The 52,156-nt window shown below is 36.8% G+C and overlaps 1 protein-coding gene across 1 annotated transcript; it reads left to right on the top strand.

The window, feature by feature from the left end:
- The first annotated feature begins 8,100 nt into the window (after window positions 1-8,100).
- On the top strand, window positions 8,101-42,642 carry LOC114488778 (cell surface glycoprotein CD200 receptor 1-like). Its single transcript, XM_028502578.2, has 8 exons — window positions 8,101-8,470; window positions 29,760-29,840; window positions 32,839-32,886; window positions 35,706-36,029; window positions 36,145-36,393; window positions 39,844-39,949; window positions 40,445-40,487; window positions 41,158-42,642. Exons 1-8 carry the CDS (start codon window positions 8,404-8,406, stop codon window positions 41,239-41,241), a joined length of 1,002 nt encoding a protein of 333 aa, XP_028358379.2. The 5' UTR covers window positions 8,101-8,403; the 3' UTR covers window positions 41,242-42,642.
- The last annotated feature ends 9,514 nt before the right edge of the window (window positions 42,643-52,156 follow it).

Raw genomic sequence — 52,156 nt, 5'->3', positions numbered from 1 at the left:
AGTATAACAATGGAATAAAACCATAAATAAAGCAAAAAAATGCTCAGAAGTATTTTATTATGTCACTTCTAAAAAACTAGTTCCAATCTGAGCATTGGGTCTTACTCATTAATACTGATAACTTAGGGGCCCAGGAGTTAAGTTGTTATTTGCTTCCAAATGGACCTAAGACAAATATTAAATTAAATACCTGATGACACATTCCTGTAAGAACTTAATTCTTTTAGCAGCAGCAATAATTTATTTCCCTCTTTTTCTGATCCTCTTATATCAAGTAAACCAAATTTAGGAGTCATAGAACCTCATTTTGAAACAGAGGTTATTTAATATATGTCCAATGGGCAAAGATAAAAGCAGCCTGCTCTCTATGTCACTGCCTACACCCGTTCTCCCAGAAGCTTCTCCCAAGACATTCTAATGGTTGGGGTGTCCTGAAGGCCTCAGGATGGAGGTAGAGAGAGTGATTTACTTTTGAAGATGGAGGCATGGCTGTTTGTATTCCCACTGCCACTGGATCTGGGGTTCTACTTTAGGAGAATTAGGGTTTCTAGATCAGCTTGTGGTGCAAGCTCATTCCCAGTTTATTCTCTTCAAGATTGCTATATCACCAGCAGAAATTCAGTTATGTTTTTCCATTCTTAGGACAAATTTGTTAGAAGTAGGGCACCACTTCCTACAGGTTTAATTGCTTTATCATGTTCAGCCAAGTAAAATGTAGAAACACTAAATAACAAAAAGATCATATCTACTTCCTTTTCTCGATTCACAGCATTGATTGTCTCAACATTTCCAACAGTCTCATAACCCCTTTTCTTTTCCAAAGGTGAAATAATCATAACAGTATTGTTTTTTAAGTATATTTTATTGATTCATAACAGTATTCTTTAAAAAATTTCCCTAGACACACTTTCAAATCATATGAAACTACTCCAAAATCATTAGCAGCATATTAAATAAGTAAGGAGAATTAAAGCACACAAGGAAGAAAGATCACTAATAAGAAAGTAGTCACAGAAACATAATTTAGATAGATATAAATGGAGCATAAACTATCTCAAGGAAAATATATTAATATGGGACTTCGGACTTTTAAAATTCTTAAATTCAATGTATGGAGTACCTGAGCTTTTACGTTTCATGAACATAATCAGTGTCACAAGTGACCAAAAGAAACAAGGATTTTAATAGAACGGATTGAAGAAAGTTGTTATAAAATAAAGCAGCTACGAAATGCGAAGGTTCTTCAGCTTCTAGTGTCTTTTTATATTTTGCTGCCACCCACAAGTTAAATAACATCATGATTTATTTTAAAACAATGATTTTTTAAAAAAGATTTTATTTGTTTATTTTTAGAGGGGAAGGGAGGGAGATAGACAGAGAGAGAGAAACATCAATGTGCGGTTGCTGGGGGTTATGGCCTGCAACCCAGGCATATACCCTGGCTGGGAATCAAACCTGGGACACTTTGGTTCCCAGTCTGAGCTCAATCCACTGAGCTACGCCAGCCAGGGCTCAAAAACAATGATTTTGAAATCATAACTTTTCCCCCTAATCCAGTACAGTGGAGATTAATGAAATGATCAAGTTTAAAAGTATTTCAAAGGAGGAACTAAAACAATTGGTTGATGGATTGTAAGAGATGAGGAAAAGTAAAGAATCAAAGAACAGGAAATTTTGACCAACTCTCCCACAGAAGACAAGGACAAAATCTAGAAATCATCATCATCATCATCATCATCATCTGCTGGAAGGTATTAGAGAACTTTCAGAGTAATGAAGAATTAATTGGCCAAGATCCAGAAAAATAGAGACACAGACTGGCGAAGCTGGCTCTTGAAACTTCTTTAACCCTGGAGATACTGATGTAGAAGAGCAGCAAAGTAGTGTTCTTACAGTTTCTCAGGGTGGACAGAGGTAGGAAGAGAGACAAGAAAATAAAACTATTCTTCACATAGACTGCAACCTAGCTTCCAGGCAGCTGGTAGCCTAGGAAATCTGTCCTTAAAATTGGATTAAGATGATTCCAGATTGCTCAGGTTTACAAATTCCTGGCACAAGTAAATGAAAATCTTCTCAGGAGATAAAACCATAAAGTTCTCAAATTATTTCTATAATTTGAAAAACAAAACATGATGCCTTATATGAGAGAAAACCGGACTTCACAGAAAGAACCAATAGAAACAATAGATAATAGAGATTTACCCACAGCCACTTTAAAAATAGGAACTATAAAGTTTATAGTTTATAAACTTTAGGAACTTTATAAAAACAGGAACTTAAAGTTTCCAAAAGTGGAACTTAATATATTGAATGAGGCCATATTATTAAAGTGCTTAGAACGAAGCCTGGGTGTTAAGCTAAGGGCTTGACCTTGCCTATTTACTATGGATGTGACCACTGAGGTCTAACACTGATACATGGTAAAAAAAAAATAGGAACTATTTTTAAAGTTCTGAAACCTCTGAAAAAAAATCAGAGACTTTAAAATATTCTTTTTTATGTTTAAAATGACAAAAGTGGAACTCTAGAAATTATAAAAATGACAAAAGAATCAAAGACATTTTAGAACTATATATATTACTTTCCAGTTTTTTATTAAAACCTATATCCCCTTATAAAAGATAGCATAATTAAATATGTAATTTGGGACTAGAAATTTTAAGTCACTGACATAATAAAACCATTATGATTCAACAGAACATTTGTCACTCCCTCAAAAATGTCCACTGAAAATTGAATGAAATTGCAGACAGCTTCTATCATGGACAACTTTAATGTTTCATATTCTTTTACTAGAAAGTTATGCAAAAACCATTTTATTAATTTGATGCTTCCTGAGACATTTACCGTGATTCCATTTGGCTATTTTTAAAATTTCTTTCCTGACTTTACTAATTAGGGCATTTTGGAGACCAGATGGTACCTGTCTCTTTTCAGAATACTCTGCCTGTATGTTAGTTTTTAGCCAAGGTATATGGCTTGCCTTTTCATTCATTTCAGTTTATTTCTGAATTCTCTATTTTTGTTAACTTCCCCTTTCCAGTTGTCACTCATAGATAAAAATAACAGAACTGCCTCTAAAGTAGCATGTGTGGGAGGAGGGGAGAAGAAAATTGCATTTATTACTGAAGTTGACAAAATCACCACCAAAGATTCACAGGAGAGGTTGGGGTGGTCTGGGAGGGTAATGAGAAGGCTCAAATATTAATTGAGAGGCTGGTCATAAGTTTGGAGGGAGAGGAAATGAGTGATGGGACTCCCAGATGTCCTTCTTTTTTCTAACGCCATGGGAAAAGTGTTCTTTTCTTGCCAGTGTTCCTCCCCTCTCCATGTCCATTTCTCTTTGGGGTGGGGTGGGGTAGGGGGATGTGGGAAGAGGGTGTAGTGTGGATGGTCCCCAGGAGGAGGGTTATCCACCCAGCAGATGCTGTGAGGTACCACCTGACTCCCTTCAATGAAGGACTTTATTGTTCCAGTATTGTTGGCAGCTTACAACGACTTACGGATCGTTTCACCGGAGGTCATGCTCCTTCCCTGAGCTATATCTAATGACTGGTAGATTTAGGAGTACTAAGATATGGCATTTCAGCTCAGCAGGGAACATCTCCAAAGCGTTAAAACTCCAGATTTCCCCATGGGATTAGTTGAGCCTGTTGTGGACTTACCTGAGAGTTTGATGTCTCCCTCTGCCCACACTAGTTTCTGTCTCTTCAGTTGTATGAGAGATAACCCAAGGTTACTCCTTAATAACCATTTTTCACACTAAACTCTGTTTCAAGGTTTGCTTTCCAGGGTACCCAACCTATGACCATTGACTTCAGATTTCTCTGAAATGAGACATTGAATCTATCTTCCATTCATTAATCCATCCATTTATCCATCCACCCATCCATCCATCCACCCATTTAGCTCTTTACTATTTTTATTAAACCATCTTGGGATCTCAGAAGATTCATTATTCTTCTTTTCAGTAATATTTCTTCAGGTTGTAATATCTACACTATCCATCCAGAAGCCATTTTGCTTTGTTTAACTAGTTTCTAAAAGATATAAATAAATGTGCAATGTTTAGCATGTCAGCATACTTTGTGATCAAATTCTCAAAGGGCAGCTGTCACTGAATTTGCTAAATGAATTTATGAAAACATTAACTTTGGTTTCACCAAATTATCTCCAGGGGGCAGCAGAGAATGCTCTTATGGCAAATATGATTCGAGAAGTGCAGTTTCTTTTTCTCTTTCTCTCTGCCTCTCTCTTTCTTCAAAACAGACAAACTATGTGGTTGTAAGAGTGCCCAACTGGAAGAAAGAGTGAGTGAGTGAGTGAGTGAGTAGATGACTATATTTAGAAAGGGTCAGGGATGTGGAAGATGCATTGGAGACAAGACAGAATAAAAATAATACCTAGTAAAGCAATTAGCCACATAACTAAGAAACAGACTTTAGAGGGAAATTTCTTGGGCTTGAATCCTTTCTCCATCATTTCTCCATCACTTAATTAGCAGCACAATTGGACAATTTACTTAACTTCTAAACTGAAAAAATAGGGATAACCAGGATATTTACTTTATATATTGAATGAGGCCATGTTATTAAAGTGCTTAGAATGGGGTCTGGGTGTTAAGCTAAGGGCTTGACCTTGGCTATTTACTATGAATGTGACCACTGAGGTCTAATATTGATATTGGGTAAAAGAATATGTGGCTATTAATTTCTTTGACCTGGTTTTACTTTTTATTTGATATATGCACATATTTTACTTTCAAACATCTATTTCTAAATTGTTCTCTTTGTCCATTCTGTGAATTTATTTTGAAAAATAATGATTAACTTTAATTTAGTATATGTTTTGTCTAACTTTTAAAGGAGAATTATGGAGGTGACACAACATCAACTGTACTTTAAAAGTGAAAATTTTCAAGGTGAATATCAATGATACAGTAGAATGTAAAAGTAGATCTATTCGTTTTGTGGGGCTCTTTTAAATTACTCACTAGCACATTTAGTGATTGTAGGTGGAAGGAGATCCAGGATTTCAGATGAGTTGTCTTCAGAGCTCGGGTCTACAAAGTTTGTAGAGAAGTGAACTGGAGAACAGGGAAAGAGGACATGGCCAGCAGAGCGGCCACTTTTTGCAGCCATTGAATAACGGTGTCTCCAAGGCAAATCATTAACCTTGCATCTGTAATCATTGTGCTATGAGGGCAGAGAGGGCAGTACAATAAAGAACCGTGTGTGAGTTCCTTGAAATTCTTCACACTGCTGGGCATTTTTCTTTCACCTCTTTGAAACTGTTATATTAGTACTCGGGCAACAGCAGGATGGGGTAGATTGAGGGGGGACTCGGGACAAATATTCAGTAGCATCTTTGTGTGGGTATATATGTGTGTGCACACTGTGGAAGGCCACACAGTTCAGAGAGTTTACAGAAAGTACAAATGACAAAGTGCGTAGGTGCTGGCCCATTTTTGCAAAGATACACATCCAGAAAATTGAGCTAAGGCATTAGAGGCAGGCAAGTGCTTGAGTTCTCGCCAGTCAGGACTCTGATTCGGGAGGTGACAGAGCATGAACTGGAGGATAAGGGGTCAGTAATAGCAGGTCTTTAGTGCCTGGGCTGTGACTGTTCAAGATCCATACAAGCTTCCACATAAAGGGGAAGTGTGCCAATGCAAGACAGCAATGTCTTCTAACTGGTTTGAGGTGTGGCTGGGCCTGAATCTGACATCGGAGACAACGAAGTACATCTAACTGAAAGACAAAACAAGTGTACTTCAAAAACATTCACAGGCAGATAATTTTTCATTAAGTCAATTGTGCACATTTGGGGGCATTTTGTCTTAAAGCAGCTCTAATTTACTAAGGATCACCAAAACTCACCAAGTCGTTTTGTTTTGGCCACCACAGCATGAAGCACAGTCACTTTGTGTTGTTACTCTTTTGTGTGCTCTGATTCTTAATTGGTAGTATTGCAGAGGGCTTGAAAGACTGGTAGAGGAAAAGTCTGGGATTTTTGGTTTGAGCTGTACCACTTTCCTGGTCTCGCTCTGCTCTCCTGCTCTGCTTCTTGAGCCTGGTGCCCAAGGGACACAGACAAGAAATATATGGGTCCTTTAGTTGTTTCAGAGATGTGCATGTACTAGACAAACAACCTTCTCTTTTGTTATGTTGACTTTCATGGCATATCTTGGTGGATGGTTATGCTAACAAACACTCAGTCCCTTTATTGTTCTTCCAAACACCTGCCTCCTCAAGAAGTAAAGGTGGGAGCTGAAAGGTTGGCGGTGGGACGGAGGCGATAAAGGAGGTGGGGAAGAAGTTGCATCCTGCCAAATCTGCTTAGAGATTTCTATGGTTTTTGATACCATTCACGTGATTCTTAAACTGCTGATTGCAGACTGTGGTCTGACCTGAGATGAGTACATGGGGAGTTGCCTGAAATTTCACATGAGAGGAGTTGAGTGGAAAAAACACAGGGCTGGCAAACATGAAATGTGTTTTACTTTCAGCTGTGTCACCAAGTCACTCTGAGACATTAAGCAGGTCATGTAGCCCTTCTGTGCATTAGTTCTGGCTGTCACTGAACAGGCATTAAAATAAATGATCAGCAAGAAATTTTGATGACATGAGAAAACACTCATGTAAGTACAATATAAGTGGAACAAAACAGGTTACTGACTTGAATAAGAAACTTGCCTAGTATCATCAGACTAGTAATTGCCCAGCAGAGAGAGACTTAGGTCTATCTGTTATCAAAACTCATGGTCTTAACTACTATGAACCTTAACATCAATGTGGTGGAAGCCAGAATGTTATATTTCAAATGACAGTTCATCATGGATCTCCTGACATCTGGTACAATATTAGGCAGAAGGGAAGTCATTTTTGTTTCCACCATTGTCACATAGCGCATGTCTTCAAGTATCACATGCCCTCCAGCACCCGATTTCTCTGTGTGAATCAAACTGATTCACTGAAAGGAAGGCTGGAGAAGATGAAGCAGGGTGGGGTGGGGGGGTGATATATATAGTTTACTTACTGTTTGGCAAGAGGAAAGATGAAACTGCTAACTTAAAATAAAAAAAAATGCATGTTGCTTAGTCTTTTTCCTGTTTGCAATGCTTTCTTCCCCTTCCTGGAGAGTTTTGCCTTGGCATAAGAAATTCTTAGCACATAGAAAATTTCTTTCCTCTAAACATAATCTAAATGCACATGAACTAGCACATGAAGGCAGAGTTTTTTGTTTTTTTTTTTGTAAGTCTTGATAACAGCCCTGTGACAACTAAAGATGGGTGTTTATTTGCAATTTGGTTCAAATGATCAGTCTAGCTCTTCAAAGTGAAAATGATAGAAATAAATAGAAAATTGTGATAGAGGAATGCCTCCCCCAGACTCCATCAGGAGTCTATGACTTAACCTCCGAAACTTGTGAATAGGCAAACTTATGTGGGAAAAGAGAATTTGCAGATGTGATTAAGTTAAGGATTATGAGATAGGGAGATTATCCTGGATTATGTGGGTGGTTCAATATAATCACAGTGTCTTTATAAGAGGGAGGTAGGAGAGTTATAATCAGAGAATGTGACTGGGGACCAGGAGATGGGAATGATGCAGTTACAAACCTACGAACACTGGTGGCCTTTAGAAGCTGGAAAAGTCAGTGCACAGAATCTCCCCATGTGTCCAGAAAGAACATAGCCCTGTCCACACTCTGATTTTAGTCCCATAAGGTCCATTGTGAACATCTGCCCCCTAGAACTGTAAGATTCATGGTTGTTGTTTCAGATCACTCAGTTTATGATAATTTGTTACAGTAGCAATAAGAAAGTAGAACTTAAATTTGTAAATATTATAGGCAGTAATTTTGTGAAAGAATTTTCAAGGACAAATACTTTATTACAAACTTTTTTACTGAGGCTGTCCATCTCTTCAACTTGGAGAAAGCTTCTAAAAAGTTATCATGCCCTGGGAAGTCTAAAGGGATGGGCCAAAAATAGATAAATAGTCTGTTTTGCTCCCTAATCCAAGTTTAGACAAATCCATTTATTTCGGGCACGTTCAATGCCTTACTGTAAAATTTATGTGTAGAGCAGAAGTGAGAGAAGGACCAATGAGCTGAAAGATAATCAATCTGCTTCCTCCGTCCTTGCTTCAGTGCTTCACACAGGAAATCTATTGCTGTGTCAAGTTCCAGAGGAGAGTTTCTTCTGTTCCAAGAGTTTTCTCAGTCTGAAACCCAGAGTTGAAGGAAGGGACAAGTAGGACAGGAGTGTCCCGCTGCTGATGGGCTGAGAGGATTGAGCACGGAGAAGCTGACAGAAGGAACTTCACCATGTCCACAGCTCCTTTCATACCTATGTGGAGGGGAAGGAGTGAGTGAAGGGCAGAAAATAAGAGAACAGAAATGCCCTGCTTTGGGAGAACTTCTGACCTACAGCTACTACCAATACTGACAGTCTTCTTAGCGGCTGGTAAGTTTGAATGGTCTTTGGAAGAGTGATAGGAGAATGGCTGGTGAGAAACCTGGTGTCAGCTTTTCCTGAGCTGTCTTTGCCTTTCTTACGGAGCAATACAAGATAAACACAGTCGTAGATGTGGGGGATGGGGCTGCTCCCAGATTCGTTTCACTTTATTAGCCTTATTTTCCTCTTTGCCATACTTATTTTATTTGTATCCAACTATAGTATACTCATTTATATGATTTGCCTCACTCCCCACTTCCTTAGTTCCCCCGCTCCCCCCTTTTTTGAACAAGGCAGAATAAATTAAATAATTTCTAGTAGCAATCCAAGTCATCTGGGTTATTTTTATCTTCTTTTCCCTTTCAAAAAAATTAAATAATAATCCCAACTCATTTAAGTCCATATTATTAACAGCATAAAATAGAAAATTTTATTGCTTTCTATCACTTTCTATGACCAGGTGCTTTAAAAAATATAATGTACTCATTGGTGGTGCATCTGTGATGCATGTCTGTATTTAGTTTCAACGTGTGTAGGCTGTAAGTGACATTTTTTGGGGGGTGGAGGGAGGTGGGGGAGGGTATAAGGGGATAAATGGTGATGGATGGAGACTTGACTTGGGGTGATAGGATTGTGCACCTGGAACCTGTATAATCATTTGTTAACTAGTGTCATGCCTAAATTCATGAATAAATTCAATAAAAAGGAAAAAAGAGAAAAAGACATCTTCTGTGTTAGAGGACACACTCTTCAACACCTAGGTTCCCGTAGGTGTTGCAGAGAACTTGGAACTGTGTGGGGGTGTCCTGGTTTCACTATAGAGGGTTGGTAGGAGTTGATGTGGGAGGGAGTTTTCAGGTTTCACTTTTAGTAAATGGGAGCAGTTGCAAGGAAACAGTGTAGTTGGTTTTAAATTTTATAATTTGATAATTAAAAGAAGAAAAAGTATTTTTTCTCATATGGATGACTTAAAAATACAGTCTGTCTTCCATCAAAAAAAAAATGTTTCCACATGATAATCTTACTGGTGTGCACACACAAAATAACCACACTGTACTACTGTACCTTTCTGTGCAGATTTTTCACACACTTTTTCTCCTTTGATCTGCAGTGAAATAGGCACAGAAGACACTTCTCCATTTTACGAAGGCAGAGACTGAGGCTTAGAGAGGCGAAATGATTTGCCTGTCATTACTTGTATGTGGCAGAGTCACACCCGGGTACACGCGGGCACATCTGTGTGCATCACTAAACATTTGAATAGGCAACTTCCCTCAATATTTAGCATTATGCTTTTCACTAGAAAGCACCACTATTGATAGTACCACTAGAAAAAATATTAAGCCAATATTGGTTATAAACTTAGTGGAATATTTACTCATAAAACAAACCAAGGGATCTGACATTTTCAGTAGTTGAGATTTTGTTGGGGAAACCTTGTACAGAAATCTGTGTAGGACCAAACTCAGCAGTGAAGCCATTGATGTCAAGTTGCACTGACTTGGGTAAAGGAAAAACAAAATCAAGATCAAGACCATATATATAAGTGACCATATATATATATGAATATATAAAATAGCTTGATAACTTTGCATGGTGGTAAATGGTTACTACTTTTAGTGTGGTGAACATATTGTGAGACGTATAAATGCCAAATCACTATGTCATACACCTGAAGCTAATATAATGTTGTATGCCCACTATGCATTAAATAAATGAATATTGCATTCCCCTCAAAAGACTAAAACATAATTGACAAGGTTGAATTTTAATGGTTTAAAGATTTGAATTTTGAAGCTATTTCTAAACACAACTAAGGGATACTACATATATCAACTACTACTGTCTGTGCTTATATAATTAAAAAGTTATCAAAAGATTTGGAATCAAGACACAAGAAAGCAAATTGTGTACAGTGATTTGGCGTGATAAATTTACCATGAAATAATTTATAGTAAATGAGAAGCAAGCCACCTGGGGCATAAACTCATCTTTATTACTAGTTAGTACTGCTTTGTTTTTAATACTGCTAAACCTCAATAACTCACTTTAACTAATGTACAAAGTAAACGCACAAAGGAGCAAGGGAGCTGATGATTTTGGTGTAAAACACAGCATTAAAAAACCTATTTACCTTGATCTTTGCTCATTTTGCTTATAAATTCAAGCATTGTAGGAGTTGGTAAACAAGGTTTATTCCGAAAACACCTGAAGGCAAAGACGAAAACGTCTGAGCGGCCCACTGCAGAGCAAGCTTGCAATTCTGAGCCTGGTCTCCTTTCTCCCTGTTCCCTTCACCCCACACCTATTCTTCCTCCTTATTTTAGCCAATTATCTTCTATGTTTTCCTTGAGTTGAAATTATATTTTGCTATTCCAGTTAATATGATTCTACCTTTTATAAAAGTCACTGATGCTGAGATTACGAATTACTGAAAAGGAATTCTCCACTTTTTTCTTCCTTGGACTAATTTTGACCATTTATCATTATGCTCCACTAGGGGGCAGGCAGCAATAAGAAGAAGAAAGAAAATCCAGACAGGGCTGATAAGTAGTTTCAGCAGGTTTGCAAAAGATGGAACATGAGATTAAAAGCAATTGCGAAATCATATGGTGTTTTACAAAAGCAATTGTGGGGAAAAAAGGGTTTGTCCTGATTAATTTCTGTTCTACCTTCCTTTTCTAGTTTGTGTTAGTTGTGAATTTACATATAGTAATTTTAGATATGTTTTCTCTAAACATCCATGCTTAAGTGATTATGAAATTAATCAAAAAGTCATTGTTAAAAACAGTGTATATGGAAGGGGTGTGTGTCTGTGGATAGTGTCTAAAAGTTATTAGCAAGCCGAATTAGGCAAAAGCCAAGCTACGATGACAATTTAAGAGAACATTTTAAAAAAATCAGTTCATCTTGAAATTGTCTATGAAACTAGTAAAAATCCAAAGATGGGAGAAATTATAGTGGGATGGACTTGTCCAAGGCTTTATGGAGGAGATGGGTCTTGACCTGGGTGTTGAATGAGAAGTCTGGGAAAGGCAGAGCTACCAGTAGGCAGGTGTGGATGTGCAGCATGAGCAAAGGCAAGGTGGTTGGGGAGGGAAAGAACCCTCACCTGGTGGAGTAGAGATTGTGTTTTACACAGTCATAGGAAATAAGGCTGCATTTTGGGGGACCTCGATAGCTAAACAGAGGAACTTGGATACTGTGCAGTAAGCACTGAGGAACCACTTGTTGTTTTGTGAACAGGAAAATAATATAATAAAGCAATATTTTCAGAGAATAAGGTGGAAGCAGTGTCTCATTCAGTGTGAGTGGCACTTGGTAAAAAAAGGTGTTTTGCAGCAGGAGTCAAGAGCTCCTACCTTGAATGTCCATTTTAGAAAGTCCATGATTCTGCTGCAACACATTGGTGGCTGAGAAGGGAGGTTTCTTTGCAGAGGAAGATGTTAAATTCAGTACAGGGAAAGAGGAGGACTAGGAGGAAAATTCCAGGTGTGTTGTACCTGGAAATACAACACAATCCATTCATGGACTGGGAGATTCCAGAGAGTCCTCATAGAGACAAATACAGTAGAATAGGCATTAAATATTTTTGTGTTTGTGTCCTAAGAATGATAGTTATCTCCATCCTCTCAATAACAGAGAGCAAGATCTGAGAAGAGAAGGGAAGGGAGTTTTTAACCTTGAATAATTGGAGAAAAACTTCTAAAATTGAGGAGTAAGATGAGAACTTAGATATAAGGATGCTAATAGGTTGAGCATGGAAATAAAGAGATGAGACAGTTCCACAGTAGGTAAGTTCCCTCCTAATAAGGTCATAAGTATTTCGGTTAATGGTGCTAGTTAATAAAATAACCCAGTTGTTATTTGGTTTTATATTGTATCTGAGAAATCAATCTGCACAGTGACTAAAATTTAGTAACAACTGATACACTTTTCTTCCTTGTTATCACTGACATACATTTGATAATTTCTGCCTAAGATTAGGGAGAAGACCTGTGGTTAAGAAATAGCTTTGGATGTTGTAACAAAACTCATGTAAGAGTCACAATAAGTTAATTATTTGCAGGAAGAAACAACACTGTCCATATATGAACACCAAGCAAACAATTTAGAAGTTTTCTTAGCTAGAGTATCTATGCCTTATCTGTCCCCCAAAACTAGAAACAATCTTCAGAACAAAATCTCATTTGTGTTTAAGGAAAGTAGTATAAAAAAGTACCAGAAATAGCACTGGAAAGGGTTAGAAGCAAACCATTTTATTTAAAAATATCAGTTCCTTTGAGTTGTTGATGCTGTTGCAGGCTCTCCCGGGATCAGTCTCAGAGAGTTTTTCATAGAGGATGTTTATTAGGGGGGACAGTTGGAAGAAACACCTGAAAGGAAGGGCAAGTTTGCTGAGGGGGAAGTCAATCTACAATTTCAGCCCTCACCTGATCCCCATGGGGAGCTGTGGAGTTAGAATGGCCTTAGAGAGGTCTTACATTGAATCAGCATGGCTAGGCCTTTATATGACGTTCATCTCAACCAGTCGTTGAATGTGGATGCCCTGAGAAGGGTATGACTTTGTGCGAAGTAACTGAGTTGATCTTTGAAGATGCTGAGAACTGAAGGCTGTGTGCCGATAGTGCCCATAGAAGTAACAGCAAAAAGTCGTTCCTTAGAGATTTTGAGTGCAAATACCGTGCCCACCATAGCTGCTATTTCCATGGTCTTTGTTCCTTCCCCAATTTCTGAGTTTGTCTGTTACTATTTCCCTTCAGTCTAAATAAATTCTTTTATCATTTTTACTAGTGTAGGCCTGCAGGTGAGGAGTTCCTGTAGTTTCCTTTTATCTAAACATGCCTCATTCTTAAAGCATATTTTTGCTGGATATAGAATTCTGTGTATTCTGGGTTGACTTATTTTCTAGCACCTTAAAAATGTTCTTTTACCACTTCTGATGAGAAGTCAGCAGACACTCAAATTACTGTTTCTCTGGAAACAATTTGTCAGTTTTCTCTGGCTGCTTTCAAGATGGTCTCTTTGTTGTTGTTTCTGGGCGCACAGCATATGTCTGTGTGTGGTTATTTTCACACTTATCCTGCTGTGGGATTACTGAGATTCTTGAATCTGTACATTTATGCTTTTCAGAAAATTTTGAGAAACTTGCAATCACTATTTCTTCAAATATATTTTCTGCCAACTTTGTCTCTCTTCTTCTAGAACTCAAATCACACATATGTTTAAAGAAATTTTGCTACTTCATCACTGGTCCCAGTAGCTATTATATTTTTATTCTCTTTTTTCTCTTTTATTCTGATTGGATAATTTCTATTGATATATTTCAAGTTTGCCAACAATTTCCTGTCTTAGCTCCAGTCATCTGTTAGGTCCATCCAGGGAATATTTTATTTTAGATATTGTATTTTAAATTTTAGAATTTTCACTTCTTTTTAATTAGTTTATTTTTCTCTGTTGTGTTTTTCTCTTTTCCTTCATTTTGTGTGTGTGTGTGTGTGTATGTGTAAAACATCACTGAGTATAGTTTAAGATCTTTGTTTGGTATTTCCAACATCTGGGTCACCTTAAGGTTAGTCTCTTTTTAATGTTTTTTTTTCTCTTGAGAATGAGACACATTTCCCCAGTTCTCTGTATATTAAACTATTTTATTTGGGTAATGGATATTGCATCATTGAAACTATGGATTTTGTTATATTGCTTTGTTGATTTTTCCCCCCCAGAAAACATTTAACTCAGTTGGATTCAAACAGCCAGCTCTTGCTCTTGGACAGTGCCTTAGATCTCAGTGCTTCAGCCTTTAGCTAGCTGGCTTCAGGGGTGCCCTCCCATGGGTGGCTTAGGGTCAGCCGCAGAGGTGTTTCTAGAGTTTGCACATAGGATATGGAACTCTTTCTCTTTCTCTCCATCTCTCTCAATTTTCAGAGAGAATTTTGGTTGCACCAAAGTTTTTCTTCAGAAAACTGTGGGTTTTATATTAGAGTTTTAGCTGTTCAGAGTGGTTCCAACTGCAGGCTTTGCTGAGACTGAAAATGGTAAAAACTGGGGAAAAATGGGACCCATACCTTCAACCCTGAACCCCTTCCTTCTTCCAAGGATTGGCACTCTTCAAGAATCTTCTTACTTTTTCCACTCTCCAGTGGCTTCAGAGAGTTGTTTTCACATTTTGTCCACAACTTATAGTTGTTATATGAGAAAGCTTATTTTGCCACAAAGGAAGTGGAACTTTCTTCAAATCCATGTATTTTTTAATATCAATCTGTTTTTACTAACTGATATTGATTTGGTTGTTTATACTGTCTCTTGGACATTGAGATTGAATGTATTATATCATTAAATGTCTTTTTGCTTTTTACATTTCATTCATGCATTGAATGTTTGGGTGTTTTTCACTTACCCAAGGAAATCTCAATTTCCTTCCCCTCGACTCCCCAATTCTTATATATGTCTTTGTTGGCTTTAAAGTTATGTCATGAGATATAATTCTAACTACTAGCTGTGTCACCTTTAAGAAATTGCCTACTCTCTTTAGACAGTAATTTCCTCATTTGTGAAGGGAAAGAAATGTATGAGACTATTGAGGAGTATAGGACTTTCAGAAAAGACAGAGTTTGGAAACCTTCAAATTACTCCTTTCATTTTATACAGAGGCAAATAGAGCCCAGGAATGTTCAAGAAATTACTAAAGATATCACTGAACTTTTTGGTGGATGAGCTGAGCTTGAAACTTTCCCACAGGATCATAAATAGCAAGGAAAAGAGATGTGGCAAATATATGTGGAAAAATCTATGATTTTTAGATGGGATGTACTTGACATGCAGCAAGCATTGGAATGGAAAGAAGTAGCAGCTACAGGTTGAGATTCTTGTTTATGAAAAACAAGTCGAAGTTGAATGTGGGTCAATTGTTCTGTTAGTTAACAAGTGCGGGAGTGTCTGCCATGTATCAGACACTGTGCTTCATGCTGGGAATACTTGAACAAGACAGACAGAGCTGCTCCTCTCATGGGCTCTGAATCTGGTAGGAAAGATATATATTAAATAAATCATTGCAAATCATTAAATCATACCCAAGTGTATAAAGAGAAATAGAGGGTGACATAGAAATGCATGATTGGTATACATAATCCTCCCTGAGGGCTAACGAAGACCTCCCTGTGGAAGTGATGTTTAAGATGAAGATGAACAGAAAACAGCTAACAAGAAGAGTTGGGGAGAGGAATATTCCAGACAAGTCACACAGCCTGTATGAAGGGCAGAGGGAGGTAAATTGTGACTGAAGTGGTAAAACAAGGATAAATCAACTATGTAGAGGCCCAGTTGAAATTCTGGGGATGAGGGAGAGTGACGAAAGAAGGCACGAAGAGAAAGAAGAGCAGGTGAGACTTTGGTGAATACTACACCAGTGTCCCTGAGGACACAGGCAGGCCTGCAGAGAAGGAGACAAACAGGGAAAGGGACAGGGTTGTTGCAGTCATGAAGGAAGGGATTTTAAGAGAGGAAAGTGGTTAATAGCATCAGAATACGCCAAGGAATCCAGGAGCACAAGCACTGAAGAGAGACCAAGAATTTGATTATACCCCTTTTAAAATTGTGGTTTAATGGAAGGGTGTGTGAGCCACAAGAATGCTGGTATCAAGGAGAGAGTGGGTGGGGAGGAAATTGAGGCTGTGGGCACAGATCACTCATTCTAGAAGCTTGGCAGCAAGGACAGGATAAAGGGCAGCTAGAAGGAGAAAGCAGATTTAACCCCCCACTCTCACCCTCCATTAACATATGGGAAACCTGAGTGTGTTCCAAGAGTATCATTTGAGAACATTCTGTGATTTGGTAGAGACATTTTTCCAAACTGGGTGTGTACATATATAGCTTTAAATTGTTTAGTGTTCTTTTCTTTGTTTTTGCCATTTTGTTAATTTACAATGAAATGCTATCTTTTCCCAAACGTTTATCAATTATGTAATGTAAGAATATCTCATTGTGTAGTGCATTTTGTGGTTACTGACAAATTTTTGAGAAAATATCCAAGTAGTAAATATTGGTAGATTCAAAATAGTGAATCTCCAGATAATCATTCTATCTTATCCTTTATTGACTCCCTCCCCAGAGGTTGTTTTAAACTAGTAATTTTCAGTAGATTTAGAGACAGAGTTGCCTGCAGAGCCTACAATATTATATTGTGATGCCTGTTCAAGCCTACTTAATTGCACTTTTCAGGATATAGAGTCTGGGTATCTGGACTTTTACAAATCTTTGCAGATGACTGTAATGAAAGCCACGGTTAAGAACGCTGTCCAGCCCTGGCAGGTGTGGTTCAGTTGGGTGGAGCATTGTCCTGTAATGAAAGTGTTGTGGGGTTTGGTTCCCAGTCAGGGTTTATACCTTGGTTATGGGTTTGACCCCCAGTCTGGGTGTGTAATATCCCCTGCCTGGTCTGGGCATGTATGATCCCTGATCTACCATCTGGGCACATAGGGGAGATAACCAATCAATGCTTCTCTCTTTCATAGATGTTTCTCTCCCTCTCTTTTTAACCCTCAGGTGAGGATTAAAACAAAACAAAACAAAACAAAAACAAAAACAAAAAACGACACTGTCCTAGGTCTTGCTTTATCACCCAAACTGTCCCTGTTGTTCCTTATACTCAGCACATGGCTGCTCACCTTCTTATTTATCTATCATCCACTGTGGACGTCTTTAACTGTCGCAGACGAGATTTCCGAGGGCAGAGACCTTGCCTCATTCATCCTACCATTCCCAAAGCTCTGCACAGCTACCCAGTGCTGGGTAGGAATACTCAGAAAATGTCTGTCAACCTGAACTTCTCCAAAATGTCTGTTGTGTCTAAATCACTCTTTCCCTCTCTGCTCCTCTTTCAGAGACCGAGTGTCAGTCTTTTCAAAAGCGAACATCCACTTTGGATTTTCCTCATCTTCTCCCAGTTCCTCTAGGGTCCTGCTTCACCAGTTAGCCTCCTTCATTCTTGTAACCAAGCTCATCCTCTTTCTATCTGCATATATGTTGTGCTCTTCATTCTCAAATACCCTCTCAGTCTTTATGGTTCCAGATTTGTCCCATCTCTTTCAGGGTTGGCATGAAAGGAAAAAGCCATTGTCTCATTCTCCAGTACTTCTAAGGTCAAAAGTCCTGAAAGAGAAAGTCTACGTTTGTTGACGATTGCTTCGGCTTGGCTCCCTGCACTCTCTTCGTGCTCTTCCCTCTGCACTAACTCTGTCTTTACAGCACTTGCAGGGCTCTGACCACCTTCTGTCAGCAAGTCATAAAACCTCTTCATCCTTGCTCTAAGACTTGCCCCATACGATGATGCCTTTCCTAAAACCTCTTCTTTCCCTGTTTAACAACCTGCATTTACTGTCTACATTTTTCATCACTTTTTGCTAAATCCATTTCCTCCAGCAGATTCCTATTTTTAAATGTTTTTAAGATTCTGATTTTGGCCTTTTTCTCTAATTTCCACGCCAGAGAGTACAATTTGGCAGTCCATAGGTTAGATCTGACTTGCAGATTCTTTTTAGTTGGCTCATGTAATATTTTTAAAAATTTGAATTAGTTGCTAATATTTTAAAATTGGGAGATTTTACCCCAAAACCTTGACTTAGTGTCTAGGGTTGCTGTGAAGATTGAGTTAAATGAAATATACAAAGCCTTTAGTGCTGTCTCAATTTTACAAGCATTCAAAAAATAGAAACTTAATTATCATTTTGCAGTTTTCAATGGTCTTTTATAGATATTATTTCATAATACTGGGGTGGGTACAAATAAGTTTACAGTTGTGAATAAATGAAACATAGTTAATAAAGCTATTGTAATAATTGTAACCTGCATGTCTTTTTCCATACAAACAACTGTGAACCTACTTTTGCCCATCCTTTTATTCAATTAGCCCCTACAGTTTGGCTTTTGGGTTGCTTACAGTTTTTGAGAATTACAAACTATGCTGGAATTAATATCCTAGTACATATGAGGTCTTTCCAGAAGGTATCAAGCCATGTAATAGGAAAAATAAACTTAATTGAAGAAGATACAAAAAACATTGTACATAGGAAAATTACACTTCAGTCCCCTTCAAAGTAGGCTTCTTGGGACTTCACACAGTTCTCCCAGTCACCATCAGCTGCCCCTTGTCTATTTTTGCACACCTGATATGCATATGAGGTCTGTGCAGAAAAAGTCCAGCCATCACTAATATAATGAGAATGGTTTGTGTGACATTGATGTAACCTGGCAGCCAAGGTGAGTGGACTGGTATGCACATGTGTGAACAATGATGACTTCACTGTAGTAGTCAGTGGGGGCAGTAGATGCTGTTGAGTGAGCACGTTTACTGTGTAGCCATTGCATTAAAAATGACTGAGCAAAGAGAGCATTGAATCTGCACCAAATTATGTGTCAAACTTGAACATTCCTCCATGGAAACTATTTGGATGATTCAGAAAACCACAGATATGGGCAACTGGTGATTGGCAGCTTCATCAGGGGACAATGTGTCTACTCATGCATCGTCTCTCATGCAGAAATTTTTGGTGAAATATCAGATCACCTAGGTAACTCAGGCCTTCTACAGCCCAGCTTTGACAACCTGTGACTTCTGACTTTTCCCAAAACTAAAATCACCTTTGAAAGGGAAGAGATTTCAGACTGTCGATGAGATTCAGGAAAATACGACAGGGCAGCTGATAGTGATTGGGAGACTTGTGTGAGGTCCCAGTGTGCCTACTTTGAAGGGGACTGAGGTGTCCTTGTCCTATGTACAATGTTTCTTGTATCTTCTTCAATAAATGTCTCTGTTTTTCGTATTACATAGCTGGATACCTTCTGGACAGACCTCATATATATTCACTATCTATCCACTACACACCAGTTCCTCATTATCACTGACACATGTACGTATAAAAAAAATCTGCCATGAACCAGGGGAAAAATATTGGTCTCCAACAATTAGTTTTGGGCTATGTGAAAGTAACTGCCTTAAAAAAAAAACCCAGAAAACCAATATTAAAAAACCTAGCCCAACATTATTACTTTTATTAGCCCTGTGTCCTAACAAACTGATACAGACTTTGTGATTATCGTAAAAAAATTAGGCTCAGCAATATGCTTTTTATTAGCACTGTGCGCTAACCAGTTTATATGGACTCTGATTATACTACTTTGGAAACTAAGATGAAATTTATATTTATCGTAATTCTTTTTGAGTTCTAAATTTTATCCATCCACTGGTTCTTATTGAATTTTTGTGTTTTAGAACTTGTTACTTTTCTTAAACATTTCTCCTTTCCCTTTTTATGAACAAGCTGAGTGTTTTATTTCTCTTTCTATGTTGTATCTGAAGAGTATAATTATAGTTACTGGCTAAATCTCCCTTCAACACATTATTAGGCTCATCTTTTGTCAGCCTTTCATATCCTTTGCTCAGTGTTTAAAGTGGGTTGTCCATCTCTCTATTTTTTATTGATTTATATGTTTTCTGTATGGTTTTGGGGGAAGCAGCCTTTTGCTTATCAAAACTGTTGCAAATATTCCACAAATTGCTTGTCAACCTTATTTTATGAATTTTTTACACTATAAAAGTTTTAAATTCTTTCTACAGTCAAATTTCTCAGTATTTTTTTATAATGTGTATGTTTTGTATCAGGCTTACAAAGGTTTCTTCACTTAAGGTGACAACTGTCCCAGTTTTCCTGGTTTCCAGGACCCAATGTCCTGCATCCTGAGAGGCCCCTCAGTCCCAAACAAACCCAAATGTTATTGCTCTATCAGTGTTTAACGTAAAAATAAAATTACCTATATTTTCTTCCAGTACTTATTTACTTATTTATTTATATTTAGATGTTCAATTCATTTTAATTTATTTTTATGTGAGAAATGAGACAGGAATCTGTTTTTATTTAATATTTTTTCAAATGGCTAGCTAGTTCTCCTAATACCATATCTCATTGATACAAATCACCATCCCTCATTCCTATTATGAATTTGAATGACCACTTTTTATCATCTACTACATTTCAATAGGTGTAGATGAAGCAATTGAGGTTCAGAAAGTCACATATTCAAGATTAGAGAAGTAATAAATGGAAGGGCCAAAACATTCATTTTCTTACTCTAAAAATTTTGGTGTTCTTCTCTATTTTTGTCTCTGCTGAAAGTTTGGATTTCCAAACAACATTTTGCTTACTGAACACCTAATTAGGTGTTGTCTGCTCCTAAATGTTGTCTTTCAAAATGTAAATCACTTTCATAATTTAAAGTGTAAGACCATGAAATACATGCCATAATACTAGAATCAATTGTTGAGACATTATGTTTAAAAAGTAAGTATTGTATTTCTTGAGTTTCTTTGCACTTATTATTTTAAGTTTTTACATTAACATAAACAATACATATTGCTGAGTATATATTCATATACTCCAAAGAATAATTATAGAGTGACTCCCTATGTAAATTACAAACAGACTATTGCCATTCCTTCCTCTATAACCTCAGCCTTTGCTCTAAAGGGAGCCATTATCTTTGGAACAGTCATTCTCTTCGGGTGATAATCATTCCCTGTTATTCTTTACATTTTACTAAGTATGTGTGTATGTAGTCCCTAACAATGAAATTGGTTTTGACTATTTTGTATTGTATATAAATGAAATAATGCACATTGTGTGCATTATTTTGTAACTGCTTTTATTTACTATTAAAACTATTACTGGTTATTTACTAAGTATTATGTTTGAGATTTATCCATTTTTAAGTTTGTAGTTGTAGTTCATCAATATAAATAATTTTTATCTTAGAATTTCAGATGTTGCAAAATAGTTTTTTTCCCTGGAAAAATTGTGGCACAGAAATAAGGTGATTTAAAATGCTCTACTATGTGTGATAGATCTTCACTCAAGTGCCATAAGAAGGAAAACCACTGGTGAGAGACTGATCATCTTAGAAGGCAGAAAAGAAAACATTTCCTTTGCTTCCAATATTTACCACTAAATTAATGTGTTAGTCTTCAGGTAGGTTTAGTAGAGACAAGGGTTACATGTGTCTCTTATTCCAACTGACATTCCCATTTGTTATTTAGAAAATAACAAAATTTTGGGGAAATTTTTATTGCCTTTAATTATTCCTACAGGGTGGAATAATTACTTTTTTACTTATGTAGCAGAAACAAAATTATAAATTAGACCCCCTCCCCCCAAAGCCAGAAAGTTCATGGATATTCTGGCTAAGATAGACTTCCACTAGTTCCCAGATCACAATGTGAAAATCACTGCATTAGACGCAGAAATGAACTAGCCTATCTAGGTTACAATTCATCTTATTTTGGGGACCTCTGAAAAAATTTATTTTCATAACTTCTTGATTGAATCCATTCATAACTCTAAAAACTTTCAGAAAATAATACTGTTATTTCTCCCCTACATCCTCAATATGCAGCTTTAGAGGTGGTAGTACATTTACTAACTAAAATGCTCAGGTTGATATTTTAAGCTTTTTGGGGCCAGAAATTTATAGTAAAATGTTTTGTGCTGTATTGACTTTGCCGCACTGGTGCTTAGAAAAAGTTATGTGCTCAGTGTAGTCAAATAAAAGTTGTTCTGGCAATGTAACTTGAGTTTCTGGGTCTTTGTGTGAATAAGATCTGGGCCTCAAAGTTGTATTAATTTTAAATAAAACCTTGAATCTTTAGGAGAAGTGTACTGCTCTTTTTACTGGGTTTAAAACCTTGGTTTGTAATGTTTTCTGAGTACATTTCATGAATTATTCCTTGCAGTCTGTGTTTTGTAAAGAGCAGAACTAGAAAGGATAAATTCATTTAATTATCTAAAATGATTCAGGAAAAAAGAAGCAGAGCAAGAAGTAAAACCCATATCTCTTATATTTTTCAGCCATTGCCTAATCCACAATGGTCTGGCTCTATATTTTTTTTATAATAACTTGCACAGTTTTGAAGTTGGAAAGCTAGAAATATCAAATGAAGAATGAAATAATTATATCTTTTGGTTTTCCTCATGTAAAATATCAAGATATTTCCACAGATTTCAACATGTTGAAATGTATTTCAATGTATTCTGTATTGTTTTTAAAAGTAGTAAGTTCATTAAATGTTAAATAACAATAAAGACGATAAATAAAGGTGTGAAGATCGTAAGAAGCAATGAGATCAACTTCTCACTGGTTCAGTGATGTCACAGAGGCCTTAAGTCCTGGAGAGAAATTTCAAAAGAAATGTAGAAATAAAACTATTCCACATTATTTTCTCTCATAGCTATATGGTCATCTTATTAGAGCAAAGTCAAATATTTTATGCTACAGTTTTGCCCCAATTTAAGGATTCTTTTGGTTAGAATTTATTTATCAGACTCCTCACTCCTTTGTATTGCCCCCAAATGTGGGTAAAAAAGCAGGAAATCTTAAACCTTTTGGTTTCCCACCTCTATGCATAGAAATAATAAATAAATCTAAGCAAATATAAAACCTTTTAAAGTATGGCATAATCTACGTTCTGTTTTGGTTAAAAACTATTACTGGTTTTTATTGGAAAGTGTGAAATAACAGAATGCCTATCTATAAGTTTTTTAGTCAGTAGAGCACAGCAGAGCACAAGATTTTACACTAGATAAAAACTGCTTAACCTCACTAGAAAACCATGTGCTGTTTCTGAGAGCTGTCTTTCCCCTCCCTGGAGGGAGCCCTGGGAGCATGGGTCTGCACAGTCATGCCTGGATGATGTCTGTTGCGTGGGTGGTGCATGCTGCTCAGGCCCATGACAGTGATGATTGGGAAAGGAAATTTATGGTGTTCAAAGTGGGTGAGAGGTTTCGTTAGCAGTAAAATCACAAGACAGTCTTACTTCTGAGGATGATTTTGACTAGATGGAAAAATTTTCTTTTTTCAGTGTTAAGGGTTTTTTTCATTTGTGTTTTGTTTTGTTTGTATTTATGTGGATACATGTTCTAATATTATGTGTGTTATTCTGATGTTTATGTCCATTTTAACAAATTTTGTTTCATGGTTTGTTCTTTCTGCATTCTAAGAAATCTTTTTGTATATGTCAAAGTCACAGAAATTATCTCCTATGTTTTCTTCTAGAAGTATTACAGTCTTAGCTTTTACATTAAGGTCAATAATGCAGTTTAAGGTAATTTTTTTTTTGTATGTAGTGTTAAGTAAGGGTTTTGTATTACCTTTTGTATTACCTTGTATTACCTATGTTTTCTTCTAGAAGTATTACAGTCTTAGCTTTTACATTAAGGTCAATAATGCAGTTTAAGGTAATTTTTTTTGTATGTAGTGTTAAGTAAGGGTTGAGGTTCTTGTTTTCTTATGGATATCCAATTATTCCATGATCAGCTGTTGAAAAGACTTTGCTTTCCCCTTAAATTGCTTTGTTGAAAATTGATAGACCATGTACCTGTGAGTCTATTTCTAGGCTCTCTATTTTGTTCTCTTGAAGTATGTGTCTATCCTTTAGCCAATGCCCGATAGCCGTGATTATTGTAGCTTCATAGTAAAGCTGAAATTAGGCAGTATAAGCCTTGCTATCTTATTTGTGTTTTAAACATTGCTTTGGTTATTCTAAGTTTACATTTCCTTATAAATTTCAGAATCATCTTCTCAATTTTTATAGAAATGACTACTAGATTTTGATTAACATGCATTGAATCTATACAACAATTTGCAGAGAACTAACCTCTTATCAATATTGAGTTATTCTGTCCAAGAACAAGATATTTACCTTCATTTATATAGGTATTCTTTAGTTTACTCAGTAATGTTTTGTAGATGTCAATGTACAGGCCATGGACATCTTTTGTTAAATTTATTCCTAGGGTTTTATTGCATATTGTAAATAAAATTTATTTTTAAAATTTCATTTTCTAATTGTCTGCTGCTAGTACATAAAAATATAATTGCTTTAAAATATTATTAGCATTTTATACTATGATCTTGCTATATTTGATTAGTTGTGCCATTTTATAGGTTCCTAAGAATCATGTCATCTGCAAATAGAGCGTTTTGTGTCTTTGCTTCTGATTGACATACCTTTTTTCTCCTTGCTTTATTGCAATGGCTAGGAACTCTAGTACAATATTGAAAAGAGGTTCTTGCTTTGTTTTTGATTTCAGAGGGGATATATTTCATTACTAAAAATGATGTTAACTGTAGGATTTTTACAAATGCCCTTTAACAGTATGAAGAAATTTCCTTCCATTCCTAGAGTTTTAAAAATCAGGAAAATCATGAATGAGTGCTAAATTTTGTCGTGTTTTTCTACATCTGTTGAATTGATCTTATGTGTTTTTTTCTTTTATTCCCCTCATACTGTGAATGTCATTGATTTCTGACTGTTCAATCAACCTGCATTTGTGGGAGATACTTCATATGATTATATTGTATTATTCTTTTTATATAGTGCTAGATTTTATTTACTATTATTTTGTGAAAATTCTCTGTGTCTTATGGTTATCAAGGTTATGGGTCTGTTTTTTTTTTATTTGTAATGTGTTTATCTGCTTTTGATGTGTGGTTAATTCTACTCTCATGAGGTGAGGAGGGAAGTATTCCCTCCTTATCTATTTTCTAAAAGGGTTTATTTGTAGACTGATATTACTTCTTCCTTAATTGGATTTGATTAACATAAAGTAATGAACATTCTTTTGTTATTTTTCATAAGTGCATAATATTATCTATATTAATGTTCCTTATTTCATTCTTGATATTAGAGAACTGTGTTGTCTCTGTTTTTTTCTTAATAAGTCTACCTATTGGTTTATAAATGTTGAAGATCTTTTCAAAACACCAGCTTTTAATTTTGTTAATGTTTATACTGTTTCTTTTCTATTTTGTTGATTTGTGCTCTTGTCTTTTGTTTTTAGCTTCTTTAGATGAATTTTAATCACTTTTTTCAAATAGCATTTAAAATGATTAATTTTTGCCCTGGCTGGTGTGGTTCAGTGGATCGAGTGCTGTCCTGTGAACCAAAGGGTTGCCAGTTCGATTTCCAGTCAGGGCACACGCCTGGGTTGTGGGCCAGGTCCCCAGTAGGAGGCACACAAGAGGCAACCACACATTGATGTTTCTGTTCCTCTCTTTCTCCTTTCCTTCCCCTCTCTTTAAAAATAAATAAATAAAATCTTTAAAAAAAGTAAAATTATTAATGTTCCTACAAGCATTGCTTTAGCTGCAAATCACAAATCTTATGTGTCATACAAGGTCTGTTCAGAAGGTATCCAGCCTAGTAATATGAAAAATAAAGACATACCCTGGCTGGCGTAGTTCAGTGGATTGAGCGTGGACTGGGAACCAAAGTGTCCCAGGTTCGATTCCCAGCCAGGGTACATTCCTGGGTTGCAGGCCATAACCCCCAGCAACCGCACATTGATGTCTCTCTCTCTCTCTCTCTCTCTCTCTCTCTCTCCCCTCCTTCTCCCTCCCTCCCTCCTTTCCCTCTCTAAAAATTAATAAATAAAATCTTAAAAAAATAAAGACATTTATTGAAGAAGATACAAGAAACATTGTACATGGACTAGGATACCTCAGTCCCCTTCAAAGTAGGCACCTTGGGACCTCACACAGTTCTCCCAATCACCATCAGCTGCCCTGTCATATTTACCTGAATTTCACTGATAGTCTGAAATCTCTTTCCCTTCCAAAGGCAATTTTAGTTTTGTGAAAAGCCAAAAGTCCACCAAATCTGGACTGTAGGGGGGCTGACTTACCTGGGTGATTTGATGTTTTACCAAAAAGCTCTGTATGAGACATGATGTGTGAGTGGATGCATTGTTGTGATGAAGCTACCAATTCCAGTTGCCCATAGCTGTGGCCTTCTAAATCATCCAAATAGTTTCTGCAGAGGAATGTTCAAGCTTAATGCAAAATCTGATGCAGGTTTGGTGTTTTCCTTGCTCAGTCATTTTGAATGGCACAGCTGCACAGTACACATGCTCACTTACCAGCATCTACCACCCCTACTGATGAGTGCAATGAAGTCGTCATTGTTCACACATGTGCAGTCCAGTCTACTCTGCTTGGCTGTCAGGTTACATCAATGTGGTGCAAACCATTCTCATGATATTAACAATGGCTGGGCTTTCCCCAGGCAGACCTCCTATTTTTGCTATCATTCAGGCAAATTAGTCTGTAATTTCTTTTTAAATTTTTCCTTTGACCAAATTACTTAAAAACATGTTTAATATCCAAATAATTGGGGCTTACTTAAATATCTTATTGTTATTGTTTTCCAGCTTTTGTTTTAATAGGACATTTTTGGTACAATTTCAGTTTTCAACATTTTTTTGAGACTTGCTTTATGGCCCAGAATGTGATTAAAGTTGGTGAATATATGATGTGCACTTGCAAAGAATGCATATTCTGCAGATGTTGTGCACAGAGTTCTAAAAACATCAATTAGGTTAGTGCAATTGTTATCTATTGCAATGTAATGAATTTCCCCCACACTTGGCAGCAGCTAGGGAATATGTATTTTAAAGACTATATTTACTTATTTTTAGAGAGAAAGGAAGTGAGGGAGAAAGAGAGGGAGAGAAACATCTATGGGAGAGAGAAACATTGATTGGCTGCTTCTCGTACATGCCCTTATTGGGGACTGAACCCATAACCCAGGCATATGCCCTGACTGGGAATTGAACTGGCAAACTTTGGCTTTGCTGGGCAATGCCCAACCAACTGAGCCATACCAGTCAGTGTGGGAATCTGTATTTTAAAAGATACAAATACATTTACAATACAAATATTGATACTTTTGATTCCAATTTAGGACTCAGGGTTTTTACTTAAATTTATTCATTTTCACATTTATATCTTTTTTCTCACACTGAAAGACTGAATGATGCCAACATAATAGCTTGTTTGATTTATCCCTTAAAACATATAGAAGAGTTTGAGAATAAAAATACCAAACACTACTACCAACAATATGATTATTGAAAATAGTTTCTCTTTTGCATTTTTGTCATTAAGTTATGTTCCACAGAGGCATACAGTGAAGTTACTATATTTTAAAAGTCACTTGGGTAGCTCCTCCATATGTGGTTATACAACCAGTTCTACATACAGTTAGGTTCATTTACATTGTTTTGCTTTATAGTTTTTGTGTTTACAAAAAGTTGGATTATGTTTTATCATTATGTAAAATGGTTATATGGTTCCAAAGTCAATTCCATAACATCAGGTACAGTCAGAGACTTCTTATTTCTATTCCTGTCCCCATTACATATTTTTTTAGTTTTGAAATTATAACAAAAGAAACAAAACACACATACTTATATGTCTCCCTTCATGTCCTAGATTAATAGTAGCATACTATATGCACTTTTATCTATCCCACTTCTTTAACTTAACAATGTATCCTGGATGTCACTTCATAATTGTTTATGGAGCTATCCTTCATTCTTTTAAAGAGTTTCACTGTACTTCCTTTTGTGGATGTACTGTGGTTTAGACAACTAATCCCCTGTGAGTGGCTATTGGGTTATTTCTAAAAGTCTTGCCATCACCACATTGAATGAATAGTCTTGTGTATATAATCTTTTCATACTGTTGCCAGTGCATCTTTGGGATAGATTCCAAGAAGTGATATTGTGGGTTCAAAAGGAAAATGAATATGTAAGTTTTCTATGTACTGTCAAATTTTCCTTGATTTAAATTGTAACATTGCACATTCTCATCAGCAGTCTGTAGACATGCCTATCTCTCCAAAACTTCGCAAATAGAGTATGTTGTCAAAATTTTGTATTTTGACAACCTTTTGGTGAAAAATGGTATTTGTATATAGTTGTAAATTGTATTTCTCTTACTACCATGAGTGGTGTTGAGCATCTTTCTATATGACTAAGAAATATTTGCACTTTTTTCTATAAAATAACTGCCAATATCTTTAGTGCAGTGTTCTATAGGGTTGTGTTGACCTTTATTTTTAACCAAGCTTGAGACAGTCACATGCCAGGAAGCTGTGCAAGCTACTCTGCTAAGCATTGAGAATGCAGAGTGAACAACACAGGTGAAAATCCCTGCCCTCATGGAGCTCATAGTCTAGTGAAAGGGTGATGATGGCTTTGATCCATGAATTTGGACAATTTTCTCAAATTCTCCTCTTTAACCATTCCAGTTCTGGTCCAAAATTCATATACTTGAATCCACAGGCCATTATACTTCTGATTCTATAGACTTGCCATTTGATGTACTTTTCAGATTTTTTGTCTCTTAGTGTTCCCATAAAAACATATCTTGGACTTGCTTCATCAACTTTCAGTTTAAGTTGACTTGGATAGCCTACTTGTCCTGGTGCATTTCTTAGGATCCAGACCTTGGTATCTAGTCACTGCAGCAACACCTACTGTGTAAGAATACTGGGGCGACTGGATCAGCTTCCAAGCCATGTGGCCTTGGCCAAGTTGTTTCATCGCTGTGAGTCTACATTTCTTTATGTGCAAAATGAAGATAATAATACCTGTCAGGATAGAGAGACTGAAAAAACAAAATAAGCACATTACCAAAAACATCTCTTTTTAACTACAAGTGCTTAACAATTATTATTTTAAAAGAATGCTTTATTAAAGAAAATGGCAACCCAGAGGGGTACTGGGTTCAAAATTTCTCCATAAAAACACTGTGCATTAAATTTTATCCTAAGATGTTTGTTGTTTGCTGGTCAGACACACTCACTGCAGATGCACTAGGAGTGCATCCCTTCATTGTGAACACTTTCTAGGGGGTTTGTGCCTTCACAGTGAGAGCCTGCCCGTATGCAGCCTCAACTATAATCACACATCCAAGTTTTTTCACTTTCTGGCAATACTGACATTTTTGTAGTTCTTTGAAAATCATGTGTTCACATAATGTGATTTTAACAATGTTTAGGAAAATCCTTTTTTTGTTCCATGCCAGCACCTAATCAATATAGCACTACTAATCTTTTTCTACCTAGTCACTAGTTCCTAAAAATCTGTAACAGATAGTAAAACCCTTTCTTCACAGAGGTAGATTAATTGTATATAAGCCTAGGAGAAGAAATACTTTGATTTGAGTGTTAAGACAGGAAAGGAGTGAGAGGCATTCTGGGCTTGAAGTAAGAGGATAACCAATAGGCAGGAAGATCAGGCCACAAGTTCATACTGGGACAAATTTTTTTTGAGACTTTTGCACTCCTGTCATAATTTGTGTTTTCATTGGCAACTGCAATCCAAAAATGGCTTCAGGAATGTGAAAAAAGTGTGGTTTTAACTAGGAGTCAGAAATATTAATATATATTTCTCTTTCCACCTCATTTCAGGGTACATAAGTGCAGGAGTGGAGGGTTTTACTACATCAGGCAACTCACCACAGCAAATGGGCCAGAACAGTAATGGTTCAGGTAATGCTCATCTTTTAATGATAATTCTAATAGGGTTGTGAAGTTTTTATGTTTTAGGATGTTGAATTGTTATATATGCATTTGTAGATTTTATTGTCTAAAAATACTACTTCTGTTTAAGATTGTTGGTAAATTTTTTATTCTGAAATTATTTCTCTGTTTATTTAGTACTATTTTGAGAATGTTATCACTAAACATACCAATATTCACAATATTTTTCACTTAACTTTTGAAAGAAAGAAGGTGAAGGGGTTAGCCAAAGAACATATATGCATAACCCATAGACCCAGACAATGGTGTGGGGATGGCCAGAGGGGAGGGGGTTGAGGGCTGCCTGGAGGTAAGCAAGTGGGGTCAGGGGCGGGGGCAACGGGGCAAATTACAACAAACAAAATATTATACTCTAAATCAAGAGTCAGCAAACTAAGGCCCATGGACAAAATCCAGCCAGCCATATATTTTTGTAAATAAAATTTTATTAGCCCTGGCCAGGTGTCTCAGTTGGTTGGAACAACTCCTGTACACCAGAACATTGCAGGTTTGATTCCCCATCAGGGCACATACCTACATTTCAGGTTCCATCCCCAGTTGGGATGCATACAGGAGGCAACCATCGATATTTCTCTCTTACATCGATGTCTCTTTCTCTCCTCTCTTTCTCTCGTCCCCCCCCCCCCTCTAAAATCAGCAAAAACATGTCCTTGGGTGAGGATTAAAACAATTATTGGAACAAGACCATGCTTACTTAAGTACTTAAAGTTATTTAAGTATTTAAATTATTTAAGTATCATGCAGGGCTTCCTTGTTATGCAACAGCAGAGATGAACACTTACAACAGAGAACATATGAACTGCAAAAACTCGAATGTTTATTTTTTGGTTCTTTATGGAAAATATCTGCAGATTCTGATTTTTCTCTTCCAATATTCCTATCCCACCTTACTTATACTCCTGATTCTTTTTTCCTCACCTGAGGATATATGTGTATTCATTGATTTTAGAGAGAGAGGAAGATGGGGGGAAGGCCAAAAGGGAGAGAGAGGGAGAGAGAGAGAGAGGGAGAACACCCATCAGGTGCCTCCTGTAGGCACTGAAACTGGGGATCAAACTCACAACCTAGGTATACTATGCATATGCTGTGACCTGGAATAGAACCTGCAGCCTTTCGGTATACAGGATAATGTACACCACTTACCCACCTGGATAGGGCTACTCCCCTTATTTTTAATAAATCTTCAAATTTCCCTCTTGATGCAGCCCAATGGAAATTCCAACAATACCATAATCAAAAGTACCTACATTGTAAATTTTCTTCTATTACAAACACACAGCCTTGGTTGGTGGTGAATTTGACAATGGAAGAAACTGACAGACCCCAGAACCCTTGGAAGCTGGGTGTGGTAGGATGGGAGAGGTCTGGAGAGACTAAGCTGTATTTCATGCTGTGAATTTTAGAGCTTTAGAATCTAGAATATCTAAGTCATAGTGTGATCCTGGTAAGCCCTCTGAGGTCAGCTCTGACTTCTTATCTGTTTCTGGAATAGATTTTTGAGTTTCATATAAACTAAATACAATAGTTAGAATCTCATTCTTTTTCTTCCTTCTGTCCAAAGCCAATAACGGCTGCCTAGAAAAGCCCAATTATTTCAGAGGTCTGTTTGTTGTTCATTTCTAAGAACTTTACTGCACTTCTTTGTTTATTTTTTAATGTGGTAGAACTGGGTGCAAAATTAGAATGGGGAGCAAGAGTATATTTTTACAACCAGAGGTCTCGTAAATGCTTAGTGAATGGTTCAACCCAGAGGAAGAAATCTTTTAAGCTTTTAAATCATAAGGAATATTTTTAAATCACTGTTTTTTTAAAAAACAATGCTACAAAAGAGAAAGTTTTTGAGAAATCAAATTTCAAGCAGATTAGGACTACTCTGATGTCAGAAATACTATAAAACCCAAAGAAAGGAATGTGTGGGGATCTCGAGAATGATGGAATTAGAAATTTGAGCTGGGTGAAGACTGCTGTTTTTTCCCCTCCTTCTCTCTTTATCCCCCACCCCACTTTGCTTCTGTTTCCATCTTCCCAATGTAGATGGATTAGTCAGGATTTCTCAAAGAAGCAGAACAGGGTGTGTGTGTGTGTGTGTGTGTGTGTGTGTGTGTGTGGAGAGAGAGAGAGAGAGAGAGAGATTTAAGGAATTGGCTCTTGGAATTATAAAAGCTTGGCAAGTCCAAAATCTGCAGGTTGAACCAGTAGCCAGGAGACGGAGAGAAGAGTTGCAATTCAAGTGTGAAGGCAGTTTGCTGACAGAACTCTCTTTCCCAGGAGGTCAATATTTTTTTTTTAATTAAGGTCTTCAACTGATTAGATGAGGCTCACCCACATTATGGTAAAACATTAATTTGCTTTACTTAATGCCTACTGATTACATGTCAATCTCATCTAAAATATATTCATAAAACATCTGGAATAATGTTTAACTCAATATCTTGGACCTTTGGCCTAGCCAAGTTGACATAAAATTAATCATTACAGTGGGAAAAATGGTGAAGGAAGAAGAATTAGCTATCCTTTACAATTCTGGCTTCAAATTCTCAAGAAAGTCTTTGATTTGATGAGTTGGGTAAGGGGCTCATGACCACACCAGACAACTTAAATCAGGACTGTAATCAGCTCATGTGAGGTGCCCATGATGGCCCAATCCACTGTGGCTAAGGAGGGATGGAGGCAGGGTTATCTTATACAAAATAGTAGTCAAGAACTAAACAAGGTGTCTCACAAATGGGAAATCATTGATTAATAGCTTATGAATATAATTTTCACATGTTAACACATTCCATTAAATGACGAAATATCTTTGATTTGTGTTTGCAAGGCATTTAATGTAATTTAGTTATGGTTAACTGGTTTCCTATCAAGTTGTACATATGTTTTTGTGGAGAAACAGTGGCTTTCTTACCTATCTAAAATTGATTTCACTTACCTTCTCTGAACATCTTTCTAGCTTCGTCTATGGATGGAAAGCAGAACCATACAAAAGTTCCTACAGAAGGTAATATACTTTTTGTTTTTTCCCCTGCTATGGCTACACTGAAGAAATAGAGTGTTGAACTTTCTTAGACACACAGCTGATGGTCTGGTCTGAGGGCCAGCCTTGTGCCCAGTGTAGGAGTGTGGTGGTCTGAATGCTATGGTGAGAGGGACCCTGAATGACCCTCCCCACCTCCCCCAAAGCAGTTGAATTCCATTTGGAAATTATGGAGCTTTCTCCATCAGGCACTGTGCTAGGTTTCACAGGGAACACAAGGATGAGCAAGGATGAGCACAGGGAACATCCTCCTGGATGAGCAAGACTATGAGAGAGCCCTCAGGGAGCTCAGTTTTATGGGGGCACACAGACTTGAGTACAGCGATCATGTCAAGTGCACCAGGAGTCTGGAGGAGGGGGCTGTTAGCACCAAGGCTCAGAGAAGGTTTCACAGAGGAGGCATCATGTGAACTGGGCCTTAGAGGAAGAGGAGTGTTGTAATAGACAAAGACTGTTGTGCAGGGCCAGCCAGGCCACAGGCACAATGTGAGGAAAGACATGTACAAGCACTTGTGTTTGGTGTTTTCTTTCTGAAGTGTGGGAGCAATGTAGGGAGTGATAGGATTGGAAAGGCAAGTCAATTTGAAAATGGGTTTTCAAAGCCAATACAAAGACACTTCAATGTTTTCTTCAGGCAGCAAGAGATCTCTGAGGGGTCTTTGAGTTTCGTGAATTGCATCTGTGTTATAGAATAATGGGCCTGGTTGCAATGTCAGGTATGAATTGAAGACAGGAGAGTTTTGAGACAGAGACAGAAGTTAGGAGGCTTTTGCAGTATCCAGGTGCATAATGACAAGAGATTTTAATGAGAGGATGGTAGTGAGAAAAGAATTCTGAAAAGCCAATTGGATTTTGTCTTTGTGTATAAGGCTGCATGGGAGTGGGAGGTATGTAGACAAAGGATCCAGAAAAGACAGGCTATGACTGTGGTGCTGGAGCAAATATGAGAATCCACCCTCTATCCCCAGTGAAGCAGGAGGTGAAATCATCCTAGCTGATCAGGAGGGATGGGGAATAGTTGTGTAGACAGGTGCCAAACCCACTGAGTATAGGGCAGTGCCTGGCCATTGTAAATGATCACTACAGGCATTAAAAAGGAAAAAGGAGGGTGGAGAAAGTATAAAACAATAGCAATTCTGTAAGAACTATCATAAAGGGGGAGGGTGATTGGGTGGCTGACTGAAAGTTATAGAATGGAGAAAGGTGAAAGAAAGTAGAATGTGCACTGTGCTTAGATTCCTCACCATTGGAGTTACTATTTTGGATATTCCAATGGTCCTGTTAAAATGCATATGCTTATATGATTAGCTAGTACTTTCCAAAAATAGAGTTAAAAACTTATAAATATTAGGCAAAAACATTAAAGCCTTGTTGTATTTAAAAGCTGAAGTTCCAACTCCTGAGAACATAGGAGAGCTTTCACAACTTCCTTCCTCACCTGTCTCTTTCTTTCTGGTTTTATCTTCAGCATCTTTCCCTTGTGCACATGTCTGCTCACCCACATCTAACTCTAGTTGTTCCCAACAAGCCACGTTCTTGTGTGCCGCTAAGCCTGTGCCAAGTTGGACTTTCCTTCTGTAAGGGGATGCCACCTGGAGTGGTGGAAGGAGCTTGGGTGTAACTGCCTCTCAGATCTGCTTTAAAATCCTCCCTCTCCCTCCACCTAGTTAAGTGATCTTTCTTTGGCTGTGAAATCCAAAGGTCTGAGTCTATCACAGAAGAGGCAGGTGACACCAAGAGAGGAGAGTAGAAACATCAAATGCAGAGTTTAGCACAAGCAAGCCCTGTTCCTGTAAAAATTCTGCCCTGCCACCCACAGCTGGTTCTGCTCATGTTAAAGTGATGAAATTATGGGCACTCACCTCTGTTGCAGGTGAGTTGTAGCAGGTACCTAATCACCTCTCAGCAAACCCCTACCAGTCATGGACACATTATGTCAATTTACGGGGAAAATGTGAGCTTCTGTGTTGAAAACTACTTGTAGGTTTCTGGGCTTAAGTTTTACTTTAAAAGATGGAGAAAGAATTAAACTTCTATATATTTAATCCTCATAATTAGAGTGAATATATGGGTACAACTCTGTAAGAATAAAGTTTCCAGGAATGTGCATAACTGAGAAGGAAGAAAGGAAGGGAGGAAGGGAGGAAGTTTGGTTGATTTTGCTGACTTTACAATTCTCCAAATAAAAAAGAAAGTAAAAAATTTCCAGCTTGCTCAACCTGTATGCCACCTCTATTATTTCTAATACTGTTTACTTTCCACATTTACTTTTGTCTGAAGCACCATACTTAGGGCTAAGCATTTAGTCTTGATATTACTGATTCATTCTCTCTCACCAAAATTTAGAAGGACATAACCACACCACTAATTATTCTATTTTCTACCTAGAGGAGCATGAGCTATAAAGTAAATATAATAGTCTCTGAGCAAAAGACTCATTGTCTTTTTCTTTTACTTGAGAATTGTGTTTTCTTGTTTTTCATTGATATCAAAACTCCTGAATTTATTTCAAAATACTAGAAAATGTCTCACACATGTAATATATCCTTTGACCCAATAACACATAGAAGAAAATGAGTTAATCTTTAAATTCAGTTTAATATGTTATATACATTTCATGAATGTTCACTATGTCTAATATTTTTGGAATAAGACCATCAGCGAAGGAACGTTCTAGTACAACTTTATGTAATATGTTGTGGGAAATTGAACACATGAAGTTCTTTACCAAGCTTTCTTTTACCATTTTTGTGTGTGGGTGTGTGTGTGTGTGTGTTACCCAGGTAACACTTCCCTGACTGTGTTGGAGGACACAAAAGCTGTGCTCCCCTGCCCTCCTGTACCATTGACAAATGTGGTTGTAACAACATGGAAAATAATGTTCAGAGACAAGCCTTCCTGCATCAAAGCCTACAGGAGAAATGAGAAAGGAGGGGGAAATGAGACCACAAACTGTACTGACGAGAGAATAACCTGGCTCTACAGACCTGAGCAGGATTGTTCCCTTCAGATTGATCCAGTGGTCATCACGCATGACGGGTTTTACAGGTGTGAAGTGGTAACACCTGATGGGAATTTCCAGCATGGATATCACCTCCAAGTGTTAGGTAAGGAACATACACTGTGGTGTTTCAGATAACCAGATTTGGGACTGAAGGGAATGTCTCTTTAGGTTCCATATCTAATATGTTAAGACTAAAGCATTTCCCCTCGTCTCTGCAGTGGCCCCTGAGGTGACCCTGTTTCAAAGCGAGAATAGAACAGTGGTGTGCAAGGCAGTTGCAGGGAAGCCAGCTGCTCGGCTCTCCTGGACCCCAGAGGGAGACTGTGTCCCTGAGCATAAGTACTGGGGCAATGGCACAGTGACTGTCCAGAGCACCTGCCACTGGGCAGAGAGCAATGTGTCTACTGTGTCCTGCTCTGTCTTCCATGAGGCTGGCAACTGGAGTCTGTCCATAGAGCTGAAGCAAGGTAAGTAATTCTAGTCTTTATTTGATTTTTCCATTCTTTCAGATGATTTATGGTAAGAAGGAAGGTGTGTGCAGAGAATTTCAGTCAAGGATGTTCTCCCCACCTTCTGTGTTCTTTCTTTCTCCTACATCAAGTAAGATTGTATCTAGAAGAATAATAGAGAAATTTGTTGTAAGAAGCCATATTTAGAATGAAGTTTAATCTTTAATAATTAAAATAAAAAGAATTTAACATTCACTTTTATCTGGTGGCTTGAGTAGTATACTTTTAAATGAATACTTGTGGTTTTAGTAGAAGGATAGAATATAATTTTAAACAAAAAGTTATACTTTTACCAGAAGGATATAGTCACCCTTAAGTTTTCTTTACAAAATTCTAGTCTGGTAGAATTTTCTTTTTCAGGCTCTTTCTAGAATATCTTAAATATAACATCAATGATTAGTTCATCACTGTTCAGTTTTTCCAATCTCTCCTTCCAGCCTACTCCCATTGTTTGTTGTTAAGAAATTAAATATTACTTTAATAATCACACATGTAAAGTCAAATTGTTCTGTAATGTTTATAATGAAAAAATGAGCCCTTCCTCTGATTCTCCACCTCTACCTCTCTATCCTCACCCAACTCGCTAGAAGCAAGTATGTTAAGATCTTTAGGTGTTTTTTTCTGGTAATTAACTTCATTTTTCAAAATAATGTGCCCCTACTGATAGTTCTTAAAATAATAAATTTAGACATTATGTGCCCATTTTCTAATGGTAAATGAAGATTTCACTTTACCTTCCTTCTCTCATCTTTATATTAATATACAGTAATTTTGGTTAAATTAAATGGCCATAGTTTATATTGTTTTGAATATTTAACTTTGTTGAGTGCTAAATCAAGAGAAAAGCTCATACTTTCTTTTTTGATTATTAGGTAGTGCATCTATCCCATTTTTTTTCCTTAAAGGCTTCCCTTTTTGAGCATTTACATTTTCTTGTTCTAATTTGGCCTGTTTGGCCACTAGACCTGCTGCACAGCTGTTGTCCTGGGCATTTTCTTTTCCTGGATCCTCTGCTTGACTCCACATCTATTTAATCTGAGTTCCTGCAGCCTTCCAGACATTTGCTAGTTTTTATCTCTTTCTTTCACCTGTGAGGCTTTCCTTAACTCTTTGCTAATCCTTTGCTATCCATTCATTTCAATGTGAACATTCAAAAGTGAACTAACTGGAACCTATGTTATCTGTAGTTAGGTTTGTTAAATAGCTAATTTCAATAAGGTGAAAAGGTGGTAAATAAATTTTAAAAAATAATTGGGGATTCCTTAGTTATTTGTAGGTCTTATCTCTGAGGCTGTTCAGGTTCTGCAGAAAATAACTCGTCTCTTTTTTTAGATGAGTAAGTCTGACTGATATCAGTGTTCTGAAAGCAGGAAAAAAGTGTGTGTGTGTGTGTGTGTGTGTGTGTCTGTTCAGAGCTCTGACTTTCCTTTAATACCTCTTTTCTGTTTGGTCTCCACCCTCCATTGTGTCTGGATCCTTGACTCTGGAGTCTCCCCAGTTCATCTTCTCTGGGTTAAACTTCCTGTTTTTTGTTGGTTGTAAGGGGTAGTGACCTGGCTGCACAGGGTGGGAGGAGACTTGGCTGCTACTTGTTGTTAACATAGACCTTCAAAGAAGTCTCCAACTTTTAGCTCATGCTTTCCCTTCCCACATCCCTCTTTTTCTCTATTTAGTCTTTCCTACTCTAGAGTATTCCTGAAGTTCTGTGGGCACCAGAGTTTTTACTTATTTTACTCTAAATTATTTGCCATTCTTCTATTCATTTTTCATTTAAAAACAATTTGAAATGTCATCTGTTTTTGACTTCATCCATGTTTTCTTTGTCTTTGCAAGTGTACACTTAAAAAAAATTCTTTACTGATATTTTAATAATATTTCAGAATGGAGAAGTGACAAACCCATGTGTTTGAACTGCCATTTTCCAATATTCTTTCTTAAAGTGCTCTTTGTTTTTGTTCTTAAGGAGTTTAGCAGTATTTAGTGAGAATAGTAATTATGCCCTGGTTACATATGGAATCTGACCACCCACTAGGAAAATATGATGTCATATTTATAGAATCTCGGAATTCAAGGGGCTGGCTAGTCCACTCTCACACAACACAAGGATCTCCTTTGTCTTCCCTGTAGGGGATCTTCAGCCTCTACTGGTGCACTTCTAATGAGAGAGAGCACAATGAGGGAGAGGATTTCAAAATGATGTTGTTATTTTAAACTGTAAAACCATGTGTTTCTTTTCTAATGAAATACCACGAAATCCAGTGTTTAAAAACAAAATGTTAAAGGAAGGTGGAGGGATTGGATGTCAGCCTGCTCAGCCCCCACTTCCTTTCCCTCTGCTGCCTTCAAAATTAGGGTTATTTTTCCAGCTACCCTCCTTACAACTTTCTATTTATTTCTGAAGATGAGAAACACTGCCATTATTATAACAGACAGATCAAAATTTCACCATTTCAGAATCCTTAAGGCAATAAAATCCTGACATAAGATGATGTCTTGCTGGAAACTGTAGTCTTGATTGATAAAGCGGTTTTCTTGTAACAATTATTTTAATGATTAATGGGTCAGAAGTGTTTGAAATAAAATTACAGAAATGAATTTCATGTCCTATGCAACTTACTTGAGCCATGTATATGTATATGACCTTATTTTCTTTTTTTAATTTTTATTTTTTTAGAGAAGTGTTAGGTTCACAGCAAAATTGAATAAAAAAATATTGAGAACTCCTACACACTCCCTACTCCACACATGCACAGCATGACCTCTATATACACCCCTCCACCACAGTGGCACGTTTGTTATAATAGATGAAGCTACATTAACACATCATTGTCACCCAAAGTCTGTAGTTTACATTAGGGTTTAGTCTAGCTGTACATTCTATGAATTTTACAAAATGTATGAATGACATGTATTCACCATTATAGTATCATACAGAGCAGTTTCACTGCCCTAGAAATCCTCTGTGCTCCACATATTCATTTCTCTCTTCGCCCTAACCAGGGGTGTCCCACCTGCAGCCCACAGGCTGCATGAGGCTCAGGGTGGCTATGAATGTGGCCCAGTGCAAAACCATAAATTTACTTAAAACATTATGAGATTTGTTTTTGTGATAACGTGTTGCAATGTATTTAATGCATGGCCCAAGACAACTCTTCTTCCAGTGTGGCGCAGAGACTCCAAAAGGTCAGACACCCGTGCTGGCAACCCTTGATCTTTTTTACTGTCTCCATCGTTTTGCCTTTTTGTGATATGTTTGGGATCACACTATATGTAACCTTTTCAGACTGGCTTCTTGCACTTAGTAACATGCTTTTAAGCTTCCTCCATGTTTTTTCATGGCTTAATAGCTAATTTCTTTTTATTGCTAAATAATATTAAAGCCTATATTTTTTGTGTCTATATATACAGGTGCCAAAACACCAGAGAACTTACGTATTATATGTATCATCTTCCCTATACTTTTTGTCTTGGTCATCATGGGATCCATTTGGCTTTTGAAAATCATTGGCTGCAGGTATTGACTGATATATTTTTTCTTCTTCAGCTTTACTGGTCTAGGAAGTGGTCATGATTAGGTATTTGACTGGGTAAAATGTTAACATCATTTTGCCCATATTCTGAAGGTGTTAGACTTGGACTACTGTGAATGATGAGAGGGACTTTGCTAGTTTACCTAGGCATGAAAGCACAGTGAATTAGGCCATTTAAAGCAGGACTTTGGGAAAGAGAGTGCATGCTAATTTATTATTTGGGAAATGGATCATCATAATTCATTTCATGTACCAAAGAAGAGGTGTCACATATGTTCTATTGCTTCCTTTTCCAAAATCCAGAATTATCTTCTTTGGGTGTGTTAACTATAATCAGTATTCTCCATTCATTTCCAATTCATTATGGCTTCTATCAAAATGAACCATAATTATCAATAGTGTACTGTTTTATTTTTCCATATTCAATCTAAATAATACTATTTCCTGCAATTTAATTCAACTTATTTTTATTTTTACAGAAAATGTAAAATGAAAAAAACAGAACCTACTCCAGTTGAGGAGGTAAGATAAAAGTTAAAAGAATATTTGCAAATTTTAAGCCACATAGTTTGAAAATCTAGGCACATAATTTGTAATTTTCATCAATATTATTGTTTTAATTGAAAAGCAAAAATTCTCATTTTACAATGCAAATATTTTGCTTATTTTTATAATTTTCTACCAAGTATTACCATATTTACATAACCCCTAAATCCATATTTTCACTTCAAGAACTGCATCTTACAAATTATATAATGTTTGCTTCATTTGGACTTTACTCCTTGGAGAAACTGTATTGATGTTTTATCCCTTATGAAACCATCTCTAACCCTTGACTTTCCTTTTTCAATACTATCATTTCCCTCTTTCCCAAGTTTAAAACCTATTCTACTCCCTGATCTCTTATAGCCAGGAGTTACTAAGTCTTTGATTCTCTCCTGTGAAATACTTCTCCTCTCACTTCATTCTTCATCATCCCTACTTTCACCCAGACTTTATCATCTGACACTAAGAGTTACATAATCAATAAATGTTTTTTGATTAAATGTTAAAAAACTTGCTCTATGGTCATATAAGCCCAGACACACAAATATAAACACTATTGGTCGATACACCTGTTACAAAAACATAGGTAGTTTCTACAAAGATTTTTGTTTTTTTTAATTGATTTTGACTTTGAGATTTTTCTTAGGATGAAATGCAGCCCTATGAGAGCTATACGGAGAAGAGCAATCCACTCTATGATACCACAGAAAGGGTTCTGAAGACATCTTAGGTGTTACAAAGTCGATAGGATGAATCTCCATACTTTATAAATTGCTGGAATCTTGCACCAGGAGAAATGAATCAAGATACAATACAATACAGTTACTGTTTTGATTTTCTTAGAGTTCTAGAAAAGAAGATCTATTTTGAAATCAGTTTTTTAAAGATTCTTAGAAGACAGAGAGATGTTCTAAGGGATTTTCTTTCATATCCTTATACAATTGAAATTTCAGAATCATAGTTGTGACCAGCTAGTTCTCTGAAGAACTGACATTATTACAAAGAAAGCACATATTCATGATAAAATATTCAAATTGTTCAGTGTGTAAATAATAAAAACTGGTTTCCTCAAGAAGTAATTCTACTGAAGAAACAATCATGAACAAGTTTTATGATTTCCTTCAGAAAGTTTCTATGTGCCTATGACATATACATATACTCATTGTATGTGTATATTTATATGTCTACTTACATATACAGGCATATATTCTTGATGATACACACATGAGAAAATGCTACAATGTTGTTCTGTACTTATAGAAAGCTAATAATACAATATATCTTGGAAATCTTTATCTTTTATTAACACAAGCAGAGCTACCTCATTGTTTTTAATGGCTACATAAAATTTCATTGTATGGTTGTATTGTAATTTAATCAACCACAACTCTAGTGATGGACAGTTAGATTGTTTTAAGTTTTGTTTATTTGTTTGTGTTTTGCTATTATAAACAATACCATACAGAACATTTCTTGTGGGTATGTGCTTGAATTTGTTTGAGTGTATTTATAGAGTAATTTCAGGTCAAAGGGTCTGTGCATTTTTATTATTGATTGATATGCTAAATCGTATCTATTTACATTCCCTCCAATGGTTTTTGAATGTGCCTTTCCTTATACTGTTATTATTATGCCTGCAAAATTCCCACTTTATATTTTTAATCAATCAGTTACTGAATATGATGTAAAATTGTAATAAGAATTATAATATTTAATAAATGCAGACTTATTGTCTGTCACATTTATGAAAGAGATTAAGAGGGAGAGATAGAGAGAGAAAGAAGAAATGAGAACACATATGAGGATTTCAGCTCATTGTATCTCTGTGGGGGTATTAATGTCTAATATCTAATGCTTAAAAGTTTCACAGATATGATAAAATGGAAATGTGTGCTGTATAGTATACATTTTATTGTGATGTATTTACCAAGTAACATGTTTATTGACTATGTAAGCAGTCAATATGCATTACGGAGCTAAATGATATGCATTACAGAGGAGTTGGAAATCTATCTGTGTATGTGTTAGCAGAATGGCTGTGGGATGACATGACTCTTCCCTTCATTTTCTGTGGAATAAAATGTTAACAATATGTATATTAATCATTTTTAACATTATTAAAATTTATTTATAAAAATTAAGTCTGTTTCTCTACAGCAGGAAAAACATTAAAATTTTTCAGCATAGTAGAAATTAAAACAACATCCATTTGTTCTTCAATTATGCATTTGAAACATTTAAGGCAGCTCTTTTGTTTTATTAACATATGTTCCTCCCTCCAGACATTTTTGTTACTGTAGGCTTTATCCTTAAAATAATTTTTAGTCTATTTGGATGTAAAACTAATATAATTTCACTTGGCACATGATATTTGACTGAATCATTTTGACATCGTTTTGAGTTTGTCAACCCCACCCCCCGCCCACTGACTGCTACAATCCATTAAGTTTCCCATGTAAATATTACCAAGCAGTGTGCATGATAGACATCATAATAACCTGGTCCTTCACCTTAGTTCTCAAATCATTCCTAGTTGGGATGAGGCTCAGAGGTTCAAAAATATCTGTTTAAGTATTACTGAAAAACAAAATAAAACTTGATAATGTCAAAATAGCCATGACTTTGAGATAGTTTCTAAATGCTAAATTATATTGTACAGGAAAAATGTATTAAAATCTTCCACCACAGGGGTGCTAAATGCAGTTAAACATCAGAAACATGTGGGGAAATAAAAATTATACTAATCTTCTTTATCCATGGGGCATATCTTCCAAGACCCTCTACTGGATGGCTGCAACTGAGGATAGTACTGAATCACATATATACTATGTTTTTTCACATAAAGGAAGCACTTTAGAGCTTGTCTTGGCTTATCTAAATTGCCAGTATCACTACTCTTGTGCTTTGGGCCCATTAAGCAAACTAAGGGTTACCTAAACCCAAGCAATGTGATACCAAGACAGTTGATCTGAAAATGAGATGGCTACTAAGTGACTAGTATAAGTATGGGTAGTATATATAGCATGGAGACACTGGAAAAATGGGTGTCCTGGGAGGGAGGGAGGACAGTGCAAAACTTTATCACATTACTCAGAACAGTGTGCAATTTAAACTTATGGATTGTTTATTTCTGGAATCTTCCATTTAATATTTTTGAACTACAAATGACAATAGGTAACTGAAACTGAGGAAAGCAAAACCTTGGATAAAGCGGGACTACTATATGTAGATTTCCCAAATCCACTTTAGACTTGTTAAGTCAGAGAAATCTAGAGATTAGACCAGGTGTATCAGTTAGATCATCCAGTCAGCAGAGGCTAAATAGGGTCCAGAGTGATAAAGGTTAAATGTGGGAGCAAAGTTATACTTGTGAGAGATTAAAGGGGCAGAAAGCAGGATACGAGAGGGAAAGCCATCAAACCATGATACTGACCTGACTGAAGCCTGTGAAAGAAAAGAAGAGAAGAAGGATAGAAGGAGAACCTATCACTATACAAAACTGTCAAAGTCTTAGCCAAGCCAATGACAAACCCTGGGGCAAAGATTGCTTCCAAAAAGAATCATTATCAGCAGAAATGGTAAAACCTGATAACTCTTCATGCTTACTCATTGGCTAGAAAGTGTCTGGCCTCAACTCAAAAGCTGAAATGAAGGTATAAACAATTTAAGACCATCATATAATCACATTCTTTGCAGCTGAATGGTTAATTATTTTTTTCTCACCACCTTGGCTGCTGCTCAGTCCAACCCTTTACTGGTTAGTATTTGCCTGGTATGTCATCATCTGTGTCTTTACTTTCAACTTTACTGTGGCATTTTACTTATTTTTCTTATTAATATTTTATTTTTTAAATTGTATCTTATTCCTTATGCTATTACAGTTGTCCCAGTTTTTCCCCCTTTGCTACTCTCCACCCAACCCTCCCCACTCCCTCACATAATCCCCACACTGTTGTCCATGTCCATGGGTCATACATATATGTTCTCCAGCAACTCTCTTCCCTATGCTGTACTTTATATCCCTGTGACTATTCTGTAACTACCAATCTATGCTTCTTAATCCCTTCACCTTTTCCACCCATTCCCCCAACTCACCTTCCATCTGGCAACCATCAAAATATTCTCTATATCTATGATTATGTTTTTGTTTTGTTTGCCTATTTTGTTTTTCAGAATCAATTGTTGATAGATATGTATATATTGCTTTTCTAATGTTCATATTTTTGATCTTCTCCTTCTTCCTAAAGAAGATCCTTTCACATTTCATAAAATACTGGTTTGGTGGTGATGAACTCAGTTTTAATCTGCTCTTTATCTGCTTTTTAATTCTAAATTATAGCATTGCTAGGTAGAGTAATCTTGGTTGTAGGTTCTTTCTTTTCATAATTTTGAATATTTCTTGCCAATCCCATCTAGCCTGCAAACTTTCTTTTGAGAAATCAGCTGAAAGTCTTATGGGAGCTCCTTTGCAGGCAACTAACTGCTTTTCTCTTGCTGCCTTTAAGATTCTCTCTTTGTCTTTAACCTTTGGTATTTTAATTATGATGTGTCTTGGTGTGGGACTCTTTAGGTTCATCTTGTTTGGGGCTCTCTGCACTTCCTGGACTTGCACATCTATGTCCTTCAGCAAGTTAGGAAAGTTTTCTGTCATTATTTTTTCAAATATGTTTCCAGTTTTTTGCTCTCTCTCTTCTCCTTCTAGCACCCCCATGATACAAATGTTGGTAAACCTGAAGTTATTCTAGAGGCTCCTATACATTATCCTCATCTTTTTGGATTCGTTTTTATTTTCACTGTTCTGATTGGTTGTTTTTTGCCTCCTTATGTTTCAAATTGCTGATATGATTCTCAGCTTCATCCATTCTACTGTTGATTCTTTGTAAATTGTTCTTCATTTCAATTAGTGTGTCCTCCATTTCTGACTGAATTTTTTAATGCTGTTGAGGTTCTCACTAAATTCCTTGAGCATCCTTATAACCAGTGTTTTGAACTCTGCATCCAATAGACTGCTTATCCCCATTTTGTTTAATTCTTCTCTGGAGTTTTGTTCTTTCATTTGGGCCATGTTCCTTTGTCTCCTCATTTTGACATTCCTGAATGTCAGGGATGTCATTGGTGGGCCTGAAATTTTCAGCCCTGTAATCACATGGTTGGTTCCACTGCCAATCAGCTTCCATCCTGAGGCAAGTAAGGCAAATCAAAGTCACCTCATTAACATCAACTCATATATGACTGAAAGGAACTTATTATGAATAGTAAAAGACACTCTTCTGTCCCTATCACTCAGGAAATTACAAGGGTTTTAGAGGTTTTGTGACAGAAACCAAATATATATATATATATTTCTTATTATATCACAGTATCACACTTAACTGTTGAACTGGTTAAAACCTCCACAAGAAGGTTGGTTAGAAGTATTGAAAGTGGATATCCTTGTTTTATCCCTGGTCTTAGAAGTAAACATTCAGACTTTCACCATTAAAAATGATATTAGCTAAGTATTTTTTGGTAGATGTTCTTTACTGACCTGAAGAATATTTCTTCTATTCTTTTTATTATTATTATTGTTTTTAATTTTATTTTAATTGTTGTTGCAGTACAATTTTCTGTCTTTTACTCCCATCCCAACCCACCCACCCACCCTCCCCTCCTCCATCCCATTTCCACCCACCCTTAGTTTTTATCCATGTGTCCTTTATACTTGTTCCTGTAAACCCTTCCCCTTTTCCCCTGAAATTCCCTCTCCTCTCCCCTCTGAACTCTGTCAGTCTGTTCTTTATTTCAGTGTCTTTGGTTATATTTTGCTTGTTTCTTTGTTTTGTTGTTTAGGTTCCTGGTAAAGGTGAGATAATATGGTATTTGTCTTTCACTGCCTGGCTTATTTTGCTTAGCATAATACTTTCCAGCTGCATCCATGCTGTTGCAAAGGGTAGGAGCTCCCTCTTTCTTTCTGGTGCATAGAATTCCATTGTGTAAATGTACCATAGTTTTTTGATCCATTCATTTAGTGGTGGGCATCTAGGTTGCTTCCAACACTTGGCTATTGTAAATCGTGCTGCTATGAACACTGGAGTGCATAGGTTCTTTTGGATTGATGTTTCAGGGTTCCTAGGATATAATCTTAGCAGTGGAATTGTGGGTCAAAAGGCATTTCCATTTTTAGTTTTCTGAGAAAATTCCATACTGTTTTCCATAGTGGTTGTACCAGTCTGCAGTCCCATCAACAGTGCACTAGGGTCCCCTTTTCACCATAATCTCTCCAACACTTGTTGTTTGTTGCTTTGTTTATGATGGCCATTCTGACTGGTATAAAGTGGTATCTCATTGTGGCTTTAATTTGCATCTCTCTGATAGCTAGCGATATTGAACATCTTTTCATGTGTCAGTGGATACTCTGTATGTCCTCCTTGGAGAAGTGTCTGTTCAAGTCCTTTGCCCAATTTTCAATTGGGTTGCTTGTCTTCTTAGAGTTATTTCTTCTATTCTTATTTTTCTAAGTTTTTAATAATACTGGGTGTTAGATTTTTTCAAAGCTATTTTTGTATCTATTGTAATGATAAAAAGATTTTTTAATTTAGTTTTTAATATGGTGAATAATGTTGATTTTTTAAAATGTTAAATGTAGATTGTATTTCTGGGGTAAACCCCACTTTGACATAGTGTATCCTCCTTTTTCATATTTTGTTAGGTTCTAAAATTTTGCCTGGAATTCTGGCATCTATATTCATGAGGGATACTAATTTGTTGTGTTCTAGTAATATTTTTTCTCTGGCTTCATATGGTATCAGGGTAAGGCTGGTGTCATAGAATGATTTGGGATTGTGTTATAGACTAAATGTTTGTGTCCTCTCAAAATTCATATGTTGAAGCCGTATTCCCCAATATAATGGTATCAGGAGATGGGGCCTTTGGAATGTCTTAAATTTAGCTGAGGTCTTGAGGGTGGGCTATTTTCAATGGAATTAGTATCCTTATAAGAAGAGGAAGAGGGGCTAGAGTAAGGCCACAGTGAGAAAGCTATATATAAACCAAAAAAAGAGATCTCACCAGGAACCAAATTGCTCATCACCTTGATCTTGGACTTCTCAGGTTCCAGAATTGTGAGAAATACAGATAGTCAGTCCCTGACTTATGATGGTTCAATTTATGATGTTTCAACTTATGATTTTTCAACTTTACAATAGTGCAAAAGTGATATGCATTCTGTAGAAACCATCTAGGTTAAGCTATAATGTTTAGAAGGTTAAATGCATTTTTGACTTATATTTTTTTAATTTGTGATCTTTTATATTTTTACATACATGACAAGATTTTACACCAAGAATATCAGTTAAATAGTAAAAATTTACACTCATTGTTGGGAACCGCCCTGTCTGGTTTCAGAAACTGTAACCCCTCATGGCTGAAGCTGAGTAAAAAGACCTTGGGACTATAAGCAACTAAGGAGACAAAGCTTATTTTCTTTGTAGGGGCACCACCTCTGCCCCCTTTCACCTCACCCTGCTTGGCCCTGGGCAGATGACTGGTTAGCCAATGATGGGTAAGATTGCTCAAAGGAGGGACCACCTAAGACAGGCATGGTTGTGAAGGGCCCTCAGGGAAGGACTTGAGGGGGCTATAGAAAAAGGGAGTGATGGACCCTCATCCTTGGGCTTTGACATATCCTAAGTCCTCATTCTGTCTGCCAGAAGTCTCCTAATCTCCTGGCTACCTTACTTCCCCTGCCGGACTTAAGCCTGAAACAATGCCAGTGGTGGGTGCGGCCCTGTGCTGGAAAGGGCAGGTTCCCTAGGGCGATCAAGCCTAAGAAAGAATTCATAAAATCCTATGAAACCTACTTTGTTAATACCCTCAATTTAAATGATAAGGGTCCAATGAGTTTGTTTCCTAAAGTTTTATGGCCCTTTAGCTATCTGACTCTAACTCAAAAGAAGCCCTCATAGTTCTTTGAATGTTATCTATTGTTTGATCATTACTGCCTGACAATGACTGATGAGCTTTATGTATACACCCTGTATTCCCTGTGCAAATAAACTCAGTAAAAGTCCATTGAAGAACAGGCTCTTGGTCCTTCTCCTTTGAGAGATCAGCTACCTTTCCTCCCCAAGCAGATCAGGTCTTGGTAGACTTATTCTCATCTGTGTCTGACGGCAGGGGTGGGGGGGCCTTGCAGGTGGAACCCCACCACAATTCATGAGGAATGGTAAGAAAATCAATTATAACACCCTCTTCTTCCTGTGACCCACAATTCTAACATTTTATAGTGCAGGGGAGAAGAGAGCTGGGTGGCGGGGACATCCAAAACAAGTCTTTCCCAAAAGAAATGACTTAAATTTCACATACATTCTCCACATAGGATCCAAATGGTGAGAGCATAATTTATAATTCGTCTTTTTCAGCTATAGATTTCTCTGCTGTTTCTAGTTCTTCTTCATCTGTTCCAGCACCCATTTATTATTCTTGCTCTGTGTTTTCTGTGGTGTCCTTTGTTGTTTCTTCAGGTTCCTCTTTGGGTTCCTCTTCCATCTTTTCAACAGGGTCAATGTTTAAACTAAGGTGAAGCTTCTTTCTATTCTATTTCCATGCGCTTTAGTGTCTGGTAAAAGATATCCTGACCTCAGTGTTGCTGTTTCAAACCAAACCATGGTTATGATAGGTTTATTGGGATCTAACTCTACTATAAATCAAGGAACACTTGTAAATTTTTGTTGTTTAAGTCATACAGTCTATAGTATTTTGCTACAGCAGCCGGGCTGACTAGAACAGAAAATAATCCCTCCTTTTTAATTTTCTAGAAGAAGAGTTTGTGTTTAATTAGTAATAGTTCTTTAAATATTTCATTTAAGGGAGCCATTTGTACTGGAGTCTCTTGTGAAGGTTCTCATTTTCATTCAGTTCAAAACACCTTGTAAAAAATTCTTTAGATTGCTTCCTGACCTATGAATTGTTTAAAAAGTGTGTTATTTGATTTTTAAATATTTGGGAATTTTCCAGATCTTTCTGTAATTGATTTACAGTTTCACTCCTTTGTGGTCAGAGCATATACTTTGTACAAGTTGAGAACTTTTAAATTTATTGAGACATGATTGATAACCCTAGCAGAGGACTGACAGTAAACGTTCCATGAATATATGTATTCTGTTGTTGGGTTACATGTCAATTAAATCAAGTTGGGTAATAGTGTTGTTCAAGTCTATATTTTTGTTGATTTCCTGTTTACTTTGGTGGTTGAATCTTTGACTATTGTGGATTTGCCTACTTTTCCTTGCAGTTCTATTATTTTTCATTTCATGTGTTTTAAAGCTTAGTTATAAAGTACAAAACCCTTTAGAAATGTTACTATATTTTTCAGACTATAGGACACATTCCCCCCCAAATTTGGGAGAGAAATAGGGATGCATCTTATAGTCCGAATGTAGCTTTACATTTATATTGGTGAAATTCTATGTTATTTATGTTATTAAATATTTTACCACATTTTTTACTTCAAAATTTTTTTTCTTATTTTTCTCCTCTAAAACTTAGGTGTGTCTTATGGCCCCAAAATATGGTATATTTTGATTGTTCTGTTGATTAAGTTCCACTTATAGGTGAGATCATATGGTATTTTTCTTTCACTGCCTGGCTTATTTCACTTAGCATAATGTTCTCTAGATCTATCCATGCTGTTGCAAAGTGGAGGAACTCACCTTCTTTCTGCTGTGTAGTATTCCATTGTATAAATGTACCATAGTTTTTGATCCACTCATTTACTGATGGGCATTTAGGTTGCTTCCAACATTTGACTATTATAAATTGTATAACCAGAGACATTGAAATAAAGAACAAACTGACAGTAAGCAGAAGGGAAGGGAGAGGGGGATAATGTGGCAAAGAAGAGGAGAGGTTATCAAGGAACAGTATAAAGGACACATAGACAAAGCCAAAGGGAGGTAGGATCAAGGGTGGGACGTGGGGATGGGCACGGGAGGGTGGTAGAATTATAGAGGGGACAGTGACCCTCATGTGGTAAATAGGAGTGGGAAGAATCCAGAGAGTACTTTATGTAAGAGATGAAATTTGACTGAGAGTTGGAGGATAGATAAGAGTTAATTAAGCTCACAATGTAAAATGAAGGCATTTTAAATAAAGAGGACTGCATATACAGAAGCAGAGATTCATGAAATTACTTGGAAGAAATGCAGTGTGGGGGAGTGAGTGGTGACTAGAGCAGTGGCACTCAGGACTTCAGGAGCCAGACAGCCAACACAGATGAGTGCCCATGTGGGCTCCCTGGGTACAGTGGTGAATGAGAGCCATGCTGCTTAGAAAGGGTGAGAGAATGTACAAGAGTTATCTAACTTTTCAGGTCCAGATGATTTCTACTAGAAAACAAAGGCCCAGTGTTGCCAGATTATTGAGTTTCTCAAAAGAGCTTGACATTAGGTTGTGACATAAAATTTTCTCTTTTTAAAAAAGTACTGTGTGAGCTCAAAATGTATATAAAGATCTGTAGTTCAGATTTGGTCAGTGCTTCCAATCTCTAGTTTAGATGTAAAGCTTGAAAAATAAACCAAGGCCCAACTGTAAAAAGCCTCATATGCCACTCTAAGGAGTTTTTATTTTACCTAATAGGTAATAAAAAGGCAATGGAGAACCTCAAATAAGGGAATGACATGATCAGAAAGAGATTTTATATGGGTTTTGTGGACTAGGATTAAAACAAATTAGTGGCAGGGAGATCAGTTTGGATGCTATTTTTTATAGTCTAGAATAGAGACAAGGGATAGACTTGGGTACAAATGTAACATATTTAGAATGTATTTTGGTTATGGGATCAAGAGGATTTTTATATCAATTAAATATAGGAGTTAAGTAGGAGCTACTGAAAACTGGGTATTTTGTGGTAGATGATGTAAATGATGACACCACTGGTTACAGATGGACTGCAAGGAAAAAAGTGGAGGTGATCTGTTTGAACTTAATGTGTTTTGCGATGAGTTGGAAAATACAAGTTTGAGGCATAGGAAGTGAGAGTGGGACTCAGATTTGGAAATCATCTTCCCATAAGTAATAAATAAGCCAATGGGATGAATGAAATTTTTCAAGGCAGGGCACTGAGTTGTACAGAGAAACAGGCACAGGATGGAACACCCCATTTTTAAGGTGAACCCCACAAGAGAAACTAATAAAAGAGACAATGCGGTCAATGTTGAAAGAAAACTATTGGAAACCAATGGAAGAGTTTGATGGAGGAAGCAACAGAAGTTTCAAGTTTCCCAAAACAGTCAGGTACAATAAGAATCTAAAATACCCTTTCAATTGACAATCAGTGGCTCACTGATGACTGCTACAAAAGCAATTTTAGTGAAGTGGTGCAAACAGTAGAGGCCCCATGTAGGAATGGGAAAGACAAGATATTCAGGTAGCTTTTGGTATTTTTTTAAAAAATTATTATGGATTGTATCAAGAAACATTTCCAAATACCTCACTGAGATTCTTTTGCACAGGGTGGGGCAAGTGTAGGTTTACAGCTGTAAGTACAAAAACACATAGTCTATAAAGCTATTTCAATAATCATATCTTGCATGTCTTTTTTGCTTATGAACAACTGTAAATCTACTTTGCACCACCCTGTATAGAATCATATTTATTTACTAAGAAAA

The sequence above is a fragment of the Phyllostomus discolor genome, chromosome 2 (genome assembly GCF_004126475.2).
Source record: "Phyllostomus discolor isolate MPI-MPIP mPhyDis1 chromosome 2, mPhyDis1.pri.v3, whole genome shotgun sequence".
Classification (NCBI taxonomy): domain Eukaryota; kingdom Metazoa; phylum Chordata; class Mammalia; order Chiroptera; family Phyllostomidae; genus Phyllostomus; species Phyllostomus discolor.
This window is presented reverse-complemented; position numbering and strand designations above follow the sequence as displayed.

Excerpts from the sequence above, each read along its gene's own strand:
- LOC114488778 (XM_028502578.2), top strand. The coding sequence starts at position 8,404 with ATGCCCTGCTTTGGGAGAACTTCTGACCTACAGCTACTACCAATACTG. Across the intron at positions 29,841-32,838 it reads CCAGAACAGTAATGGTTCAG|CTTCGTCTATGGATGGAAAG; the intron begins GTAATGCTCATC and ends ACATCTTTCTAG. Across the intron at positions 39,950-40,444 it reads TTGAAAATCATTGGCTGCAG|AAAATGTAAAATGAAAAAAA; the intron begins GTATTGACTGAT and ends TTATTTTTACAG.